Source organism: Nerophis lumbriciformis, linkage group LG28, assembly GCF_033978685.3.
Source record: "Nerophis lumbriciformis linkage group LG28, RoL_Nlum_v2.1, whole genome shotgun sequence".
NCBI classification, from domain to species: domain Eukaryota; kingdom Metazoa; phylum Chordata; class Actinopteri; order Syngnathiformes; family Syngnathidae; genus Nerophis; species Nerophis lumbriciformis.
In genome coordinates, this window is record NC_084575.2 from 2,587,806 (window position 1) to 2,656,072 (window position 68,267).

The following is a 68,267-nucleotide window of genomic DNA, read 5'->3' on the forward strand; positions in this document are numbered from 1 at the left end:
CTGAGGAGCCACGACTCGTCTCGCTCTGATCACGCAACTTATCATTTAAAGGGGTCATATAAGCTACTGTTTATTTACCAAAATAAGTTGTATGTCTTTGTTTTGAAAATGTACAAGTTTATTTTTATTTTCAGAATGTTTGAAATAGTTGTACTGGGGGTGGGGGGGAAGGAGTTGGTTACTTGTTTCTCTCGCGAGATCTGGAAAAGAGCTGGTTTGTACTTGTTTCTCTCGCGAGATCTAGAAAAGAGCAGGTTTGTACTTGTTTCTCTCGCGAGATCTGGAAAGAGCTGGTTACTTGTTTCTCTCGCGAGATCTGACAAGACTGCGCGCGAAGCAAACAGGGCGAGGATAAAGCAAGATGGCGTCTGACGGTGAAGACGTTATTGCAGTCGTCACAGTTCAGTGTTCTTAATCTGTGCGTCCATGTACACATATATGTCCTTTATTACACTCTATTAAATAGAGTCATAATAACTGTTTGTATATTAGTCTGAGCGCACTTCTCCAGCTAGCTTAGCTTGCTAGTTAGCTTAGCTTGTTAGCTGCTAACAAAGAGAGATGAAAACACATCGCTAAGCAGAGATCAAGTGTGAGTGTAAAGTGTTGTGATTGTGTGAAAATGTGCGAAAGAACCATAGCAGAGTACGAGGAGGAACTTTGTCCAACAAAAGAGGAGAAGGAGCGACAACATGAAAAACATCAAGTTGTGTTACACACAACAGGTTTGTTTACTTCTTACTCTCACATCTTTACTAACTTTATATTTATTATTAACACTTTTCTTCAATAGATTGTCTATAGGAAGATGAATTGTCATGTGAGGATGATGCACTGATTGTTTTATGTTGTTCATAAAAACGAGACAGTTTCAGACACGCAATATTTATGAGAGGTTGATGTTCCTCTCAGTTTGTAACAAAGTGTATCAACATGTTTGCACAAAACTCACACAGTCACCGGGGGAATATTGGCAGGTTTGACAAGTTAGCTGGCAGGTTTGACAAGTTATTTATGTGTGTAAAAGCTATACTGACCTGTTATTTCCTTCATATTGGTGCAGCCATTAACCTACTACAACACCTGCTACATCCACCTACTCAGTGGCCTAGTGGTTAGAGTGTCCGCCCTGAGATGGGTAGGTTGTGAGTTCAAACCCCGACTGAGTCATACCAAAGACTATAAAAATGGCACTCAGCATCAAGGGTTGGAATTGGGGGTTAAATCACCATAAAAATGATTCCCGGGCGCAGCCACCGCTGCTGCTCACTGCTCCACTCACCTTCCAGGGGGTGATCAAGGGTGATGGGTCAAATGCAGAGAACAATCTGGCCACACCTAGTGTGTGTGTGACAATCATTGGTACTTTAACTTTTTAATGTGGCAGTGATTGTGGAAAAAACAAAGCCTGATCTAAAGATGACATCTTGATCTCATACCATCTCAAACCAATTGGCCGTTCATTATTAAGTGAAATGTCTTAAAGTCTCTTAAATTTGTCTTTAACCAAGCAACACTATTTTATCCAGTTACTCGATTCATCGAAAACATTTCCAGTAGAACACTTGATTAATAACATTTTCAATAGCCACAGCCCTATATTTCATGTACGATATAATATTTAGCATCTAGGAGTTAAAATGTGTTTTGTTTGTGTCCTGTAGACATCCATCAGCTGATTGGACACCAAGAAGAATGTCTCCCTCATCTGCAGGGGGACAGTTTCACTTCAGAGGATCCACAGCCCTCACACATGAAAGAGGAAGAGGAGGGAGAGTGTGTTGTAGGGCAGGAGGAGGATGATGTCAGCAAGTTTCCACTGACTGTTGTCTCTGTGAAGACTGAAGAGCATGAAGACAAAGCACCTGAGTCCTCACAGCTTCATCACAGTCCAAGTAAGCACAACATCCACATATCATCTAATACAATGTTTGTGACACATGTTCATCAGGGGGCCACATTTATGACTAAAGATGGAGATATACTTGCTTTTTAACACCACCATTTAAAAATGAATGCTCATCAATCATCAACAGTGTAATTGCTGGGGTGTAACCATGTGACCTAGAGGCCGTCCTCCTTACCTCACGTGGTCAAATGAAGGCAAACATTCAATATGGCTACTGTTTATTTACCTTTAGCAGCACATATGTCAGCATATTTCAAAGGTTTAGTGGTGAAGATTAGGGATGTATACCAAGTACCATTTTTTTTAGTACTGGTTCCTAATTATGTCGTCCATGAGGACCGTGAAGATTCTGGACTAATGACACAACTATTTGTATTTTTAATTCCAGCTGACTGACGTAACTATGACACGTTGTATTGAGTTCAGCTGCCGCTGCTACACATTAACATCAGCTTTGAATAATGACAAATAAGGAAGCAACAACACGCAAAAGTTTGATGTGTGTGTTATTGACAAGAAGATGACATAACTGCATTTCACCTTGCACTGCACACATAGTTGACTTCTTTAAGACTTCAAATAAACAGCTGTTTTTTTCTTGTTTTTTTCTTCTTTATTTAATCAGGTAAAAATCCCATTGAGATCAAATATCTCTTTTCCAAGGGAGACCTGGCCAAGAGGGCAGCAGCAAGGTTACATTAAAAACAGTAAACAACACATAAACTATAAAATGTACAACATTAAAACTTGCTGACATAACACATGTGCATACAGACAAGGTAGACTGCAATCCTTTCACAGAAGCTTTAAACTCATTCAATGTAACAAGGGTTTGAAGTTGAATATTGGATTGTAGGTTATTCCAAGCCTTCACTGCTGAAAACCTAAATGCTTTCTTGCCCAGTTCAGTTCTTACTTTGGGGACGACAAATTGCAGAACATTCATTGAACGCAGATTGTGACTTCCTTGTTTCTTTGTTAAAAGACATGACAGATAAGATGGGGTGATACCCAGAATGGTTTTGTAGATGAACACATACCAATGATTGAGGCGTCACGCACATAAATATGTCCAGTTAACCATTGAGTATAACACACAATGGTGAGTAAGTTAACCATTGAGTATAACACACAATGGTGAGTAAGTTAACCATTGAGTATAACACACAATGGTGAGTAAGTTAACCATTGAGTATAACACACAATGGTGAGTAAGTTAACCATTGAGTCTAACACACAATGGTGAGTAAGTTAACCATTATGTATAACACACAATGGTGAGTAAGTTGGTGATGAATGTCAGTGCCCCGTGGTACACACTATCCAGCTTGTGGAGACAACCAGCAGTAGCATTCATGTACAACACATCTCCATAGTCAATAACAGGTAAAAAGGTTGTTTCCACCAATTTCTGTTTCACAATAAAAGAAAAGCAAGACTTGTTTCTATAATAAAATCCCAGTAAAAGTTTCAGGTTTTTTTTACAACACACTGAATGTGTTCCTTAAAACTCAAGTGGTCATTAATTAAAAATCCTAAATATTTAAAAGCAGATACTAACACAATTTTGTAGCCCATTTCTTGTTCAAATGTTCTCACACAGTGCTGATCTTACAGTTTTTGATGTGGTAAAGAACATACACTTTGTTTTTTCTGCATTTAAAAGCAGTTGAAGATAGCAAAGTTGTTCTTGTACTCTGTCAAATGTATGTTGTAGATATTTAAAGGCCTCAGCAGGAGTGGGTGCTGTGCAGTATATGACAGTATCATCAGCGTAGGAATGGAAAGTTGAGTTCGGAATATTCTGTCCAAGATTATTAATTATTAATTAATAATGGGCCCAACACAGAACCTTGAGGGACACCCTTTTTCACTTGCAGTACGTCCGAGAAGGAACCCTCTATCTGAACAGCCTGAGTTCTGCTTGTGAGGTCATTTGCAAACCATCCAACTGCTTGCTGAGAAAAACCAATAGCTGAAAGACGTTTGATTGAAATGACATGATCAACAGTATCAAATGCCTTTGAAAAGTCAATGAAGAGGAACAGACAGCACTGCTTCTTGTCAAGAGCTTCAGTTACATCATTTATAAACTTCATAGCAGCAGTAACAGTACTGTGATTTCTGCCAAAACCTGACTGAAATGGTAACAGAATAAAGTTGGTGTCCAAAAAGTATTTTATCTGTTCACTGATAAGGGATTCAAGCACTTTTGCCAGAACAGAGAGTTTAGAGATTGGTCTGTAATTATTTAGATTACTAGGGTCACCTCCTTTTAATTGGAGGATTACAAGGACAGATTTCCAATCCAAGGGGATTTCATTTGAAATTAGAGTAAGGTTAAAAATGTGAGTCAGTGGTCCAGCTATAATTTCAGCTGCCAACTTTAGGAAGAGCGTCTCCAACTTATCTGAGCCAGCTGGTTTTCTAGGTTTAAGTTGTTTTAGAGCACTCATACCTCTGTTGTGGTAAAAGGCGTAAAGTTAAAAACTTGGGTATTTTCAACGGTTCTTTTTGTTAGCGGAACTTCAGTAAAGTTGTCAGAATTATAGAGAAAACCAGAGGAAATAAAATGATTATTATAATGACTACCCATTTCTCTTCTGTCACTTACTCTGACACCATCAACAAGTATACTACCGTATTTTCCGCACTATAAGGCGCACCGGATTATTAGCCGCACCTTCAATGAATTGCATATTTCATAACTTTGTCCACCAATAAACCGCCCCGGATTATAAGCCGCGCCTACGCTGCGCTAAAGGGAATGTCAAAAAAACAGTCAGATAGTTCAGTCAAACTTTAATAATATATTGAAAACCAGCGTTCTAACAACTCTGTCCCAAAATGTACGCAAATGTGCAATCACAAACATAGTAAAATTCAAAATGGTGTAGAGCAATAGCAACATAATGTTGCTCGAACGTTAATGTCACAACACACAAAATAAACATAGCGCTCACTTTCTGAAGTTATTCTTCATTCGTAAATCCTTCGAATTCTTCGTCTTCGGTGTCCGAATTGAAAAGTTGCGCAAGCGTGGGATCCAAAATGGCCGGTTCCGTCTCGTCGAAGTCATCGGAGTCAGTGTCGCTGTTGTTGTCCAATAGTTCTGTGAATCCTGCCTTCCGGAAAGCTCGGACCACAGTTGTGACCGAAATATCTGCCCAGGCATTTACGATCCACTGGCAAATGTTGGCGTATGTCGTCCGGCGCTGTCTGCCTGTCTTAGTGAAGGTGTGTTCGCCTTCGGTCATCCATTGTTCCCACGCCGTTCGCAGTCGTGATTTGAATGCCCTGTTGACACCAATATCCAGCGGTTGGAGTTCTTTGGTTAATCCACCCGGAATGACGGCGAGTGTTGTATTTGTGTGCTTCACTTGTTTTTTGACACCATCTGTGATGTGGGCGCGCATAGAGTCGTATATCAACATGGACGGAGCTGTGTGAAAAAAGCCACCCGGCCTCTTCGCGTAAACTTCCCTTAACCACTCGCTCATCTTTTCTTCATCCATCCATCCCTTCGAGTTAGCTTTTATGATGACGCCGGCTGGAAAGTTCTCTTTTGGCAAGGTCTTCCTTTTGAATATCACCATGGGAGGAAGTTTCTGGCCATTAGCATGGCAAGCTAGAACCACAGTGAAGGACGACTTCTCATTCCCTGTGGTGCGAATATTCACCGTACGTGCATTTTGTAGTCTGGTCTTTACAGATGTAAACACACAAAGGAAATGAAACGAAATATCCGCGCGCTTCTTTTTCTTCCGGGGGCGGGTGGTAGCTTACAGTAGAAGAAGAAGCGCTTCCTGTTCTATGGGGGCGGGTGCTTACCTTGGCGGTTGCTTGCGTAGAAGAAGAAGCGCTTCCTGTTCTACCGGGAAAAAAGATGGCGGCTGTTTACCGAAGTTGCGAGATCGAAACTTTATGAAAATGAATCGTAATATTAATCCATATATAAAGCGCACCGGGTTATAAGGCGCACTGTCAGCTTTTGAGAAAATTTGTGGTTTTTAGGTGCGCCTTATAGTGCGGAAAATACGGTAGGTGGGAGATTCACTGAATTACAGCAGGCGGACAAAGATTTGATTATTTTCCAAAACTTATTTTGGTGTTTGAGGTTTTCAGTTGTTGTGGAGAAATAAAATTCTGATATGACTTTCCGAAGGAGAGAGGTAAATTGATTTTTTAATTGTCTAAAATTCAACCAATCTGCTTCCAACCCTGACTTGCGTGCCCTGGCCCAAGCAGCATTACGCTCATGCAATACATCTGACAGGTCCGATGTAAACCACTGATTGTCACGTCCTTTAACCCTACATTTTCTAAAAGGGGCATGTTTGTTCACTATACTCAAGAAGTTTTTGTGAAAATATTTCCAAGCCAGTTCAACATTATCAAAAAGAGCAATTCTATCCCAATTAAAAAGATGCAAGTCATGTAAAAAAGCTTGCGTCTCAAATAATTTCATATTATGTTTTTCAAGAAGACGAGGCTTGCTTTTAGGAATCCTTGTGTCTCGCACTACTGCAATCACACAATGATCACTCACATCATTAGGGAAAACACCAGATACAACACATTTAAAGGGCATATTTGTTAGAATTAAGTCAATGAGTGTAGCTTTTTGAGGGCATTTAGGATTAGGTCTTGTAGCTGAGTTAATTAATTGTGTTAAATTTAGAGATTCACACTGTGCTTTCAAAGAGTCAGACACAAATGTGAGCCAGTCCCAGTTCAAATCACTATTTCATTGTATTTCAGTTGAGACAGAAGCTTCACAAGAGTAGGTAGGGAATTACTAGGGCAGGGGTCGGCAACTTTTACCACTCAAAGAGCCATTTTGACCAGTTTCACAAATTAAAGAAGATAATGGGAGCCACAAAACTCTGTTGAAATTTAAAATGAAATAACACTACATACAACGTTTTTTTTTTTGCTTTGTGCTATGTATAAACCAGGGGTCTCAGACACGCGGCCCGCACCTTAATATGAAAATTGAATGTTACTGCGGCCCGAGAGTTTTATATGAATGGCGCTTGACAGCGTCATACTTGCCAACCCTCCCGATTTTTCCGGGAGACTACGAATAATTTCAGGGCAACTATTCTCTCGAGCGTGCCGTGATGACACGGCATTTAACGCCCTCTACAACCTGTACAAACAGAGTGCCGGCCCAGCCACAGGATGTATGAGGCTTCTGCTAACTCACACAAATGACAGCAAGGCATACTTGGTTAACAGCCACACAGGTCACACTGACGGCGGCCGTGTAAAACAACTTTAACACTCTTACTAATAATGCGCCACACTGTGAACCCACACCAAACAAGAATGACAAACACATTTCGGGAGAACATCCGCACCTTAACACAACATAAACACAACAGAACAAATACCCAGAATCCTTAGCAGCCCTAACTCTTCCGGGCTACATTATACACCCCCCCCCTACCACCAAACCCCGCCCACCTCAACCGACGCACGGAGGGGGTTGGCGGGGTGATGGTTGGGGGAGAGCAAGGTTGGGGTGGGCGGGGTTTGGTGGCAGCGGGGGTGTATAATTTAGCCCGGAAGAGTTAGGGCTGCATGGGATTCTGGGTATTTGTTCTGTTGTGTTTATGTTGTGTTAAGGTGCGGATGTTCTCCCGAAATGTGTTTGTCATTCTTGTTTGGTTTTGGTTCACAGTGTGGCGCATATTAGTAAGAGTGTTAAAGTTGTTTTATACGGCCACCGTCAGTGTAACCTGTGTGGCTGTTGACCAAGTATGACTTGCTGTCACTTATGTAAGCAAGCAGTAGTTGCATACAACATGTGGCTTGGCTGGCACACTGTAAGTACAGGTTGTAGAGGGCGTTAAATGCTGTACCATCACGGCAAGCCCTTATTATAATTGTTAGGGTGAAAATCTGAAAATATTTGTCCCGGGAGATTTCTGGGAGAGGCACTGAAATCCGGAAGTCTCCCAGGAAAATCAGGAGCTGAGCCGCATCAGAGTGATCAAAGAGCCGCATGCGGCTCCGGATCCGCGGGTTGCCGACCCCTGTACTAGGGGCAGATGGAGGCCTATAACACCCCACTACCATAATGTGGTGATTTCTAGCTAATTCAATTTCAAGTGCTAACAGTTCAAGTTCTTTACTTACTGATTCAGAGAGCACTAATTTAACATCAAACCTCTGCTTAATATATATGGCCACTCCACCACCTTTTCTTTGTCGGTCAGTACGATAGACATTATAGCCATTAATGTAAATATCTTTATTAAGCACAGATTGTTTAAGCCAAGTTTCAGATAAGACTACAATATCAGCATTTGTTGAGTTTATCCAGATCTTTATCATATCCAGCTTAGGGAGTAAACTCCGAACATTGATATGAATAATCCCAAGACTAGTTTTAAAATCTGTAGGTGGAAAACCTTGTGTAGGTGTATCAGGGCCTGGATTAGTCTCAACATTTCCCGAGAGCAATAACAATAATATAACTAAACATTTGCGCTTAAAGTTACCATCTTTTGAGTCAGTCTTTAATCTGTGAAAGTAAGTTCTCACAATAGGGGAGGATGCAGTAATGTTGACGTGATCTCTCAAAACAAGGAAACAATAAGAATGAATGGACTCTACCATAGTATGCAGCCATTTGGTAGGCAGGTCAACGGTGGAAGGCTAGCAAGCAGGTCGATGGTGGAAGGCTAGCAGGCAAGTCGATGGTGGAAAGCTAGCAGGCAGGTCGACGGTGGAAGGCTAGCAGGCAGGTCGATGGTGGAAGGCTAGCAGGCAGGTCGATGGTGGAAGGCTAGCAGGCAGGTCGATGGTGGAAGGCTAGCAGGCAGGTCGACGGTGGAAGGCTAGCAGGCAGGTCGATGGTGGAAGGCTATCAGGCTGGCCGATGGTGGAAGGCTAGCAGGCAGGCCGATGGTGGAAGGCTGGCAGGCCGTGGTAAGCGCCTTGCATGGCAGATCTCGCCATTAGTGTGTGAATGAGTGAATGAGACGGGATGAGTTTGCTAAGTACAAAAATGAGTCGAAATTTTTGAATGAAAGAAACTTCTGTTCTAAATGTGTCCTCTAGATGTCGCAATAGCAATTCTTTGTATCTTTGTATATGATGCTACATATCTAAAACACAACTAAAACACATGATGTTAGCGCACCAGTCTGGGAAAATGAGCAAACTACATCAATAACATCCTGTAATTTGATTTTGATATTATTTATTTATCTTGATGGATTGAAAATGAACACCAATGAGTTGACTGATGAACATTATCACATAATTGATTCTGAAAGTGTAAAAAAGGACAACTAAAGATAGAATACTATTGTATGTAAAAAAAAAAAAACAACATTATTTGTACATTTTCAGAATGTGTTTGTTCTATTTGTAAACAAAGAAAACAATCTGCAATTTTCTTTATTTTTACGTTATCTTGCCGTGATTTTACCAGTCCGGCCAACTTGGAGTAGATCTTTCTCCATGTGGCCCCCCATCTAAAATTAGTTTAAACACCCCTGGCCGAGATCTTCCTGCGAAAAGCAGATACGAGAAAAAAATCCAGACGTCATTCTACACCACAAATTGTGGTTAAGTTTAGAGATAAAGTTTAGGTGTCATAGACCGTATACAGAATACAATATTTACACACTTTATATCAGTGAGTGTAAAGTTAAGAATGCCTCAATCAATGCTGCCTTGTACTTATAATAAAACTTACTCCTCATCAAATTTCCAAGTCTGTTTTTGTACTCACTTTTGAATAAATTTTAGTGGCTGGGACAAAAGGAAGTATATCCCGTGTTTTTATTGGTTGTTTTGTTACACTCTTTTAACACAACACACGAAAGAACACAAATAATGTCATTGTGTTAACAGTGTCAGTCCAAAACTATTTCTATTCTCTCTTTATCTTATTGACTTATTTACCCAACAGACGTTCAACAGCCCCTTCACATTAAAGAGGAAGAGGATGATCCACAGCCCACCTACATTAAAGAGGAAGAGGAGGATCCACAGCACACCCACATGAAAGAGGAAGAGGAAGATCCACACATGAAAGAGGAAGAGGAGGGAGAGTGTGTTGTAGGGCAGGAGGAGGATGATGTCAGCAAGTTTCCACTGACTGTTGTCTCTGTGAAGACTGAAGAGCATGAAGACAAAGCACCTGAGTCCTCTCAGCTTCATCACAGTCCAAGTAAGCACATATCATTTTATTCTCAGGGCATTCAATCCATCACAACTGGACTGTTCACTTTGTCTTAGAAGACTCATCCAAGTAGGCTTCATCACTTCATGCTCATACACTTCAAGTCTTAAATCTAATCATTGGAATTTAGAGGGGAACTGCACTTTTTGGGGGAATTTTTCTATCGTTCACAATCATTATAAAAGACATGATGGTGGATCTATATATATATATAAAAAAAAATCACATTCTAATTAGGACTGGGCGATATGGCCTTTTATTAATATGTGGATATGTTTAGTCCATGTCACGATACACCATATATATGTGGATATGTCTAGGCCATGTCACAAATTTAGAGGGGAACTGCACTTTTTGGGAATTTTTCTATTGTTCACAATCTTTTTAAAAGACATGATGGTGGATATATATATATAAACAAAAATGCATTCTAAGTAGGGCTGGGAGATATGGCCTTTTATTAAAATCTCTATTTTTAGTCCATGTCACGATACACCATATATATGTGGATATGTTTAGTCCATGTCACGATACACCATATATATGTGGATATGTTTAGTCCATGTCACCATACACCATATATATGTGGATATGTTTAGGCCATGTCATGATACACCATATATATGTGGATATGTTTAGTCCATGTCACCATACACCATATATATGTGGATATGTTTAGTCCATGTCACCATACACCATATATATGTCAATATGTTTAGTCCATGTCACGATACACCATATATATGTGGATATTTTGCCTTAGCCTTGAATGAACACTTGATGCATATAATCACAGCAGTATGATGATTATATGTGTCTACATTAAAACATTCTTCTTCATACTGCATTAATATATGCTACTTTTAAACTTTCATGCAGAGAGGGAAATCACAACTAAGTCAATTTAGCAAAAGTGTATTTATTAAACAGTTATTGAGCAGTGGTACAAACATTCATGTCATTTCAAAACAGAAAGTGCAAGATTGTCAGACATTTTAAAACAAGCTATTAGTGCACTTTTGTGCATGATGTCACTAAGATGACATATCAAAACAACACTAAATTAAAGTGCACTTTCTGTACAGAACGCCACTACAATAGTTTAAAACAAATGAAGTGCACTTTTGTGCATGATGTCACACAAGATATTTCAATAAGTGTCATATAATAATGAGCTGCATAATAGGAAATCAAATAGTGTATGTCCTTCACTATGTGGTAGGTTCCTGCGGACGTTATCTCCTTCTGTTGTTGACTATTTGTTTCATACGGTGTTGATGTGGAAATGGTTGCTTGGGCATTTTGTGGGTGTGGCACTGAACGGAGATGTTGACATGCGGAGTTTCAAGCACTCCTCATTCTCCAGCGGGTGACTTTTCAAATGATGCTACATTAGCAGTGCTGCTACTTTTTGTAGCAACGCTTTTGCCGCATACTTGTTCACCATCTACCCGCTTGAAGCCAAACCACCGCCAGACGATGGACCCCCTGCTGTTTGTTTTGGGAACTATTTCTTCCTTCATTTGTTACCAGATTGGCACCTTCTTTCTCTCGTATTACCAGTAGCACCACAGCTAACGTTACCATGCCGCTACCTGTCTGCTCCGTGAGAGCGTATGACGTTGCACACGTGACAGTATGTGACGTATGTAAGAAGGTGCGCTTGTTTTATGTCTCTGTGAGAAGGAGAGACAAGAAAGAGTGAGAAGAGCCTGTAGTGTAATGCCTGCAGCTAAAAGCAACTGTGTGAGAACGTATACTCCAATATCACCATATAGTCATTTTCTATATCGCACGGAGACAAACCCACGATATATCCAGTATATTCCATACATCACCCAGCCCTAATTCTAACTCATAAATATAAATAAAAGTCCACTTGCAATGGAGCCAATGGGAGGTCCTCTATAACCATCCAAAATACACCAACAATACTCCATTTGCATTTTGTGGCTTGAATGTCCACCAAGTGTTAGTTGAGTTGAGTTTATTTGGAACATGCAAGCATACAACATGATACATCACACATGCATGAATACAACATGATACATCACACATGCATGCATACAACATGATACATCACACATGCATGCATACAACATGATACATCACACATGCATGCATACAAACATGATACATCACACATGCATGCATACAACATGATACATCACACATGCATGCATACAGCATGATACATCACACATGCATGCATACAACATGATACATCACACATGCATGCATACAAACATGATACATCACACATGCATGCATACAACATGATACATCACACATGCATGCATGCATACAATATGATACATCACACATGCATGCATACAACATGATGCATCACACATGCATGCATACAACATGATACATCACACATGCATGCATGCATACAATATGATACATCACACATTCATGCATACAACATGATACATCACACATGCATGCATACAACACGATACATTACACATGCATGCATACAACATGATACATCACACATGCATACAATATGATACATCACACATGCATGCATACAACATGATACATCACACATGCATGCTTACAACATGATACATCACACATGCATGTATACAACATGATACATCACAATTTCCAGTTTGTCTTTTCAACATTTTGGAAAAGGAGTAGGAAGACTTACTTACTTACTTACTTAGTCCTCTTGCACTTCAGGGCGCGTAGAGCCGACCATAGCAACCAGGTCTCTCCATCTGAGTCTGTTGTGGGCAAGGTGTTGAGCTTGTGCCATAGTCACATTGCAGGCCTTAAGGTCCTGGGCTAATACAGCCAGCCAGCGAGTCCTGGGGGCGCCTCTAGGGCGTCTCCAGCCAGCTCGCTGCGGGTTGAAGTCCAGGATTTTGCGCGTGGGGTGTTCCCTCGGCAGGCGGATGACATGGCCATACCAGCGCACTCGCCGCATTGCCGCGAGGCGAGAGGCTGGGAGCTGTTGGGTTAGCTCTCTTAGGGTCTTGTTGGTGACATGCTGGCTCCACGTGATGCCTTCTATCCTCCTGAGGGCTCTGGAATCAAAGCCATCTAGCCTGGCCGCCAGGATGTTATTCAGCGGCCATGTTTCCGAGCCGTACAGAAGGACAGAGATGACAGAGGAATTGTAGACCCTCAACTTGGTGTCCCGAGATATGTGCCGGTGTCGCCACAACGGTCTCCACAGGGACTGCATGACGGAGGCTGCAAGGGTGCGACGGCGGTCCACCTCTCGTTTGAGGTCGCCGGTGTTGGTGACTGTCGAGCCGAGGTATCTGAAGGTAGGGACAAAGTGGACAGGGGTATTCTCAAATAAGAAGGGTGGTGGGTCTGGTCCATCGCCGATATGCATGAGTTCGGTTTTGGACCAGCTGATTTTCAGGCCGAGCTGTTTGGTCTCCTCATCAAACACACAGAGGGCCTCCCTGAGCTGGTCAGCGGTCTCACTGAACAGGGTGGTGTCATCGGCGTATTCGAGGTCCTTTAGGGTGTAGTTTCCAAGTGACACCCCGGGGACTCGCACACAGACTCTGGACATCAGGTGGTCGATGACACAGTTAAATAGTTCTAGTGCGGCAACACAGCCTTGCCTGACCCACTCAGAGTCTTTACAGCTCACACGCACACAGCTTTCTGTACCCTGATACAACTGCTGAAAGAGTGTGGTGATTTTAGTTGGGACTCCGAGGGACTTCAGGATGTTCCAGAGGGACCCGTGGTCCACAGTGTCGAAGGCAGCCTTAAGGTCAATGAAGGCAATGTAGAGGTGCCGGTCCTTTCTGAGCTCCCGGGCCTTTTCTATTAAGAGCCGGATGGCAGAGATGTGATCCATGGTGGAACGATTGAGCATGAAGCCGGCCTGTTCTTGGCGGCGTCTGCTTCTGGTTGCAGGTAGAGCTCGGGTGAGTAATATGCGGGTAAAGAGTTTACCGGGGATGGAGAGGAGTGTGATCCCTCTATGGTTGCTGCAGGTCAGCTGGTCTCCCTTATGCTTCCAAAATGGTAGTATAATGCCCCGCCTCCAGTCATCAGGCAGCGACTCAGAGACCCACACATGGTTGATGATCTGTGTGAGCCAGAGGATGATGTTGTCTCCTCTGGCCTTCAGCATCTCTGCTGTGATGGTACATAAGCCAGGGGCTTTTCCATTCTTGAGTTTCGTTAGGGCTGCTCTGACTTCAGCTGGAGAGACAGGGGCGGTGGAGCAGTCCGGGATTGTGGTGGTGTGGGTGGTAGGGGTGGGGTCTTCCGGGGAAGGGGGATGGTTGAGGAGCTCGCTGAAATGCTCCTTCCAGCGGCTGATGCAATCCGTTTCAGTGGAGAGGATGTTGCCAGCCTGATCCTTGACTAGGAAGCAGCGCTGGCGGGGGCCCGCTTTCCCTTTGCGGAGCAGGTTGAAAAGCTGCCGCAGGTTGTTGTTTTGGGAAGCCGTCTCCATGGCTGTCGCCTGGTTGCTCCAGAAGTTCTCCCTGTCGCGTCGAATAGGCAGATTGCGTTGGCTGTTGAGGCGTCGATACAGGTCCAGGTCTCCCCGCAGACGGGCTGCTCGTCTGTTATTCACGATATCTAGTGTGTCTTGTGATATCCAGGGCTTCTTGGTGGCAGGTCTCGTCCGCCCGATTGATTCTTTGGAAGCCTCAATGACCTTGTTTTTAAAGTGAGGCCATTCTTTATCAATCCCACTGGAGAGGGCATTGAATCGGTTTGCGATGGAACACCTGTACGTCTCCATGATGGCCGGGTCTTGCAGTCGTGAGGAGTCTAGCCTGGGGGAGGCATTAGTTAATGCCCCTGCCTTGAACTTCAGCCGCATGTCGGCTATCAGCAGGCGGTGGTCGGTGTTACCAAGCTGTGCACCTCTGAAGACACGGCAGTTGGTGATGGATGTTTTCCAGCGGCGGGATATGAGGATGTGGTCGATGGCTTTCTTTGTTTTTCCATCTGGGCTGTACCAGGTCCAATGATGGATCCGCTTCCGGGGAAACCAAGTGTCGGCGATGCAGAGGTTGGTGGCTCTGCACAGATTAAGCAATCGTTGGCCGTTATCATTGGTGGTGCTGTTGATAAAGACGGGACCTGTTACTGCCGGGAGGGTGAGGTCCTGGGTGGAGATTGTAGCATTGGCATCTGTGAGGACGATGACAATGTCATGAGGGGGGGCTGCCAGGATGGCGTCATGTAGCCGGTCGTGGAAGGTGTCCTTTGCCTGGTCTGGGGTGACATCAGTTGGGCTATAGGCGACAATAACTGTCATCTTCCCATGTTGGTGTAATAGACGGACAGAGAGCAGTCTATCACTGACTGGTTTCCAGCTGATGATTGACTTCCTCCGGTATAGCGGGATGGCTAGGGCTACGCCGTAGAGGCCTCTACCATCATTTGGGCCACTCCAGAGAAAAAGGTGGTCGCCGGCGGTGGTCTCTCCAGTACCGCGCCAGCGTGACTTGCAAAGGCCAGCGAGGGTAATGTTGTAGTTGGAGAGTTCACGGGAGAGAAGTGTTGCATAGCCGGGGCGTAGGAGTGTTTGGACATTCCAGCAGGCAATGCGGGTTTTGTAACGGAGATCCAAATGTCGTAGTTCGAGGGCATGCAGGGGTCTGTTGCCAGGGTAGTCCGTCCGGTTAAATCTAGTTGCTCTGGTTGGATTCGTAACTGTTTAGTTTTCACCATGCTGGGTAGTTGGCCCTGCGATGGCTAGTCAGCTGGTGGGGCTGCCACCTTACAGCATGCTGACGGGCTGTGAACCCCTTACGTATGGCAGGGGGTTCGGCGGAAGCTGCTCATTAGTGCCATCCTGGTGCCGTGAGCCCCCCGAAGGTTACAGGTTCACCATGCACTGAGCCCAGGCAGGCACCAGGTAGGTTTAAGCTGTCGCATCTCGTCAAGGTTACACAGTTCCTTGTCCTGGTGGGGTGAGGCCCCCAGGACAGCGACAGCGGCCCCCAGGACAGCGACAGAACAAGTAGGAAGAAGCAGAGCTTATTTAATTCTACCCCTTTTCTTTTACATAACAGTTGCGAACACTTTTGTTCACTTCCTGTTCTCAATGTGTTCACAATATACTCCATAAGTAATCACAATAAAAATAAATAAATAATAATGAGTGAAGTAAGTTATATTTCATATGGTGAGATGAGTAAGATGATGTAGAAAATGAATAATGGATTAAATAAATTGAGAATGTTTATCTTCTTCTTTGTACTTTGTAAACACTTTAAGTGTGAAGAGTTTCTTGAAGTGGATCATATTAGTACATTGTTTGATTGCTTTGCTTCATCCATTCCATCATTTAATTCCACATACTGATATACTGAAGGTCTTAAGTGTTGTACGTGCATAAAAATGTTTTAAATTACATTTTTCTCTAAGATGATATTTCTCATCTTTATTTGAGAATTGTTGTACATTCTTGGCTAGCAGGTTATAGTTTGCTTTGTGTATCATTTTAGCTGTTTGCTAATTCACTATGTGGTGGAATTTCAGTATTTTTGATTCAATAAATAAAGTGTTTGTATGTTGTCTATATCCAACATGATGTATTATTATAACTGATCTTTTTTGTAACACAGTTAATGAATGAAGTGTACTTTTGTAGTTATTTCCCATATTTCTACACAATAAGTCAGATATGTAACACTAGTGAGCAGTAGAGAATATGAAGTCATTTTTGTCCCAGGACTTATTTTGCTTTATTCATTATTGCAATGTCTTTTGCCACCTTATGTGGTATATTTTTTACATGAGATTTCCAGTTCAATTTATCATCTGTTATTACACCCAAAAATCCGGTTTATTTTACCCATTCAATGTCTACTCTGTCCATTTGGACTTCTCCTGTAACCAAATAGCATTATTTTACTTTTACTGAGACTCAAAAATAGTCTGTTTTTGTCAAAGCATCTTTTTAATGTGTTCATTTCTTCTGTTATTATTTGTATTATTTTCTGTGTGTTCTCTCCTGAACAGAAAGCAGTTGTGTCGTCTGCAAATAAAACTAACTAAGTCCTTTGTAACTTTACAAATGTGGTTTGTATAAAGATGAAACAATCTTGGTCCCAGTATTGATCCCTGGGGTACACCACAAGATATATCTAGCCGTGTTGACATATTTTCACCCATCTTCACATATTGCTTCCTGTTGGTTAAATAGCTTCTTACCCAGTTCAAGACCAACCCTTTTGATGCCATATCCTTCTAGTTTTGTTATAAAAATATCATGATTAATTGTGTCAAATGCTTTAGTTTAGTCCATGAATACTGCGGCCGCACATTCTTTACCATCTATTGCATTGCTCATTTCTTTTGTTATTTGGATTAATGCTATCCATGTTGACATATTAGCTGTGAATTCTGGTGTGTACCGTATTTTCCGCACTATAAGGCGCACCTAAAAACCACAAATTTTCTCAAAAGCTGACAGTGCGCCTTATAATCCGGTGCGCCTTATATATGGGTTAATATTAATATTAATTTTCATAAAGTTTCGGTCTCGCAACTACGGTAAACAGCCGCCATCTTTTTTCCCCGTAGAAGAAGAAGAAGCGCGCGGTGCATGCTGGGATATGTGACGTTTCATTTCCATTTGTGTGTTTATGTAAAGACCCCAAAATGGCTCCTATTAAGTGTGTTGTCTGTCTAATTATAAATAATGCAGACGAGGCGTGTTAACTGAGTTCTCAACGTTTACTCACAGCGTGCTCATAACCACATTCTAACTGCCAGCATACAACAACGCTTCTCAGGGCTACCGCGCATGCTCGTCACTATCGTTGCATGCTGGGTAGTGTAGTTGTTATATTTGCTAGCTCATAACATCACATTAAGAGACACGCTTATGCACTTAATTCAATACTCGCCGTCATTCCGGGTGGATTGACAAAAGACCTCCAGCCGCTAGATATTGGTGTCAACAGGGCATTCGAAGCTAGACTGCTAACTGCGTGGGAACAGTGGATGACAGAAGGCGAACACACGTGACGTTCACCAAGACAGGGAGACAGCGCCAGACGACTTACGCCACTATCTGCCAGTGGATCGTAAATGCCTGGGCTGATTCAGTCTCATCTGTGGTCCGAGCTTTCAGGAAGGCAGGAATTGTCACTGAACTAATAAACGGCAACGACACTGACTCCATTAATGACGACTTTGACGAGACGGAGCCGGCCATGTTGGATGCCGTATTCGCTCAACTGTTTAATTCGGACACTGAAGAGGAAGAATTCGAGGGATTTGTGAATGAGCTATAACTTCATAAAGTGAGCTTTACATTTTTATTTACCGTATTTTCCGCACTATAAGGCGCACCGGATTATTAGCCGCACCTTCAATGAATTACATATTTCATAACTTTGTCCACCAATAAGCCGCCCCGGATTATAAGCCGCGCCTACGCTGCGCTAAAGGGAATGTCAAAAAAACAGTCAGATAGTTCAGTCAAACTTTAATAATATATTGAAAACCAGCGTTCTAACAACTCTGTCCCAAAATGTACGCAAATGTGCAATCACAAACATAGTAAAATTCAAAATGGTGTAGAGCAATAGCAACATAATGTTGCTCGAACGTTAATGTCACAACACACAAAATAAACATAGCGCTCACCTTCTGAAGTTATTCTTCATTCGTAAATCCTTCGAATTCTTCGTCTTCGGTGTCCGAATTGAAAAGTTGCGCAAGCGTGGGATCCAAAAATGGCCGGCTCCGTCTCGTTGAAGTCATCGGATTCAGTGTCGCTGTTGTTGTGCAGCAGTTCTGTGAATCCTGCCTTCCGGAAAGCTCGGACCACAGTTGTGACCGAAATATCTGCCCAGGCATTTACGATCCACTGGCAAATGTTGGCGTATGTCGTCCGGCGCTGTCTGCCCGTCTTAGTGAAGGTGTGTTCGCCTTCGGAGCTGTGTGAAAAAAGCCACCCGGCCTCTTCGCGTAAACTTCCCTTAACCACTCGCTCATCTTTTCTTCATCCATCCATCCCTTCGAGTTAGCTTTTATGATGACGCCGGCTGGAAAGGTCTCTTTTGGCAAGGTCTTCCTTTTGAATATCACCATGGGTGGAAGTTAGCATGGCAAGCTAGAACCACAGTGAAGGATGACTTCTCATTCCCTGTGGTGCGAATATTCACCGTACGTGCTCCCGTTCCACAGTGCGGTTCAGTTGCTGTGAAATACGGTAGTAATCCGTGTGCGGATGGAGAGATTGCGTCTTTTTATGAACCGGATCCTTTTCGCTTAGTAGGAGCCATTTTGTGGTCTTTACAGATGTAAACAGGAAATGAAACGTACGGTGATATCCGCGCGTTTTTTCTTCTTCTTCCGGGGGCGGGCGGTAGCTTACAGTAGAAGAAGAAGCGCTTCCTGTTCTATGGGGGCGGGTGCTTACCTTGGCGGTTGCTTGCGTAGAAGAAGAAGCGCTTCCTGTTCTACCGGGAAAAAAGATGGCGGCTGTTTACCGAAGTTGCGAGATCGAAACTTTATGAAAATGAATCGTAATAAAGCGCACCGGGTTATAAGGCGCACTGTTAGCTTTTGAGAAAATTTGTGGTTTTTAGGTGCGCCTTATAGTGCGGAAAATACGGTAGTGTGTTGTGTTGTGTGACATTAACGTTTGAGCAACGTTGAGTTATTGATATATTGTTATTGCTCTGCACTATTTCACGTGTTACTATATTGTGATTGCACGTTTGATTTACGTAACACGAGTAAATCAGCTGTTTATTCATTTTGGGAGTGAACGGAGTTGTCAGAACGGCATGGTGTAGTGGGTAGAGCAACCGTGCCAGAAACCTGAGGGTTGCAGGTTCGCTCCCCGCCTCTTACCATCCAAAAATCGCTGCCGTTGTGTCCTTGGGCGGGACACTTCACCCTTTGTCCCCGGTGCCACTCACACCGGTGAATTGAATGATGAATGATAGGTGGTGGTCGGAGGGGCCGTTGGCGCAAATTGCAGCCACGCTTCCGTCAGTCTACCCCAGGGCAGCTGTGGCTATGAAAGTAGCTTACCACCACCAGGTGTGAATGATTGATGGGTTCTACATGTAAAGCGACTTTGGGTACTTAGAAAAGCGCTATATAAATCCCAGATATATATCGCTGGTTTGTTATCTATTAATAAAGTTTGACTGACCTATCTGACTGTTTTGTTGACATAGGTGCGCCTTATAATCCGGTGCGCCTTATATATGAACAAAGTTTTGAAATATGCCATTCATTGAAGGTGCGCCTTATAATCCGATGAGCCTTATAGTGCGGAAAATACGGTAGTTAGTAAACTGGTGTATGTCTCCATTCTTATAAATTGATACGACTTTTGCAGTTTTCATTTTGTCAGGGAATTTGCGGGTTAGAAATGATACGTTGCTGATATATGTCAGAGGTTCTGAAATGTCTTCTATAACCTTTTTTATGGTTACCATATCTATTCCATGACAGTCGGTTGAGGTCTTGGATTTACAATGTTTTACAATTTTGATTATTTCTTCTTTTGTCACGTTCTTAAGAAACATGGAATTGGGATTTCTGTCTATGAGCTCACTCAAGTCCTCAACTGATCCATCATCGGCATTTGGAAATCTTTGTTCCACATTTTTTCCAATATTAACAAAGTAATCATTAAAACGTTGAACTATTTGGTTCATATTGTCATTTTTTGTATTTCCATGTAGAATCTTTCTTAGCAGCATTTTTAATGATGCTATTTAGGATGCCCCATGTTGCTCTCATGTTGTTTCTGTTCTTCTTTAATAATTGTCTGTAGTATTCCTTCTTACATGTTCCTAGTATACCAATTAGCTTGTTTTTATATTTATTATACTTATTTTCTGCCTCTATAGATGTCTGTGTTATTAATATTCCATATAATGTCTTTTTTTGTGACAAGCATTTTTCAGTCCTTTTGTCATCCATGGTTGGTTGTTTTTCTTTTGCTTCTTACTAACTTCTTTCCATGGACAACATAAACATTGATATTATACATGTGGGCCAATATATATATATATATATATATATATATATATATATATATATATATATATATATCTATATATATATATATATATTTGATGTGGCAAGCTACTTTTGCAGTGTATAGCTTAGCTCCATTTAATTGAGAGTAACTTGTAGCTTAGCTTACTACATTGTCCAGGTAGCTTGCCCATCACTGTCTATTTGGCCTAGCTCACATGTCAATAGTTTGAATACTGCAAACTTCAATACAGTAACACCTCATTTGTTCTGCAGACGTCCAGCGGGTGTCAGCGGGGAGTCATGAAGAGGAGTGGCACACCAGTGTGGGACAGAAGGAGCTACAGGCCCCCTCCCACATTAAAGAGGAGCAGCTTCATGATGAAGATGAAGCTCAGTCCTTACAGCTTCATCACAGTCAAAGTGAGGAGAACAGAGGGGCGGAGCTTGTAAGTCAACACATCACAGAAGCTGATGGAGAGCATTGTGAAGATGTCAAGTCAGAACCAGACAGCATCTTTGCTCCACTGTCAGACATGGACCACATGATGTCACACTCTTCTGATCACAGTGACCACATCCAAAAACCTTTGGACAGCAAAAATGACTCTAAAGGTGATACGAGACATCACACTAACAACAAACACTTTGACTGCTCTGAATGTGGGAAATCATTTAGATGGAAGAGTAATTTTACAAGACACATGAGAACACATACCGGTACTGGAGAGAAACCTTTTACTTGCTCTGTTTGTAAGAAGAGTTTCTCCAGCAAGCAAAACATGACCACACACATGAGAACACACACTGGAGAGAAACCTTTTACTTGCTCTGTTTGTAAGAAGAATTTCTCCACAAAGCATTACATGACCAGACACATGAGAACACATACTGGAGAGAAACCTTTTACTTGCTCCGTTTGTAAGAAGAGTTTCTCCAAAAAGTGTAACATGACCAGACACATGAGAACACACACTGGAGAGAAACATTTTGCTTGCTCAGCTTGTGCTAAAAGATTCAACACTAAGAAGGAAATTATATTACACATGAGAACACACACAGGTGAGAAACCCTTTACTTGCTCTGTTTGTAAGAAGAGTTTCTCCAGAAAGCAAATCATGACCACACACATGAGAACACACACTGGAGAGAAACCTTTTGCTTGCTCAGCTTGTGCTAAAAGATTCAACACTAAGAATGGCATGATATTACACATGAGAACACACACTGGAGAGAAACCTTTTGCTTGCGCTGTTTGTAAAATGAGTTTCTCCAGAAAGCGTGACATGACCACACACATGAGAACACACACACTGGAGAGATACCGTTTAGTTGCACTGTGTGTGATAAGATGTTCAGGTTTAAGTATCAGGCCAGTATACACAAATGTGTAACAGTCATGGAAGCTGCAGGGATTTAAAAACACTTAAAGGGGAACATTATCACAATTTCAGAAGGGTTAAAACCATTAAAAATCAGTTCCCAGTGGCTTATTTTATTTTTCGACGTTTTTTTCAAAATTCTACCCATCACGCAATATCCCTAACAAAGCTCCAAAGTGCCTGATTTTAACCATCGTTATATACACCCGTCCATTTTCCTGTGACGTCACACAGTGATGCCAACACAAACAAACATGGCGGATAGAACAGCAAGCTATAGCGACATTAGCTCGGATTCAGACTCGGATTTCAGCGGCTTAAGCGATTCAACAGATTACGCATGTATTGAAACGGATGGTTGTAGTGTGGAGGCAGGTAGCGAAAACCAAATTGAAGAAGAAACTGAAGCTATTGAGCCATAACGATTTGAACCGTATGCAAGCGAAACCGACGAAAACGACACGACAGCCAGCGACACGGGAGAAAGCGAGGACGAAATCGGCGATCGCCTTCTAACCAACGATTGGTATGTGTTTGTTTGGCATTAAAGGAAACTAACAACTATGAACTAGGTTTACAGCATATGAAATACATTTGGCAACAACATGCACTTTGAGAGTGCAGACAGCCCAATTTTCATCAATTAATATATTCTGTAGACATACCCTCATCTGCTCTCTTTTCCTGAAAGCTGATCTGTCCAGTTTTGGAGTTGATGTCAGCAGGCCAGGGAAGCTAGGGTCGATATTCTTCTCTTGATCATCTTCGGTGGCATAAGGGACGGTGTGAGCCAAGACATCCAGGGGGTTTAGCTCGCTCGTCTGCGGGAACAAACTGCCGCCATTGCTTGCCGTGCTAACGAGGTCCTTTGTCCCTGAATTGCTCACACACTCCGGCAGATTCAATGGGGGTCTGGCGGCAGATTTCTTTGACTTTATGGTTGGAAATGCATCTGCTTTGAGTGTCGCAGGATATCCACACATTCTTGCCATCTCTGTCGTAGCATAGCTTTCGTCGGTAAAGTGTGCGGAACAAACGTCCAATTTCTTGCCACTTTGGCATCTTTGGGCCACTGGTGCAACTTGAATCCGTCCCTGTTGGTGTTGTTACACCCTCCGACAACACACCGACGAGGCATGATGTCTCCAAGGTACGGAAAACAGTCGAAAAAACAGAAAGTAACAGAGCTGATTTGACTCGGTGTTTGAGAAAATGGCGGATTGCTTCCCTATGTGACGTCACGTTGTGACATCATCGCTCCGAGAGATAATAATAGAAAGGCGTTTGAATCCCCAAAATTCACCCATTTAGACTTCGGAAATCGGTTAAAAAAAAATATGGTCTTTTTTCTGCAACATCAAGGTATATATTGACGCTTACATAGGTCTGGTGATAATGTTCCCCTTTAAAGAAAAAAAAATCAATGGGTGGATAGAACTCAAATTTCTGTGGCTGCAACTTTGCATAATACTTGTTATAATTAATTTGAAGTAATGGAAATATTTCAAATGAGATGGAATAATGGAAAGCATTATTATGACAAAAATTGTCAATCATCCATGCCGTTGTCTCCAGCAGTTGAGAGCGTCATTGTCTTCTCACTGGGCTCTCTAAACAAGCTGTAGAGCAGCTGCAGTACATCCACAATGCTGCTGCTCCAGTCCTGACACAACCCGCAAATATGAGCATATTAGTAGTTTGCTCAGAAGAATAGAGTGTAAAACATCTCTGCTGTTGTACTAGTATATGTTCATCTTCTTCTATGACATGCTAGAGTCACATGAACCATTCCCAGCTCTGGGAACCTCAGTGAGTGTTCTCCTGCTGGTGGCCAGAGTCATGTTTCACTTTTATGCTCCTAAAATCTACAATCATATTCCTAAAGATGTGAGACAGGCATTAACATTGGCAAAGTTCAAATCCAGCCTGAAAACACTTACTAAACCAATAAGAAAACTGACAAATATCTCATCTACACACTTTGGAAGTATAAAAACACTTCAACTTAGATGATAATATAAGACAAATGATGGTTGACCCTGACTCTAGGTACCAACAGGAGACCACTCATTGAAGTTCCCAGAGCAGGAGATGCTTCATATGGCTCTCACATGTCAGAGATGTACTTTGGCACAAGACCATGAAAACACTTGCACACAAGCAGAGCTGTTTGAAGGCCTACTGAAATGAAATGTTCTTATTTCAACGGGGATAGCAGATCCATTCTATGTGTCATACTTGATCATTTCACGATATTGCCATATTTTTGCTGAAAGGATTTAGTAGAGAACATCGACGATAAAGTTTGCAACTTTTGGTCGCTGATAAAAAAAAGCCTTGCCTGTACCAGAAGTAGCGTGACGTCACAGGTTGAAAGTCTCCTCACATCTGCACATTGTTTACACCAGCAGCGAGAGCGATTGGGACCGAGAAAGCGACGATTACCCCATTCATTTGAGCCAGGATGAAAGATTTGTGGATGAGGAAAGTGAGAGTGAAGGATTAGAGGGCAGTGCAGGACGTATCTTTTTTCGCTCTGACCGTAACTTAGGTACAAGGGCTCATTGGATTCCACATTTTCTCCTTTTTCTATTGTGGATCACGGATTTGCATTTTAAACCACCTGGGATACTATATCCTCTTGAAAATGAGTCGAGAACGCGAAATGGACATTCAAAGTGACTTTTATCTCCACGACAATACATCGGCGAAGCACTTTAGCTACGGAGCTAACGTGATAGCATCGTGCTTAACTGCAGATAGAAACAGAATAAATAAGCCCCTGACTGGAAGGATAGACAGAAGATCAACAATACTACCAAACTCTGGACCTGTAACCACACGGTTAATGCTGTACCGCCTGGCGAAGCCTAGCAATGCTGTTGCTAACGACGCCATTGAAGCTAACTTAGGTACGGGACCTGACAGAGCTATGATCTAAACATTAGCTCTCCACCTACGCCGGCTCTCATCTGCTCATCAACACCCGTGCTCACCTGCGTTCCAGTGATCGACGGTGCGACGAAGGACTTCACCCGATCATCGGTGCGGTCGGCGGCCCAGAGACGGAGGAAGTCAACCCAGACAGGTGAGGACAGCGGTGCGGCGGCGGGCGTTGTAGCTTTCGACGACACCCCGGCCGCCATTAGAGTCGGCAAGAAACATATTTTTCCCCAAAGTTACGTACGTGACATGCACATAGCGGCACGCACGTACGGGCAAGCGATCAAATGTTTGGAAGCCAAAGCTGTAGTCACGGTAGCGCGTCTGCTAGCCAACTCAAAGTCCTCCTGGTTGTGTTGCTGTAGCCAGACGCTAATACACCGATCGCCTCTACAGCTTTCTTCTTTGCAGTCTCCATTGTTCATAGAACAAATTGCAAAAGATTCACCAACACAGATGTCCACAATACTGTGGAATTTTGCGATGAAAACAGAGCTGTTTGAATTGGATTCAATGGTGTCCCAATACTTCCGCTTCAACCCGTGACGTCACACGCAAACGTCATCATACCGAGACGTTTTCAACCGGAAGTTTCCTGGGAAATTTAAAATTGCACTTTATAAGTTAACCCGGCCGTATTGGCATGTGTTGCAATGTTGAGATTTCATCATTGATATATAAACTATCAGACTGGTAGTAGTGGCTTTCAGTAGGCCTTTAAGAACCTTCTTAATACCCATTTTTATTCACTGGCTTTTAACCCAGCATGAGATTTAAACTGTTTTTAACTTTTTTAACTGTTTTTAACTTTTTAACTGCTTTTTATCTAACAAATTGTTCTTAGGATAATTTGTATTTGCTTTTTCAATGTGTATTTTACTTCTGTTTTAAATGTTATTTTTTAGTCTGTGCTTTGCCTCTATTTCTTTGTGGTGTTCAGCCCTTTAATTGTTCTTCAACTGTGCTTCTTTTTAAAGGGCTTTATAAATAAAGTTGGTATGGTATGGTATATATATATCTGTATATATTATTTACTGTACACATATTATGTATATATTCGTATATATGTTAGATCTTTTATGGCTATATTAGTCTATTTATACCTGCATTGTCCTTTCCATCCTTACACTTTCCATCATTGTAACTGAGCTACTGTGTTGAACAATTTCCCTTGTGGATCATTAAAGTTAGTCGAAGTCTAAGTCTAAGTATGGTATATCATGTCATGTAATATGACTTCAACATTATTTATGTTAATATTAGACTTTGTTTGTAAACCAGTTCTACTTCTGACTATTTATTTTATTTTGTATTGAACAATTAAACATACATAAACAATGTACACACACATTAAGGTGCTTTCAATACAATATGAGTCAATGTTTTCAATATTTTACTCAGCAATATAAAACACATCACATTAAATACAATCCTCCTACAAACAAAACATGTTAAAGAAAGTCAAAGTAAATATGAGAGACCATACAAATAAGATTAAAATAAACATATATACAAATGAATAATAAACTTGTGCTTAAACGTGCTTATTTAAAACCACTTAAATAATTCCAATAAATATAATCATTTAAGGGCTTTTTCTATTTTGTACAATCTTCCAAGATTGAATTAATAAAATCTCATCATTAACACAATGTGAGAATTAGGATTTCACTTCAAGAAAGAGACTTTTGTGTATGAGAGCAAATGTTTCACACTTTTTAAAAATGATAGAAATTCACGACACGATCGATCAACGCATGCGCGAAAAGCACTTCACTTCCTGGACTTTTTTTAATGACAGATCTCCTGCGACATCACGCTCTGTGATATTTCAATGTTTTTTATAAAAATATATTACCTAAGAGTAAAAGAGAAGAACAATAAGAACACGTGGAAGGGTAAATTTAAAAGAATCAGGCAGTGCTGTCCCGACAGGAAGTGTGCAAGCGGAACTATCTTCCCCCAAGATGGCGCCAGTATGTGCTTTGGCCTGCCGTCTCTCGCTGTCAGCTCTGTTCGTTTTTGTGTTTTTTGCGTCTATTTTCGTTTCTGTCAGCTCACTGCTTGTGTATGACCGCCAAACACTGTTGGATCTTTGCCCCTCTCCCACTGATATGATCAACTTCGACGTTGGTTTTTCGACGTCCCAGTCAGCTTTTTCACCTGGCCGGATTCCTGCCTTCCTTTCCCGCCCCCTGGCTCCTCTCCCCCGGCGGAAGCGTCTCCGGCGCCGCGGTAAACGTGGCGGCCAGCTGGTGAAAGTTAGGGCACTCCTGGCCCGGCTTCCCGTGGCTCCCCGAAGGATGAATGGTGCGGTATCCGGTCTCCTCCTGCACCCACGCTCGCTCGATCCGATCGGCTCCTGGCTGGTTCCTATCGTTGGTTTGGAGGAAGAAGCTTGCCGTCGTCGCTCCTGCTGTCCCCGCCCCCGGAGGCGCGGGGTGGATCACCGCCACCTGCGGGCTGTGGGTCGGGCCCCACCCGGATTAATTGCGGCCTTGGACGTGCTGGCCCCCGCCAGGTTCGGTCTTGTGAACGCAAGATCTTTGACAAACAAAACTTTTATCCTGAAGGATTTCTTCACTTCCCGCGGACTGGACTTCCTCTGTGTGACGGAGACATGGCTGAGAGCCGGTGAGTCCGCCCCTCTTAATGAACTTCTGCCTCCGGAGTGTTCCTACTTTAATTCCCCACGGCCGTCCGGTCGAAAAGGAGGAGGATTAGCAGTCGTTTTTAAAAATGACTTTAAATGCCGTCAGATCCGCCTACAATCCTCCTTTTCAAGCTTCGAACTGTGCATGTTTGAACTGGGTCTTTCTGATGTCGTCCTGTGTGCCGTCATCTATCGACCACCCAAGTACCACAAAGACTTTATAACTGACTTTTCTGAATTTCTGGCTGAAATCCTGCCCAAATATGATCGTGTCCTTATTGTGGGTGATTTTAATATTCACACCTGCTGTCCAGACGAGCCGCTTTCCAGGAGCTTCCTGAATATAATCGACTCATTTAACTTTGTACAGTCTGTGTGTGGTTCTACACATGAACGCGGGCATACACTCGATTTAGTGCTCTCGTATGGTTTGTGTGTTTTTAATTTGGACATTTGCGACGCTGTGTTCTCTGATCACATGCCGATCCTGTTTGATATTGCCACGCAGTGTCCAGTTAAATTGTGCGCACCGCCCCAACGCTCTCGCATGTTTAATTCTTCGTCTCCTGCTCGGTTCTCCTCTATTTTTTCGACTCTTTGTGATGATAATTCTGCAGCATCTGTGTGTCTGAATACTGAAGAGTTGGTTTCTGGGTTCAACTCTATCTGTTTACAAACACTGGACACGATCGCGCCTTTCAAATGCCGCCGCGCTAAAACCACGCCTCAGCCCTGGTTGAATGACGTCACTCGGGCTGCCAGGCGCGTATGTAGAAGAGCAGAGAGAAAATGGAAAAAAGACAGGCTGCATGTGTCCTTTGCCATTTTTAAAGAAAGCCTGTTTTCCTTTCAGATGACTGTAAAAGCAGAAATGAATATATATCTATCTCAGATTATATCTTCTAACTGTAACAACCCCAGAGTTCTGTTTAAAACTATTAACACTGTCATTGATGCTCCCAAATCTGCTGGTTTTGATGCTTCTTTTGAATTCTGTGAAAATTGTCTCCATTTTTTCACTGACAAAATTGTGTCAACTAGAGCCAGTCTATCTCAGCCTTCATATGACCCTTCTGTTCCCCTGCATTTCTCTTCTGTTTTCCATCAGTTTGAGCCGGTGTCCTTTTCTTTTTTAAGTGACACAGTTAGTCATATGAAGCCCTCTGGTTCTCCTGCAGATGCCCTCCCACCTCGCCTGTTTAAGGAGGTACTTGCTACTATTGGACCAAGTGTCCTTAACATTATCAATAGTAGCCTCTCTTCTGGAATAGTTCCAGTAGAGTTTAAACATGCAGTGGTACGACCTCTACTTAAAAAACCCAGCCTCGACCCCTCTCTCCTCTCTAACTTCAGACCTATCTCTAATCTTCCATACATTTCCAAAATATTAGAGAAGGTTGTCTACAGTCAGTTGTTGCCCTTCTTAGAGGATAATGGTATCACTGAGCTGTTCCAGTCCGGTTTTAAAGCCCTCCACAGCACAGAGTCAGCGCTTCTAAAAGTTTTTAACGATGTCCTCCTGTCCACTGATTCTGGTAAATATGTTGTCCTGGTGCTTTTAGATCTGTCTGCTGCGTTCGACACCGTCGACCACGCCACCTTAATCACTCGTCTTGAGAACTGTGTGGGCATTAAGGGCGCCGCCCTCAACTGGTTCCGGTCGTACCTAACCGACAGGAGTTTTTGTGTAAAAGTAGACAGTTTTATGTCGTCCACAGCTCCTTTACCACATGGGGTCCCCCAGGGCTCAATCCTTGCCCCAATTTTATTTGCACTTTACCTTCTCCCCCTTGGTTCTATTTTTAGGAAGTACAGTATTGCATTTCATTTTTATGCCGATGATTGCCAGATTTATTTTCCCATGGCACAAAATAACACGGTTCAACGTCTTATTGACTGCCTGCACGACATCAAAGTCTGGCTTTCAGCTAACTTCCTGAGCCTAAATGAAGATAAAACAGAAGTTATGTTGTTCGGTCCAAGTCGCTCTCCCTCCCCCAACGTTGACCTCGGCACTCTGACCCCGTATCTCAGCGACTCTGTCACAAACCTGGGGGTAAAGTTTGACTCAGATTTTAAATTCGAAAAACAAATCAGCAGCGTCGTTCAAAAAAGCTTTTATCAATTACGCCAAATAGCGAAAGTGAAACCGCTTCTATCAAGACATGATCTTGAGAAATTAATCCACGCTTTTATCTCGACTCGTCTTGACTACTGCAATGCCCTGTATGTTGGCATTAGCCAGGCCTCCCTCGCCCGCCTGCAGCTCGTGCAGAACTCTGCTGCTCGTCTGCTAACACAGACCCGCAGACGTGAGCACATCACCCCTATTTTAGCGTCCCTTCACTGGCTCCCTGTGCGTTACCGAATACATTTTAAACTCCTTTTATTTGTTTTTAAATGTCTAAACAACCTCGCGCCAACCTATCTCTCCGACCTCCTTCAGCCTTACTGCCCCACCCGATCCTTAAGATCAGCCGATCAGCTGCTGTTGACGGTCCCTGACACAAGGCTGAAGCTTAGAGGTGACAGAGCTTTCGCCGTTGCTGCTCCCAAGCTCTGGAACGACCTACCCCTGAGTGTTAGACAAGCCTCCTCTCTTCCTGTTTTTAAATCTCTCTTAAAAACATACTTTTATTCCATGGCTTTTAACACTGAGTGATATCCATCCTGCAATGGCGCCCCATAATACACCTGCTGTGATCCTGTTTTTATGTTTTTATGTTTTTATTAATTCTATTTTAATTATTTATTTTTTATCGTGTTCTGTTTGTATTGTGTTGTGTTTGCTCGGTACTCGTTTTATCTTTTAACCTGTTCATTGTACAGCACTTTGGCTACCCCTGTGGTAAATTTTAAATGTGCTCTATAAATAAAGTTGATTTGATTTGATTTGATAATATCGCTACAATTTCTACCACTTTCACTCTTGTCGTTGCAATGAATGTCGCACGGGGGCGCCACTGAACACCATCATTAAAGGTTTGTTATTTACTTTCCATTTATTTTTTAAACATTTTATATCACATAGTTATTGAAATAAATATTATAGCAAAGAAAAGCATGATAACAGTGACAGCAGGCAATATCTTATATAGAGATGCCGCATCCACCTCTTCATCAGTGACGTCATTCCCAGCTTCCGGTGTAAACGGAAGACGGCAGAACAGAGCAGTCCTGCCTTGTAACGTCAAGTGTGCTAACTGTCGTGAAAGCACATCGACGGAGAAAGACGCTAATAAGTCAGTCTTATTATTTCTTATCCAGTTTGAAATATTTACGTCCTATAAAATTTATTTTTGATTCTTTATTTAAGGATAAAATGGTCTGCATGCGCTAGAAGCACTTTGCCGCTTCTCCTGCTATCTTTGCTTGATAGTTAGCTTAGCTCGCTAGTTAGCTTAGCTTGTTAGCTGCTAACAGAAGTTATCAACACATCGCTAAGTAGAGATCAAGTGTGAGAGTAAAGTGTTGTGATTGTGTGAAAATGTCTACATTACACATGTTGAGAGCGTTGGTGGATCAGCGACTAACTGCTGCCGTCGAAGAAATATTTGTAGTGTTAGAAAGAACGATAGCAGAATACGAGGCGGAACTTTCTAGAACAAAGGAGGAGAACAATCAACTACTGGACGCTGTTTTCAAGAAACATCAAGTTGTGTTACACAGAACAGGTTTGTTGACTTCTTACTCTCACATCTTTACTAACTTTATATTTGACTAATAACAAGAAAATGACATTTGTAATATATCATATAATTACAATGACCAGTGGTGGAACAAGTCAGAGCTGGGCCGGGGGCAGGTCCCATGACGGGGCCCCCTAAACCCAAATATCAAAGCTAATTCTAACATCATTTGACAACAAACACATGCCTCTCTGGGTTTACTACCAACAATCTTTAACCAGGTTTTAAAACGTTTGCCAGCCATTTTTGATGAAATTTGCATTTTCCTGACATGTATTTATTTTCTCACTTTCACCACAGCATCACCCGTTCACAGGATGTAGAAAAATTATCAAAGGGGATCAGATTTTTTTATTTTGCCTATCATTCACAATCCTTATGTAAGACAATAACATGTTTTTATTTGTTATGCATTCTAAGTCGTAAACAAACGTTAGCAGAATCTTAACTATCCTAATTCTAACAATGGAGTCAATGGGAGCGCCTCTATTCCGCTCACTAAGCCCACTAAATAAGAATTAGTTGATCAATATAATATACCCAGAATGCTATCTCTTTAAATCATGCTGTAAAAATGCATATTCTCTTGAAATATGCCTTATAATAGCCACAAACTGGAGGATACATTTTTAATTAGGATAACATTTGAAAAATAGTTTAAAGTTTTTAAATTTTCCAGGGTGTACCTCACCTTCCGCCCCCCTGTGGCCCCAAAAGGGACAAGAGGTAGAAAATGGATGGCTGGATGGAAAAAGACACATCATAGAATGATATTTAGATCCTTTAGATGCATTAAATATAAAGTTGAGTTAATGAAACATGTAGAATAGATTGTGTTCTACACCCTCTGTTGTTTAAAAAGGGTACAGTTAGGGTTGGACCATTATGGCAAAAATAATAATCACCATTATTTTGATTGATATTGTAATCACCATTAATTACAAGATTATTTTCGTATGAAAACACCAGTATTTATTTTACTACCAAAACTCAACTTTAAATATATCTTTAGAAAAATGTCTAAATATGTGTATACATTTTAAAATACTTGTAATGATATAAGCATGCATTTTATTATTATTATTAGCTTTCATGGCTGAAAAGACACACGTGATAACAGACAAGCTCCTACTGGATATTAGTTAGTAACAAATAAAATAATAGTAAAAATAAATGTAAATAACAATGGCAATATAAAAAAACTATAATTAAGTTTTGTGTTTTAATTGTTTTAAGTTCCATTTTTTACCTTACACACATATTTTACTACCATTTAAGTGTGTGCTTTTTTGTCAATTAAAAATGTATAAAATGTTTAGTTAAATGCAGAATCTCTCACATTTATTGGTGCAATATATATTTGGACAATTTTTAACCAGAACTTTGGGTCAAAGCATAATATTTGTGTAAATGCATCAATAAGTTCATTATGTTTGTGTGAGGTGCTTTTTTGAAACCTTTATTTTGTCAGCACAGTCAGGCCTATTATTGTGAAGGGGGAAGGAAGTGTGTTGCTGTTCTCAGCTTGATGTGTGGAGGCGACTTGAGGGTGTTTAAAAAAAGGAGAGAGAGAGAGAGAGAGAGAGAGAGAGAGATTCTGAAGTTGCGACTGCTGTCCTGTTTGTACATTAATCCTACATGGATGATGTCGTTCACAACAACACAATCAGATGAGATGTGTTGTGGGTGTATGGATTTTCCTTGCCAACTTTAGCTTCGTAGTTTAGTCGCTATTTCCAATGACCGCCTCAAGGACGGGACGGTTGTGTGTTTCATAGTAACGTTACTAGTCGTTGTGACATATAGAGGACTAGGAGGTTTATTACCATTGTGGGGGAGTTTTCTGTGTCTACGTACCTTCGACACATCCGTACACCCACCGGAGTGACGCCACGCTTTCTCCACCGTGTGTTTGAGGAGCCTGCAAAAGACCTGCACATACATGTAACAATCATGTTACATCAACAACACAGTTTGCTGTAAACATAAAAAAAACAATACAACCATGAAGGATAAAGGTTGGCGTTTTAGCTTAATGCTAACATACAATGGACGACCACATTGACAAAAATTAGCACTGCAATCCTTTTAAACTTCTGCAAAGGTTTAACAAATAGGAGTTTAGTTGAACAAAACTGACATAAAACAACAGATGCATTTTTACTTACATACATATATTCACTAAACTGTGGAGAAACTAAACTTTGTACCACTCGGCCATCATGTTCATCAAACCTTAAAGGAGAACATTATCAGCAGACCTATGTAAGCGTCAATATATACCTTGATGTTGCAGAAAAAAGACCATATATTTTTTTAACCAATTTCCGAACACTCAATGGGTGAATTTTGGCGAATTAAACGCCTTTCTATTATTCGCTCTCGGAGCGATGACGTCACAACGTGACGTCACATCGGGAAGCAATCCGCCATTTTCTCAAACACCGAGTCAAATCAGCTCTGTTATTTTCTGTTTTTTCGACTGTTTTCCGTACCTTGGAGACATCATGCCTCGTCGGTGTGTTGTCGGAGGGTGTAACAACACGAACAGGGATGGATTCAAGTTGCACCAGTGGCCCAAAGATGCCAAAGTGGCAAGAAATTGGACGTTTGTTCCGCACACTTTACCGACGAAAGCTATGCTACGACAGAGATGGCAAGAATGTGTGGATATCCTGCGACACTCAAAGCAGATGCATTTCCAACCATAAAGTCAAAGAAATCTGCCGCCAGACCCCCATTGAATCTGCCGGAGTGTGTGAGCAATTCAGGGACAAAGGACCTCGGTAGCACGGCAAGCAATGGCGGCAGTTTGTTCCCGCAGACGAGCGAGCTAAACCCCCTGGATGTCTTGGCTCACACCGTCCCTTATGCCACCGAAGATGATCAAGAGAAGAATATCGACCCTAGCTTCCCTGGCCTGCTGACATCAACTCCAAAACTGGACAGATCAGCTTTCAGGAAAAGAGAGCGGATGAGGGTATGTCTACAGAATATATTAATTGTATTAAAAGTGCATGTTGTTGCCAAATGTATTTCATATGCTGTAAACCTAGTTCATAGTTGTTAGTTTCCTTTAATGCCAAACAAACACATACCAATCGTTGGTTAGAAGGCGATCGCCGAATTTGTCCTCGCTTTCTCCCGTGTCGCTGGCTGTCGTGTCGTTTTCGTCGGTTTCGCTTGCATACGGTGTCAAGACTTGATCTTGGGTGTTTGCTTTTCCAGGATGCAACGGAAAGTTGGCACGGGCGAGACGGGAATTAAGGTACATGACGGGTTTTAATACATCAATTTAATATATTAAAAAAAAGGGATAAATGAAAGCGCGCACAGTGGCGGATAATAAACTATGAAACCAAAAGACTATAGCAAAAAGTACAAATGAAAAGCACGCACAGTGGCGGAGAATAAACTATGAAAAAACAAAAAGATTATAAACATGGAACAAAAACTTACTTGGCTTGGACAAAAAAGGAGCAGCGTGAACATGGACATGAAACAATGGACAGAGCATAAATGTGGTGTGAGGTCGTCAGAAAGACAAACTGAAAAACACTGAACTTAAATACTATGGACATGATTAGTGAAAGCAGGTGCGTGACTCAAAACGTGAAACAGGTGCGTGACGTGACAGGCGAAAACCAATGGTTGCTATGGTGACCAGACAAGGGAGTGAAAAAGACAGAAACTAAACAAAACATGACTTAAAACAAAACATGATAATACAGACATGACATACGGTTCAAACCGATATGGCTCAATAGCTTCAGTTTCTTCTTCAATTTGGTTTTCGCTACCTGCCTCCACACTACAACCATCCGTTTCAATACATGCGTAATCTGTTGAATCGCTTAAGCCGCTGAAATCCGAGTCTGAATCCGAGCTAATGTCGCTTTAGCTTGCTGTTCTATCCGCCATGTTTGTTTGTGTTGGCATCACTATGTGACGTCACAGGAAAATGGACGGGTGTATATAACGATGGTTAAAATCAGGCACTTTGAAGCTTTTTGTAGGGATATTGCGTGATGGGTAAAATTTTGAAAAAAACTTCGAAAAATCAAATAAGCCACTGGGAACTGATTTTTAATGGTTTTAACCCTTCTGAAATTGTGATAATGATCCCCTTTAAAACTCTGATTTAGTATGGGACATTATTGCCAGGTTTTCCTGTATCGCAAAATTGTAAAATTAAATTGTTTTCACTCACAAAGACCCCAAACGTCCAGATTTTTAACTGCTATTTTTTATTTTTGATGTTCAGTTGGCCGACCAGAGGACTTAGTTGTCACTACAGCTAACTGTATCTTCTTACATCACACCTTCAACCATCCTCCATTGCAGCAAAGAAGAAAGATGGCGGCCAGGAGCTCCTACAGCCGGCATAGTTTTTACACACTGTTGATACTGCTCTGTGTTTTCTGGTATATTGTTGGAACTGTGGCGATACAATACAGTCACGAGGATCTGGTGCAATTCAATACGGGACATTTTCACAAACTGTCAGCTGAGTTTATTTTCCCGGCTGAGATCATCAGACCACCTCCGGGCCCCCCACAGCAGACGGCCGAAGAAGGAGGCGTTGCCAGCAAAAGCGCGAAAGAGGCAAGCGGACGGGTGTTTGGGCTAGGCTAAAGGCTAGCCCGTTCAAACCGCCACTTGCTACCATCTTCTTGTCGAATGCCCGGTCGATCCGCTATAAACTGGATGAAATCAGCCTTCAGATGGCGACGAGAAGGAATATACGTGACTCCTGCTGCCTGATCTTTACAGAAACTTGGCTGGACAGAACCATCCCAGATGCGGCTACTGAACTAGCCGGCTCTACCGCTCATCGAGCCAACAGAACCGCAAACTTCGGTAAGATTGGCGTAGGATTGTGTGTCTATATAAACATCAACTGGTGCACACAGACTGTGAGGATGAACGAACTGTGCAACACAGATGTAGAGTTTATGTTGCTAAAATGCAGACCATTCTATCACCCTAGGGAGTTTGCCGCTGTTTACATCTGTGCGGTGTATATTCCCCCAGATGCTAATGCGAAGCTTGCGCTAGCACACATACATGACAGTATTAACAATTGCCTTGTCATACACCCGACAGCGCTCTCATTGCAGCGGGAGATTTCAACCATGCAGACTTAAAAAGTGTCTTTCATAAATACCATGGGAATGTTATCTGTGCAACCAGGGGAGAGAAAACGCTGGATCAGGTGTATACAAACATCGCAAATGCATACAGAGCCTAGGGATGTCCCGATCCAGGTTTTTCCACTTCCGATCCGATACCGATATTGTTTTTGCACTTCCGATCCGATACCGATACTGACCGATACCGATACTGACCGATACTGGCCTATCCGAGCATGTATTAAAGTTTAAAGTTATTTAGCCTACTTAGTTGTCAGAATCATGTTGAAAAGGGCTTTAGTACTCTTGATAACAACTAGCCAGCTGAATTAGGGGAGTTTGAATAATACACAATGGTTGGTAACAAGAAACTGACCTGTTTATTCAAGGATAAACACAAAATAGACAAAATTATACATGACAAACAGAAATGGCATCATTGAACTAGGGCTGGGCGATATGGCCTTTTTTTAATATTGCGATATTTTAAGGCCATATTGCGATACACGACATATATCTCGATATTTTGCCTTAGCCTTGAATGAACACTTGATGCATATAATCATAGCAGTATGATGATTCTATGTGTCTACATTCAAACATTCTTCTTCATACTGCATTAATATATGCTACTTTTAAACTTTCATGCAGAGAAGGAAATCACAACTAAAAAAATCACTAATTTTTTCATACGGTGTTGATGTGGAAATGTTTGCCTCGGCATTTTGATGGTGTGGACGTGTGGCACCGAATGTAGATAAGCGTCTTGTTAGACGTTACAATATTTGAACAATGATGACGAAAACTGTTTTCTCTGTCGTGTCCGTGTGTCGAAAATTGTTATGCGCTTTTTTTTTTTTGATTTTGTGCGTGGCATAGATTTGCCGTGCGCAGAGGACGCTTGAGCAGGCGCGCACCTCAGCGACTGCGCTAGCATCACAGCTAACGTTAGCCATGCCGCTACCTCGCTCTCTGCTGGGAGAGGGCGTATACGTATGTGACGTATGACGTGACAGCATGTGACGTATGACGTGACAGTATGTGACGTATGACGTGACAGTATGTGACGTATGACGTGACAGTATGTGACGTGTGTAAGAAGGTGCGCTCGCTGTCTGTAAGAGGGAGACACAGGAAAGAGTGAGAAGAGCCTGTCGTGTAATGCCAGCAGCTAAAAGCAACTGCGTGAGAACCCCCAGACCTGTGGATGTGTTGAAGATGTGCTGGAAAATGCGGAACGGAAATTAGGGAGCAGCAGAAAAGTGGAATGTAATATTTAAATCGGTGCGTTGGAAAACACGGACCAGAGTTTTTTTTAAACTGGATCTGGATCGGCATTTTCCCATGCCTTGCCGATACGCATTTTTTTGCAAATATCGGCGGCCGATCCGATCCAAATATCGGATCGGGACATCCCTAACAGAGCCCATGCATATCCTCATCTAGACATGTCAGACCACCTTTGTCTTCTGTTGCACCCACGTTACACACCCAAAATCAGAACTGCTGGAATTACCAACAAAACTATAAGAACAGGACTTCACGGTGGCAGAGGGGTTAGTGCATCTGCCTCACAACACGAAGGTCCTGAGTAGTCTTGGGTTCAATCCCGGGCTCGGGATCTTTCTGTGTGGAGTTTGCATGTCCTCCCCGTGACTGCGTGGGTTCCCTCCGGGTACTCCAGCTTCCTCCCACTTCCAAAGACATGCACCTGGGGATAGGTTGATTGGCAACACTAAATTGGCCCTAGTGTGTGGATGTGAGTGTGAATGTTGTCTGTCTATCTGTGTTGGCCCTGCGATGAGGTGGCGACTTGTCCAGGGTGTACCCCGCCTTCCGCCCGATTGTAGCTGAGATAAGCTCCAGCGCCCCCCGCGACCCCAAAGGGAATAAGCGGTAGAAAATGGATGGATGGATGGACTATAAGAACATGGCCAGAAGATGCTATCCATCAGCTCCAAGATTGTTTTCATCACACTCTCTGGGACATATTTAGAGACCAGCGTGCGATTTCGCGTGAGTCTCTGGTTGAATACACCTCAACTGTGCTGAACTATATTACCTTCTGCGTAGATTGTGTTACATCATTTAAAACAATCAGTGTGTTACCAAATAAACCCTGGATGACACACAAAGTGACACAGTTACTCAAAGAGAGGGACATGGCATTTAGATCAGGCGATCCAAATGCCTTCCGTTCAGCCAGGACTGCTTTAAAGAAGGGGATCAATGCTGCCAAATCGGACCATTATAATAAACTCCAGGATTGCTTGAATAACTCAGACCCTAGGCAGGTGTGGGAAGGTGTCAAAGCAATTACAAACTTTAAAAAAAACAACTTCTTCCTCAGTGAAAGGCAGCGCCATCTTAGCTGAGGAATTGAATAATTTTTATGTCCGCTTTGACAAGGAAAACAGACTCAGCACTGCCCCCCCTCTCCTCCGACGACACGGCCACAGTCCTCAGCCCGCATGATGTAAGACTCACGTTGCGTAACATCAACACAAGGAAAGCAGCTGGACTTGATGGCGTTCTGGGCCGTGTGCTTAAGCACTGCACGGACAAACTGGCGGATGTATTTGTTTCCATTTCTAATCTGTCACTGTCTACATCCTGGGTCCCTGCCTGTTTTAAAACCACTACAATAATTCCTATCCCCAAACAGGCCATCATCTCATGCCTAAATGACTACAGACCTGTAGCACTCACCTCCATACCTGCCAAATGCATGGAGAGACTGATATTGAAACGGATTAAAAAGGCAATACCACCATCCCTTGACCCATATCAGTTTGCGTACCGGGAGAACCGATCAACCAAAGACACCATTGCTATTATACTCCATAGACTCTTGGAACATCTTGAGCTTAGGAACACTTACGCAAGACTGCTCTTTGTCCATTTCAGCTCAGCATTTAACACAATAAGGCCAAACAGACTCAGAGCTAAGCTTCACAACTTTGGTCTGAACACCTTCCTCTGCAACTGGATTTTGGACTTTTTAACGAATCGCACACACAGTATGTGAAAATAGGCGAGCACATTTCTGCCACGCTCACCATCAACACCGGTGCCCCACAGGGTTGTGTGCTAAGCCCTGTGCTCTTCACCCTCTTCACACATGACTGCATAGCCTCTTCAACATCCAATCTCACAAATGCAGAGGACACATTTCACCACACCTAGTGTGTGTGTGACAATCATTGGTACTTTAACTTTACTTTAACTTAACAATGATGAGACAGCATACAGTGCAGAGGTCCAACAGCTGGCTTCATGGTGTGCTAACAACAACTTGGTTCTTAACACTAACAAAACCAAAGAACTAATTGTAGACTTCCACAGGAAAGGGCAGAATAAACACCCTCCACTTTTAATTAATAACAATCTCGTAGAAAGGATCAAGCATTTCAAATTCTTAGGGGTGAACATAACAGAAGATCTATGCTGGAACATTAACACTGCTTCTACAGTCGGAAAGGCCCAACAACGTCTCTTTTTTTGAGGAAACTAAAATGTGCAAACATTCCGCAGAAATCAATGGTATACTTTTACAACTGTGCCATCAGCAGTGTCCTCACTTACGGCTTTTTAGTGTGGTTTGCTAGCTGCACTAAAGCCAACCAACAGGCCCTCCAGTGAGTGGTTAAAGCGGCAGGGAAAATTACAAAGACGATACTCCCAGAGATGAGTGCCATGTACACAACTCGCTGCCTAAAGCGAGTACATAACATCCTGAAGGACAGATACCACCCAGCACATGGCCTCTTCAACCTGCTACTCTCTGGAAGGAAGTATAGATCGATTTTCGCCAGGACCACCAGAAAGTCTCACAGTCTGTATCCCCAGGCTGTGAGACTGCTAAATGAACAGCCTCCCCCTTTGCTGCCCCGGACCATCTTATTACCTCACTCTTCACCACCTCAATAATTGTGCTCTGGACATTGCATTGCTGCAACATCAACGTAACACCCATCAGACATCTGACTGTTCCCACCCCCACGCTCCTCTATTCGCCATCTTCCTGACAATTCTAAACTGTAAACTATGGTCAACCTGCACTTCAATGCAGTTTCTATTGGACAAAGCTCAAACAAAATCTCGTTGACATGTATGACTTAAGTGCTATTATGACAATGACAATAAAGGAATTGATTGATTGATTGATACATTACATTTCTTACAAGTATTATTATCACTGAAGGACAGTAGAACAATGCTAAACATGTTACACACAAAGGACGGGCAAGCTAAGAGCTAAGAAAGCCGCTAAATTAGCTTGAAACAAGAATAAATAAGTGCTTAGTAATTTTTCCCATTCAAAATGAATTGGCCGTTTTTCAAATTTCTATCATTTCCACTTTTTTCAACCGATTCTAATCATTCCACCTTCAACATATTCCGCTAATCCTGAACCTTCAAACTATAATTTTTCCAAGTTCCAAAAACTTTGAAGAATACCCAGAATTCCCGTTATTTTCAAACCCTTTTTTCACCCTTTTTCTGTCGACCACATTTTTCAACCCACTTCAACTTTTCCACCGGCAAATCACTCCTCTTAAAAAACGAAGTTTTTTTTCTCTGGAAAAATTCCAGCTTTTCCCAAAATTCCAGGAATTCCATAACACTGTTTCTCAATTGAAAAATGTTTACTACTTCAACATTTCTCGACCGATTTGAAAAATTCCAACACCAACCATCCACTCATTCAGAACATTCAAATGTTTTAGCATTTTCGAAAAAATTCCCTTTTCCCAAAATTTACATGAAATTCTCATTGAAAATAATGGGACATTTTTCAAAGTTCAACAACTCCAACATTTTTCATCTGATTCATACCGTTCCAACTTCAAACTGTTCAGCCTATTCGGTAATCACAGGCTTTCCCTTGACAAACTCCAAAAATTCCCAGAATTCCACGTTTTCCGGGACATTTTTCACCATTCAAAATGAATGAACCATTTTTCAAAATTCCACCATTTCCACATTTTTCAACCGATTCAAACCATTCCACTTTCAACATATTCCACTATTTCTGGAAATTGAAATTACAACATTTTTTAACCCACTTCAACCGTTCCACCGTCAAATCATTCCTCTTAATCAGGACAGAAAACAAAGTTATTTTTTGAACTGGAAAAATTCCCGGTTTTCCCAAAATTCAAGGAATTCCATAATACCATTTCTCAATTAAAAATGTTACGACTTCAACTTTTCTCAACCAATTTAAAAAAATCCCAACACCAACCATTTCAACTCATTCAGAACATTCAAATATTTTAGCATTTTCAAAAAAAATCCCGCTTTCCCCGAAATTCTCAAAAATGTCCATGAAATTCCCACTGAAAGAAATAAAATGAAAGTTCCACAACTCGCACATTTTTCATCCGATTCAAACCGTTCCAACTTCAAAATATTCAGTGTGTTCAGGAATTGTGTGATCCCTTTCAACACTTAATACATGAAATTCTCTGATTTTCTAGAATTTCCAATCTTTTGGGACATTTTCCCCATTCAAAATTAATTATCCATTTTTCAAACTTCCACAATTCCCACATTTTTCAAACCATTCCACCTTCAACACATTCCATTCATGCTGGAAATTCAAACAACCATTTTTCCACATTCAACAAATTTCCAGGAATTCCGTTTTTTCTAACCTTATTTCCAACCTTCTTTAGTGCAATGACTCCTTTCACATTGTTCAACTCATTTCAACCATTCCACTGTCAAAACATTCCTCTGAGTCAGGACAAAAAAACAAGTTGGTTTAAGAACTTAAAAAATTCCCGGTTTTCCCGAAATTCAAACTCTTCAACATTCAAACCATTCCAACATTCAAACTATTCTTACATTCATACTACATTCTGCCAGCATTTCAGTTCAACTTCAGCATTGGAGCATTCACACACAATTTTTTTCAGGAATTGCTTCATCTAGTTATTATTATTATTATAATTAAATGTAGCTTACCACATGAATGAAGCCTGTTCAGTTATCACTCTAACACAATTTGAGTGTCTAGAAACGCACTAAATTAATCTAATCCATTATTACTATTATTAATAAGGTAAACAAGTTATATTTTGAATGAGTAGTCAGTAATCTGATTACTGCTTCCCAGTTTAACTATGGCAACACTATCTAAATGAAAGCAAAACAGATGTCATCTTTTTTGGCTAACATGTTAAGTGTGCTCATGCTTTTTTAAGAGCAGACATGTCTCTAAAGATGAATGTGAAAATGACTGTAATTATTGTCCACCAGCAGGGGGAGCTCATCACTAGTACTACTGCGTGGAGGCTGGCATGTGGTACATTATTTTCTGTGTGTGTATGACTTATTCAGAGGGAGAACAGCACACTTTCACGTATGGCGTCTACCATTAAGGATTGCAGGAATGACTTTTAGGATGTTTTAATATGAATAAGGTGGATTGGACGTTGGCCTGGGAAGGCATTCCTCTGAAGGTCTTCTTCGTGTGTCAGCTGGAAGTACCCTGACTGCTGTGAGGGGAAACTGATGAGATTGTGAGATCATATGTTGGTGCAGAACAATGTCTCATGTGACTGAGCAAAACTGGACTTTTCAAAAGAATGTTGGTTTTCTCCTGTCCCGCAGATGTCGTAGAAGAACATCTTCCTCGTGAGCAGGAAGAAGAGCCACAGCCCCACCACATTAAAGAGGAAGAAGATATACCACATTCCCATCACATTAAAGAGGGAGGGGAGGAGCCACAGACCCATAGTGTTAAACTGTCCCTTCACATTAAAGGTCAAGCGGCGGACCCACTGGTCTTACACAGCAAAAATGAAGAGGAGGACCCACTGACCCCTCACTTTAAGGAGCAAGAGAACCCGCTGACCCCTCACATTAAAGAGGAAAAGGAGGACCCACTGAACCCCTACTTTAAAGAGGAAGAGGAGGACCAAGAGCCGCTGCACATTAAAGAGGAAGAGGAGGAACACAGCATCAGTCAGCCTAAATGGTTGGAGGAGTTCCCAGTGACTGGTGTCCCTGTGAAGAGTGAAGATGATGAGGTCAAAGGTGAAAGTGAGGAGAAGAGAGAGGCGGAGCCTCCAAGCAGCAGCTCAACACAACACATGACAACAGAAGCTGATGGAGACCACTGTGGAGGATCACAAGCAGACAAGATCTTAGCTCCACTATCAGATAGTGAGGACACAACGTCACACTCTCCTGACACTGATGATGAACACTCTGAAGATGATGCAACATGTCACACTGACAACACTCACTTCACATGTTCCCACTGTGACAAAACCTTTAAATACCATTGTCGTCTGAAAACACACATGAGAACACACACTGGAGAAAAACCTTTTATCTGTTCACTCTGTTGTAAAGGTTTTGTAGAAAGTCGCTATTTGAAAGTACACATGAGAAGACACACTGGTGAAAAACCTTTTATCTGTTCGCTCTGTGGTAAAGGTTTTGTACAAAGTCACAATTTGAAACTACACATGAGAACACACACTGCTGAAAAACCTTTTATCTGTTCACTCTGTGGTAAAGGTTTTGTACAAAGTCACAATTTGAAAGTACACATGAGAACACACACTGCTGAGAAACCTTTTATCTGTTCACTCTGTGGTAAAGGTTTTGTACAAAGTCAGAATTTGAAAGTACACATGAGAACACACACTGGTGAAAAACCTTTTATCTGTTCACTCTGTGGTAAAGGTTTTGTACAAAGTCAGAATTTGAAAGTACACATGAGAAGACACACTGCTGAGTAGTGATGGGTTGATGAGGCGTCATGAAGCGTTTCGACACATCGCAAAACGGTATTGATACTGTGTCGATACTGTGTCACTAAATACTGACATCTGCTGGACATTAAAAATCCCTACAGGCAACCTATGGACCGACTCAACTGACACTGATTGTATGACCTAGTATATACAATAATATAAACCAAGTCATTGTATTTCATTTAGGATTATTTCATATCTTCATTTAAATAAAAATATATTTTTATCTTTTTAAATACAGTCAATAAATAATGTGAACATGTATCATAACATGGAAATCTAAGAGAACGTGTTGTGAATGCGGATGCTTGTGGACTGGGAATTTTTATTTTTTTATTTTATTTTTTTACACATTTTTATTTAAAAAAAACAGTTTTTCCAACGTATTAAATTTTAGACGATTTCTCTTAGTTATTATTTCTCCGGCTGTAGAAAAGAGCCGCTCACAGGGCACAGAGGAGGCGGGAGTGCGACACAGTTGGCGTATCGGTCACGTGACCAAAACAGCTCATGATCGGTCACGTGACTTTCTAAAAGCGGTACGCGCACCGACACAGGGTTTGCTCTATGAGCTCGACGCATGCGCCGATGCATCGGTGTTGCCGAACCCATCACTACTGGTGAGAAACCTTTCACATGTTCAATCTGCAACAGAAGCTTTTGTGACCAATCAAATCTTGTAGCACACATGAGAAGACACCCAGGAGAGAAAGTGTGTAGTTGCAGTGTGTGTGGTGAAAGATTGTCTTCTAAGTACCAGTGTAAGAAACACAAGTGTGCTGGTGAGAACAGCAGCAGCAAATGAAACTGCAGGATTTGAAATAAACTGACAAGACTTTAATGTTGACTTTCTAACAACATCAGCACATATAACATGTGTGACATTGTTGTTGTTTGTGTAACAATCTCTTTAATATACTTCTACATTTATAGATTAGATATTGTATATTAGTGCTTTTTTCAGTCAAGTACATGCATTAATATGCAATCAAAGTTTGGAGTGTCAGGCAAAAGCCAATATTGTACATCATCCCACAGAGATTCACTTTGCATACATTCATAAAATAAACTGTTTATTTTGTTTCCCTATCACAGAACGAACAAGTGTTGTCTTCAATTACAAAACAAAATCCTAAAAAATATTTTAAGTGGTCAATTCTGTCTTTTTTGGAAGAATGGAAACTTTCAAGATGTATTTTTTTGTTCCAGAGAAAATACAGTAAAGAATAAACAGTAAATAATGAAAAAGATGATATACTGTAATTAGAATATTTTGAACAAAAGCCTTTATAATTTTTTTTTCCCAGCTCGTACTTAATAATGAAATCTTCAAATAATAAAATACTTTTATCACTCAATAAGTGCATCAGTTTCTCATTTTAATATAACAACAATTCCACAGTGGAGTATTGTGTGTGATGAAGTTTTGTTTGTAAATTAGTTTCCAGTACAACACTTGATGGTAGGGATGGGTGGCGGCCTCCTGGCCGTAGTTCCTGGTTGTCGGCCACATGGACTGGGGGGAATGTCCGGGCCCTCTACTCCTCCTACTTATAGCACACATAGTCACACATATATAAGACTTTGGGGATTGTCCTGCGGGGAGGCATGGCGGGGGGATGAGGATGCCTCCTATGGGGCTCCAGTCCTCCTGTCTTGTCCCCTGCTCATCCATCCCTCAATCTTAGCTGCATATTAGACACTTAGGATTTGGGGGGCTTGGCTTGGTTGGGACCCACCATGACCTCGATGTCCCCCAATTTTAATCGCATTATTAGTTCCCACAAGCATACATATCTCACTCACGCTACACACATCAATAGGGACTGGAGGTCGGCTGTCACGGCTGACCTCCTAATTTTAACTACACAGTAGACACTCTGGGGGCCTTGTACACATGCATGGGGGGGTTGGGGTTCGGCGCACCCCTCATTGCCTCATTGGCCGGCGGGGACTGCGGTCTGGTGGCCTGCCAGGCTTTTATTCATTTATTATTATTGTTATTTTTAATGTATTTATTATTTTTTTTATTTTTTTTATTTACTTATTTTATTTTATTTTATTTTTTAAATTATTTTTAAAATCATATTATTTATTTGTGTTTGGCGTCGCGCAGGTCTCACTTCCTGTTGGGTGGGGTCTGTGCCCGTGTGGCCCGACCTTGCGCTGTGGGGTCTCTGTTGGTGACTTGATGTGGTGGCGGCGCGGCCCCCATGTCTGGTCTGGATGCTGTGTCTCGGTTGTTTGGGCGGTGGTGTGTTTGTGCGGGTTTGGGTTGCGGTGGTGGGGTCTTTTGGTGTGTGGGGGGGGGGTGTTGGTGTCTTTTGTTTGCGTGTTGGCGTTTGGGCTGACTGGCGGGCTGGCGCTGGCTGGTCTCCGTGGTCCTGTTGGCGTGTGGTTGCCGGTCGCAGTTTTTTTGATCGCTTTGATTTGATTGGGTGGTGCTGGCTGTCTGGGGGTATTGCGGCTGCTGTTTCTGATGCCGTTTGTTTGTGGTGTGGGCGCCCGTGGCTGCTGGGTCTGGTGCAGGGGGGTGGCTGATGTTGTGATTGGTGGCAGCGCGCGCGTGTGGTGGTTGTCGGGGCTGACGAACTGTGTATATGTATGTACAGTATATGTGTGTGTATGTGTATGTATGTATGTGTACATACTGTATGTGTATGTATACTGTATGTACATATGTGCATGTGTGTGTATGTGTACATGTATATGTGTATGTATATGTATGTATGTATGTATGTATATTTCTGGGGGTACGCTCTAAGCCTGCCTGTCAGGCGGGGGTCGACGCCTCAGGCTACTGCATCCAGACTGCGTGTCTGGAGCTCCTGGGTCCCGCCGTCCAACCCTTCCGGGTGCCCGTCTTGGTTGGGGCCTGCTGGGTCTAGTTCCTGCGTCTATTGTGGTAGCTTGGTGCTGCAAGGTATTACTAGGTGCTGCGAGTCGGCCAGTTGTTGGAGTAGTGACCTTGTGTGTCAGCATGTCTGTGATCTTCTTTTAATTATTTTTTATTTTTTTATTTTTTTATTTTTTAATATATTTTATTAGTATTCCCCCCCCCCCCCCCCTCCCTCAGGGAGGGACTCGGCGGGGCGGTTGCTGGTTGTTCCATCTCCATCGTTGGGGTCCCTGCGGGTGGGGTGGGTGGTTCCCGTGGCCCCGTGCCCGGTGGTCCTGCGGCGGCCGATTTGGGTGGGGTGGCCGGGGGATGGCCTCACCGCGCTCTCCGGGGTTGGGGGGTGGGCTCGTGGGGGCCCTGTTGCCGGTGGGGCAAGGGCGGTCTTCCCATCCGGTTGCGGGGAGTCTCTGGGCCCCCCGGGCGGGGAATCCCGCCTTTCTGCCTGTGTGGGGTGTGGTCTCTCGCTGGCTTGGGGTCTGGCTGTCCCCTGCTTTTCTCGTGCCTTGTCCTCTGCCGGGTGCGTCTGTCTGCGGCCTGCTGCTGGCCCTTGTGGGCGGCGCGGTGGGCCGGGCTCTGGGGTTCCTGTCGCTGGCCGGCTTGGCTGCGTGGGGGCGGTGGTCCCTGGTTCACTGGGCACCACACCTACTGTTTGTGGGTTGGGCTCTCGGGGGGGGCTGAGGCCGTGCTCTGGCTCCCACGCACACTGGGAGTCGAATATATTGTTCATACAAATTCACATATACTCACATACATACATACATACATACATACATACATATGTACCTACGCTCCCACATACATACACAAATACAGTACATATTTACATACTTAAAGTTCGTACATCCACACGCACATTCAATATACAAACATACACATACACATACTGTACATATACATTCACTGTACAAACACATATACACATTCTGTACATATACATTCATTGTACAAACACATATACACATTATGTACATATACAAGTACATATGCATACGTACACTCATGCACATAATCAGGTTTCATCAAACATATATTAACGTTGTTGCCCTAGGGTAAACTGGGTATAACACATGGCACACTGACAAAGCTTAACTTATTGTGACTATAACAATCTACAAGGTTAATGTAGGTTGCTTCTCTTTCTTCCCCTCCATTTTTCTGCATTCTTTCGTATCTCAAGTTATCATTACGTATATGTATTGTTGCATTTAAACAACTGTATTGTTGATAATAAAGGTAAATTATTGGTATTGTTCATTATCAATAGCGCTATTTCTATTGGTATTTGTATTGCTCCATTTATAGTGTAATAATGCTCATTGTCATTTCTGTATTATTTTTTATTTCGCTAACTGCTTCTTTGCTATCACTTTTACCATCATATTTGTACATGTCTTATTTGCTGATGTTGCTCTATTGTTGTTATTGTTGTGTTTGCTGTTGTTGTTTTTGTCTCTCTGTCTAATCCCCCTCTTGTCCCCACAATTTCCCCCTCTGTCTTCCTTTTTTTTCTCTTTCTATCCCCTCCTGCTCCGGCACCAAATGATAATATAAATACATTTAATAAAGTCAAATACAAATAAGGCAACAAGAGAAGTATCCGACACTTCTCCTTTGTAAAGTAAATGTGAACAGCCGATATGATCATCTACATCTACTATATGATCATCTACATCTACTATATGATCATCTACATCTACTATATGATCATCTACATCTACTATATGATCATCTACATCTACTATAGGATCATCTACATCTACTATATGATCATCTACATCTACTATATGATCATCTACATCAACTATATGATCATCTACATCTACTATATGATCATCTACATCTACTATAGGATCATCTACATCTACTATATGATCATCTACATCTACTATATGATCATCTACATCAACTATATGATCATCTACATCTACTATATGATCATCTACATCTACTATATGATCATCTACATCTACTATATGATCATCTACATCTACTATATGATCATCTACATCAACTATATGATCATCTACATCTACTATATGATCATCTACATCTACTATATGATCATCTACATCTACTATATGATCATCTACATCTACTATATGATCATCTACATCAACTATATGATCATCTACATCTACTATATGATCATCTACATCTACTATATGATCATCTACATCTACTATATGATCATCTACATCTACTATATGATCATCTACATCTACTATATGATCATCTACATCTACTATATGATCATCTACATCTACTATATGATCATCTACATCTACTATATGATCATCTACATCTACTATATGATCATCTACATCTACTATATGATCATCTACATCAACTATATGATTTACTTGAGAAGCTGGACAGGACAAAAAAAAAGAAAAAATATTTTTAAAGTAATTTTCCATTTCTTTCAACAATGTGGTGTGTGTATCCAATACCTTTCCGTTTGTTTTAATAAGCTTGGAAATGTTCTTTTTAGAACGATTTTTTGTTTGGATATTTAAAAATAATTTTTGAACATTTCTCACCTTTTTTCATCCAGATTGCTCTGTTGCAGTCATAACTTTTCAATAATTGTTTTTCACCTAAATCTGCTAACTCCTCTTGTTTGGCTGTAAAGGAATTCAGTTGCTCACTAGTTAGATTATCATTACTGTCAATGTTTTTTTGTAAATCCTCAATTTCTTTCTTTAATTCCTCTTCTGCCATTTTAAGTTGTTGTTTTTTTCCATGAAGAGTATGCAATGGCATATCCCCTAAAACAACATTTGAAGGCTTCCCAGACTATTTGGGGATTTGATGATCCTACATTATTTTAAAAAAGTCAGTAATAAATTGCTTTGTTTTTTCAATAAATGTGTCTTCCTGTAGAAGCATTTGATTAAACTTCCAATATCCGAGCCCACGTGTATTATCTTCAATTGCAATATTTAATCCCATACAATTATGATCAGAATGCAATTTATCATGGATTGATATTGCAGTCACTTTGTTTAGCAATGAAAATGATATAAAAAAATAGTCAATACGACTTGCCTGGTTTTGTCTTCTCCATGTATACCGTACTAATTTAGGATTTTTTAATCTCCAGATATCAATTAAATCAAATGCATCCATAACATTTTGAATCTTTTGTAAAGATTGAGGATGATAATTCATTGAAAAATTCCCTTTTTGGTCCAGAACTTTATCCAAAGCAACATTAAAGTCCCCCACAGCAATCATTTCCACTGGTTGTTCTTGCAACATGTCACTTATTTCTTCAAAAAAGGAAGGTTCATCAACGCAGCAGTTCTTTAGGTTGGCCCCTAGTGTACATTTCCAGATAGTACAAACAGTCTCCTTTGTTGCTTGTGTTTTTTTCAATGCATTGCACAAATGCTCTGACAAAGGTTCTGTACAGTAATGGATCACCATCAAAATAGGGAATCTCCCTTGGTGGGAGTAGATGAGAAGTTTACAACGACATTTGCAATGTTGCAATCTCATTTTGCCTGTGCAATAAATCACGTACAGTAGGGGTGCCATTGGTTGGAGGGGAAATGTTGTATGTGGGTTGTAGGGCTATGGTACTGCACTGTATTCCAAGAGACCTGCTGCTGTTTTGGTACAGAAGGTGGTGGTTGCAGTTGTACCTGAATGGGTTTAGGATGTGAAAGCATTGACTTTTGCTCTTGCCAAAATGTGGGTGGTTGAATGGGAGGTGGTGTCCTATATTGTAGTTGCCATGCTGTTATTTGTTGTTGCTCAGATGGATGGTGTATAGACTGTGGTGGAGGTGGTGGTGAAGCTTGGCTTGACTGCTGCTGTGTGGGGGGTTGATAGTCTTTAGCCTGGGGGTTGAGAGTGACTGGTGCTTTAGCCTGGGGGTTGAGAGTGACTGGTGGTTCCTTGGTTCTCTTTAAGTAGGAGTTCATGCCGTCAGATGCTGTATGTGAGGAAGCATGAAGGCTGGGAGCTTTTAAAACTGCTAATTTCACATCAGCAGCTGCCAATTAAGCATCCAGGTCCATCATTTCCTTTTTCTTTCTGATTAATTCCCTCTCTTCTTCCAATTTATTTTTGATCTGTAACAACTCCTCTTCCAATTTCCTTTTTATCTTTTCCTCCTCCTCTTCCAATGCATGTTTTTCTTTTAGAGCTGCAGAGCGGACAGCGAGGGCAGCCCTTTCGGCCTCTGCCTGTCTGCAAGCTGAGGAGGTGCTTGATCTACTAGAACCAGAGTGTGTGTGACTCCCATGTGATTTGTGACTTATAACATTAGAAATGCTGTCATTTGGATTGATTTCGTTTTCCAGATCCTCAATATTTTCCAGGGTTGGCGCTTTTATCCAGGTGTTACCATGCTCAATGAATTTGTGTACATTAAGGCGGTGCTCGAGGTGCCGTCTGCGGGGGAAGCCCCCTCTCAGCAGCGCCGGTACCCTGAAAAGAAGGAGCAAAGGGAATATTACAACCCCTAAACCCCCCCCGCCCCCTTGATACTGCTGTTGGCTGGTGGAATGGGTGTGGTGTGGTGCGGGGTGGCCATGTCCGGGCCGGGAATCTGCTCGTGGGTCCAGGTCACCCCCTCCGGTTGCGCTAGTCGTCTTCGCGGGGCTGGGATGGGCCTTTCGGCCGCTCTCGGTGCTGGGGTGGGCCTTTCGGTCGCTCTCGGTGCCGGGGTGGGCCTTTCGGCCGGTCTTGGAGTCGCCTCCCGGTGGACCGCCAGATGGTCTTAATTCGGCCAGGGTCACTGTGACCATCAGGTCCCGCGGACGGTGGTAACACACCCATGCGGCGGTTCTGGCTGGGATCGAGTCCACAAATTGTTCGAGCAGAATTTGCTTAAACATTTTTTTAATGTTCGGGTGGCATCCTGACCAGATGCCCGAACCACCTCATCTGTTGCTATCCAGGACACGTTGGGAAGACTATGTCTCCTGGCTGGCCTGGGAACGCCTCGGGGTCCCACAGGAAGAGCTGGACGAAGTGGCTGGGGAGAGGGAAGTCTGGGCTTCCCTGCTTAGGCTGCTGCCCCCGCGACCCGACCTCGGATAAGCGGAAGAAGATGGATGGATGGATGGATGGATTTTTTTAATGTCCGCCTCCTCTGGCTGGAGCCACCGGGCTGCCATGTCCCGCAGTTGCTGCGCTAGCGCAAACGGCCGGTCATCGGGTCCCAGCCGCATTGCGCGGAATCTGCGTCGGTGATCCTCCGGGTGGCTGCCGACCCGATCCAGTACTGCGCGGCGGAGGCTGGGGAAGTGCACCCGGGCGGACGCCGGGAGACTGAGCGCCGCCCGCTGCGCCTCCCCTGCCGGGAGCGGCAGCAGCTTCACGCCCCACTCTTCTCCGGCCAGCCACACGCTGCTGCCGTGGCCTCGAATACATTTACAAACGCTTGGGGGTCTTCAGCCTCCGCCATGCGCTGCATGGAGGTGGGCGTCCCCGCTCCTGAAGCCCCTCCCACTCTGCTCACCAGTGTCTGTAGAATTTGGGTCTGCTGGCGGCCCGTCTCCATCTGCTGCTGCGATGCTGCTGACACCTCCGCCAGGACTCTTCCCAGCGCCTCCAAGGGGGTCGGGGCCAACATTTTCTTCCCGGTCCTGCTGTCTTGGGCGCCAAAATGTGACAATTCTGTGTCGCAGGGTTCTTGTCAGGACCGACAGACTGTGGCCAGGCTTGTTGCCAAGGTTACAATGTTTTATTTTTCAATGTTACAAAGTCTTTTTCCTTCTTCGATTCTCCAAAAGTCTTTCCTCTTTCCTCCTCTGGCTTTTCAGCTCCCTCCCTGCGGTCACCAGCGCTGCTAATAAAGAGACAGGTGATTAGATAACTCGTTCCAGCTGAGATATCCACTCACCTGCCATCTGCTTCACAGCTGGCTCCTGCACATGCCCTGCCTGCAGGTGATGCGTGGACCATGCCCCACAACATCATACGCTATTTTTATTTTTTTTAACTTTAAACCTATAAACTTTGATATCAACTTCAGATCTATCCGTCAATTATACGTTAATATTATTTATATTTTATGCTATTTTTGTCAAAGAAAATGTTGCCCTCTATATGGCAAACACACAAAATATGTAATATTTCCCCCAACAAATATTTCAAAGTGGAATTGTTAATGTGCAGTAATTGGAGCCTTCAATAGGTCAATAATTCATTACAACATTATTTTGATTCATTATTATTTTTTGAGCAATGACAGCTTTAAAGGAAAAAAAACACCTTGTGTTATAAGAGTCAACATTGCAACTTTTTCTTGTTACTTTCACCTGTTTGCTCTTTTTTTGTTGTTTTTATGTATGAGTATTTTAAGTCAGGAGTATTTTTCAGGTCCCAGTGCTGACAAACTGTTTCAGGCCAACAGTCCACCTCGAGTCTGACATGATTTGAAGACGTTGTGTCTGCCTTTATTCATCCAAGTCCTTCAAGAGAAATGCAAACTAATACTTTTTAAATACATGGGCTCTTGTATGCCTTTTAATTTTGGGTCTAAACTTTTATAAATAAAATAAAGTAATTGACGAGTAAATCATTGTCATATATTTCCTATTGTTAATCAACACAATACATTAGCAAAATCTGGCACATTTGGTCTTGTACTCGGTTTAATGTTGTGTTCAATTAATTATAAATGAAATAAAACAACAACACTTTCATATTACTAAATTAACACAACACATCAGTTTAAGTAATCCCTGCATATTTACTGTCATTATTTTGCTCGTGTTGTGTTCTAATTAAATTAAGTAATTAATTAATTCATTTATACAGCAAACATTCTCATATTGTGTATTAATTATGATACATTGTTATATTGTTATATTGCTAGAACGTCTGTAGGGCCAAACTGTTACTGCATTCACTTCTTGTAGTTGTGTATCTTCACCTTACTAAACGTGAACAGGTGAATAATACTCTCCCCTCTTCTTATCAGCTGCAGAAAATTAAATATTGTTTGTACGTTCAAGTGTTAAAAAAGTATAAAATGTTGTTTTGAAAAGAAGTTCCTTTCTTGGGAGGTAGCGGAATGTCATCATCATCCGTGATTGGTTAAATGTTGAAATATGCTAATGAGGCCGGAAGTAAAGCAGCCGTTCTGTCATTGGCCAAATATTAAATGTGTTGAAGAAAGTTGGACAGAGGCGGATCTGATTGGCTTAGAAAGTGTGAGATGTTGGAATAAGGCACGCTGATTGGTTCATATCACCCCGGTGTTGAACATATTGACGGACTATCAGCGCTCAAAAGTCCGTGACTGGTCAATTTATAATATGACATGTGTTTTTGTAGCCGGGTAAGATGGCAAAAACAGCCCAAAGATGGATAAATATTAGACATGTTAGGGTAAATTGAACTGAAAGTGAAATAAAAAAACATTTCTTTTTTGCAAGACGTGAGAAACAGCGCCGTCTGGCGTGAGTGTAAAAGCTTACAGCACCTGGTATTCCCAGGCGGTCTCCCATCCAAGTACTAACCAGGCCCGATCCTGCTTAGCTTCCGAGATCGGACGAGATCGGGCGTGTTCAGGGTAGTATGGCCGTTAGCCGAAAGACGAGGTATAACCAACTTTTTTAAATGGAACTCTTACAGACGGGATGGTAGACAATTGTTATTTATCTAAGAGCCTAGTGCGCATGCGTACACTAATGTGCTTTTTCTGTCTGTGTGATTGTCTTCCTTTGCTACGGCGGTCAAGTTGCTTTCACGGTGGATATTTGCCTCCGGAGCTCCAGCGGAAGCTCCCCCTCACTGTGCCCACACTGCTCTCTCATGCTGCGGGGAGATTGCAGGAGAGGTGCCGCTCTCAACACTACTTTATGCTTAGGGACCGTCAATAAATTACTATTGTCTTCGAAGATGTATATCTGCTACATCAAAACACTGATTCATCTAAAAGGAGGTCAAATAAATAGTCCTACAGTTTTAATATCGTTCCTGATTTTATAATTTAAATATTTTTTTAATGTAAACAATATTCATTTGTTTTAAAAGTCTCCATGTCATCATGCAACTTAGTAACCCAATTCCACTTTATATTAGTCCTTTTATTTTAAAATAGGATCAAAAATATTTTGATATTAAAAACAAATGTTTATTTTCAATAGATTCCTGGTCATATGACCTAAAATCCCAAATTCATTTTAAATATTAGAAGTGATTTTTCTAATGTGTTTCACACCTTTTTGTTTTAAATTGTAAGTTTAATATGATTTTATATAAATTAGTAATATTGAAAACCATGGTTTCATTTTTAGCTCCCGCAACAACTACGACTATCCAACATAAAACCAACTTGACTCTCATTTGGAGCTAATACAAATGTTGATAATTATCTGTATAAGATATATCATGCACATGATTTTTACTAAAAAACGTATTATTTTTTGTTTTTAAATAAAACCCTATTTTAAAATAAAAGGGTGTGCGTTACACTAAAAGGTTAGCATGACTAATAGGTGGAATTAGGTTACCAAGTTGTATGACATTGAGACTATTGGGAAAATATCCTTATTTTTTTATATTAAACATGGATATAATTTTAGAATTATGAAATAATGGGCATGCACAATAAGGAGGTATGACTAATTATTTACCTTCTTTTAGATGAGTCAGTGTTTTGATGTAGCAGATATACAATTTTCAAGGCAATGTTGATTTATTGACGGTCCCTACGCATAAAGCAGTGTTGAGAGCTGTGATGAGGTGGCATCTGAATGCAGCTGGGATAGGCTCCAGCACCCCCTGCCACCCCAAAAGAGACAAGCGGTAGACAATGGATGGAGAGCTGCACCTCACACAGCCACAAAAAGCACATTAGTGTATGCATGCGCGACAGGCTCTAAGATAAATAATAATTGTCTTTCACCCCCTGTGATGAGGTGGCGACTTGTCCAGGGTGTACTCCGCCTTCTGCCCGAATGCAGCTGAGATAGGCTCCAGCACCCCCCGCGACCCCAAAAAGGACAAGCGGTAGAAAATGGATGGATGGATGTCTCCCATCCCGTCTGTAAGAGTTCCATTTAAAAAGATTGGTTTTACCTCGTCTTTCGGCTTACGGCCATACTACCCTGAACACGCCCGATCTCGGAAGCTAAGCAGGGTCGGGCCTGGTTAGTACTTGGATGGGAGACCGCCTGGGAATACCAGGTGCTGTAAGCTTTTACACTCACGCCAGAGGGCGCTACAAAGTGCTGAGACTACAGCTGTTGTGATTCATGTATTGCTTTAATTGCAACTATTCCAAAATAAGGGAATATATTCGGTTATTATAATACAATTCCACTTAATATTTACAACTACAGTTGAAAGTACAAACCTTTACAACAGGATTTAAAACACAAATACCAACTAGAGCAATATTTAGATTGATTTAAAAATAATGGTGTGGTCTTTTGCAGTCAGTCAACCTCGCCCACGCCTCCTACCACTCCGTCCTGCATGAAGCTGAGGAGCCACGACTCGTCTCGCTCTGATCAGCCAACTTATCATTTAAAGGGGTCATATAAGCTACTGTTTATTTACCAAAATAAGTTGTATGTCTTTGTTTTGAAAATGCAAAAGTTTATTTTTATTTTCACCGGAGGTGGGGGGGAAGAGCTGGTTAATTTTTTCTCTCGCGAGATCTGACAAGACTGCGCGCGAACCAAACAAGGCGAGGATAAAGCAAGATGGCGTCTGACGGTGAAGACGTTATTGCAGTCGTCACAGTTCAGTGTTCTTAATCTGTGCGTCCATGTACACATATATGTCCTTTATTACACTCTATTAAATAGAGTCATAATAACTGTTTGTATATTAGTCTGAGCGCACTTTGATGCTTCTCCAGCTAGCTTAGCTTGCTAGTTAGCTTAGCTTGTTAGCTGCTAACAAAGAGAGATGAAAACACATCGCTAAGCAGAGATCAAGTGTGAGTGTAAAGTGTTGTGATTGTGTGAAAATGTGCGAAAGAACCATAGCAGAGTACGAGGAGGAACTTTGTCCAACAAAAGAGGAGAAGGAGCGACAACATGAAAAACATCAAGTTGTGTTACACACAACAGGTTTGTTTACTTCTTACTCTCATATCTTTACTAACTTTATATTTATTATGAACACTTTTCTTCAATAGATTGTCTATAGGAAGATGAATTGTCATGTGAGGATGTTCAGACACACAATATTTATGAGAGGTTGATGTTCCTCTCAGTTTGTAACAAAGTGTATCAACATGTTTACACAAAACTCACACAGTCACCGGGGGAATATTCCAGAGAGCAGGTTAAGTGCAAACTCCTGAGTATGTAAAGCTCCAGAGTTTGACCTCCAAAAATAAGAGAGGTAAGACAAAGTCAGAGTCAGTTACCATGGTAACTGACGCTGTAAACCTAGCCTGCTAGCTGGCAGGTTTGACAAGTTATTTATGTGTGTAAAAGCTATACTGACCTGTTATTTCCTTCATATTGGTGCAGCCATTAACCTACTACAACACCTGCTACATCCACCTACTCAGTGGCCTAGTGGTTAGAGTGTCCGTCCTGAGATGGGTAGGTTGTGAGTTCAAACCCCGACTGAGTCATACCAAAGACTATAAAAATGGCACTCAGCATCAAGGGTTGGAATTGGGGGTTAAATCACCATAAAAATGATTCCCGGGCGCTGCCACCGCTGCTGCTCACTGCTCCACTCACCTTCCAGGGGGTGATCAAGGGTGATGGGTCAAATGCAGAGAACAATCTGGCCACACCTAGTGTGTGTGTGACAATCATTGGTACTTTAACTTTTTAATGTGGCAGTGATTGTGGAAAAAACAAAGCCTGATCTAAAGATGACATCTTGATCTCATACCATCTCAAACCAATTGGCCGTTCATTATTAAGTGAAATGTCTTAAAGTCGCTTAAATTTGTCTTTAACCAAGCAACACTATTTTATCCAGTTACTCGATTAATCGAAAACATTTCCAGTAGAACACTTGATTAATAACATTTTCAATAGCCACAGCCCTATATTTCATGTACAATTTAATATTTAGCATGTAGGAGTTAAAATGTGTTTTGTTTGTGTCCTGTAGACATCCATCAGCTGATTGGACACCAAGAAGAATGTCTCCCTCATCTGCAGGGGGACAGTTTCACTTCAGAGGATCCACAGCCCTCACACATGAAAGAGGAAGAGGAGGGAGAGTGTCCTGTAGGGCAGGAGGAGGATGATGTCAGCAAGTTTCCACTGACTGTTGTCTCTGTGAAGACTGAAGAGCATGAAGACAAAGCACCTGAGTCCTCACAGCTTCATCACAGTCCAAGTAAGCACAACATCCACATATCATCTAATACAATGTTTGTGACACATGTTCATCCGGGGGCCACATTTAAAGTTAAAGTTAAAAGTTAAAGTACCAATGATTGTCACACACGCACACACTAGGTGTGGCGAAATTATTCTCTGCATTTGACCCATCACCCTTGATCACCCCCTGGGAGCAGTGGGCAGCAGCGGTGGCTGCGCCCGGGAATCATTTTGGTGATTTAACCCCCAATTCCAACCCTTGATGCTGAGTGCCAAGCAGGGAGGTAATGGGTCCCATTTTTATAGTCTTTGGTATGACTCAGCCGGGATTTGAACTCCCAACCTACCGATCTCAGGACGGACACTCTAACCACTAGGCCACTGAGTAGGTAGTATTTATGACTAAAGATGGAGATATACTTGCTTTTTAACACCACCATTTAATAATGAATGCTCATCAATCATCAACAGTGTAATTGCTGGGGTGTAACCATGTGACCTAGAGGCCGTCCTCCTTACCTCACGTGGTCAAATGAAGGCAAACATTCAATATGGCTACTGTTTATTTACCTTTAGCAGCACATATGTCAGCATATTTCAAAGGTTTAGTGGTGAAGATTAGGGATGTATACCAAGTACCATTTTTTTTAGTACTGGTTCCTAATTATGTCGTCCATGAGGACCGTGAAGATTCTGGACTAATGACACAACTATTTGTATTTTTAATTCCAGCTGACTGACGTAACTATGACACGTTGTCACATTGAGTTCAGCTGCCGCTGCTACACATTAACATCAGCTTTGAATAATGACAAATAAGGAAGCAACAACACGCAAAAGTTTGATGTGTGTGTGTTATTGACAAGAAGATGACATAACTGCATTTCACCTTGCACTGCACACATAGTTGACTTCTTTAACACTTCAAATAAACAGCTGTTTTTTTCTTCTTTTTTCTTTCTTTATTTAATCAGGTAAAAATCCCATTGAGATCAAAGATCTCTTTTCCAAGGGAAACCTGGCCAAGAGGGCAGCAGCAAGGTTACATTAGAAACAGTAAACAACACATAAAACATAAAATGTACAACATTAAAACTTGCTGACATAACACATGTGCATACAGACAAGGTAGACTGCAATCCTTTCACAGAAGCTTTAAACTCATTCAATGTAACAAGGGTTTGAAGTTGAATATTGGATTGTAGGTTATTCCAAGCCTTCGCTGCTGAAAACCTAAATGCTTTCTTGCCCAGTTCAGTTCTTACTCTGGGGACGACAAATTGCAGAACATTCATTGAACGCAGATTGTGACTTCCTTGTTTCTTTGTTAAAAGACATGCCAGATAAGATGGGGTGATACCCAGAATGGTTTTGTAGATGAACACATACCAATGATTGAGGCGTCACGCACATAAAGATGTCCAGTTAACCATTGAGTATAACACACAATGGTGAGTAAGTTAACCATTGAGTATAACACACAATGGTGAGTAAGTTAACCATTGAGTATAACACACAATGGTGAGTAAGTTGGTGATGAATCTCAGTGCCCCGTGGTACACACTATCCAGCTTGTGGAGACAACCAGCAGTAGCATTCATGTACAACACATCTCCATAGTCAATAACAGGTAAAAAGGTTGTTTCCACCAATTTCTGTTTCACAATAAAAGAAAAGCAAGACTTGTTTCTATAATAAAATCCCAGTAAAAGTTTCAGTTTTTTTTACAACACACTGAATGTGTTCCTTAAAACTCAAGTGGTCATTAATTAAAAATCCTAAATATTTAAAATCAGATACTAACACAATTTTGTAGCCCATTTCTTGTTCAAATGTTCTCACACAGTGCTGAACTTACAGTTTTTGATGTGGTAAAGAACATACACTTTGTTTTCTCTGCATTTAAAAGCAGTTGAAGATAGCAAAGTTGTTCTTGTACTCTGTCAAATGCATGTTGTAGATATTTAAAGGCCTCAGCAGGAGTGGGTGCTGTGCAGTATATGACAGTATCATCAGCGTAGGAATGGAAAGTTGAGTTCGGAATATTCCGTCCAAGATTATTAATTATTAATTAATAATGGGCCCAACACAGAACCTTGAGGGACACCCTTTTTCACTTGCAGTACGTCCGAGAAGGAACCCTCTATCTGAACAGCCTGAGTTCTGCTTGTGAGGTCATTTGCAAACCATCCAACTGCTTGCTGGGAAAAACCAATAGCTGAAAGACGTTTGATTAAAATGACATGATCAACAGTATCAAATGCCTTTGAAAAGTCAATGAAGAGGGACTGACAGCACTGCTTCTTGTCAAGAGCTTCAGTTACATCATTTATAAACTTCATAGCAGCAGTAACAGTACTGTGATTTCTGCCAAAACCTGACTGAAATGGTGACAGAATAAAGTTGGTGTCCAAAAAGTATTTTATCTGTTCACTGATAAGGGATTCAAGCACTTTTGCCAGAACAGAGAGTTTAGAGATCGGTCTGTAATTATTTAGATTACTAGGGTCACCTCCTTTTAATTGGAGGATTACAAGGACAGATTTCCAATCCAAGGGGATTTCATTTGAAATTAGAGTAAGGTTAAAAATGTGAGTCAGTGGTCCAGCTATAATTTCAGCTGCCAACTTTAGGAAGAGCGGCTCCAACTTATCTGAGCCAGCTGGTTTTCTAGGTTTAAGTTGTTTTAGAGCACTCATTACCTCTGTTGTGGTAAAAGGCGTAAAGTTAAAAACCTGGGTATTTTCAACGGTTCTTTTTGTTAGCGGAACTTCAGTAAAGTTGTCAGAATTATAGAGAAAACCAGAGGAAATAAAATGATTATTATAATGACTACCCATTTCTCTTCTGTCACTTACTCTGACACCATCAACAAGTATACTAGGTGGGAGATTGACTGAATTACAGCAGGCGGACAAAGATTTGATGATTTTCCAAAACTTCTTTTGGTGTTTGAGGTTTTCAGTTGTTGTGGAGAAATAAAATTCTGATTTGACTTTCCGAAGGAGAGAGGTAAATTGATTTTTTAATTGTCTAAAATTCAACCAATCTGCTTCCAACCCTGACTTGCGTACCCTGGCCCAAGCAGCATTACGCTCATGCAATACATCTGACAGGTCCGATGTAAACCACTGATTGTCACGTCCTTTAACCCTACATTTTAAAAGGGGCATGTTTGTTCACTATACTCAAACAGTTTTTGTGAAAATATTTCCAAGCCAGTTCAACATTATCAAAAAGAGCAATTCTATCCCAATTAAAAAGATGCAAGTCATGTAAAAAAGCTTGCGTCTCAAATAATTTCATATTATGTTTTTCAAGAAGACGAGGCTTGCTTTTAGGAATCCTTGTGTCTCGCACTACTGCAATCACACAATGATCACTCACATCATTAGGGAAAACACCAGATACAACACATTTAAAGGGCATATTTGTTAGAATTAAGTCAATGAGTGTAGCTTTTTGAGGGCATTTAGGATTAGGTCTTGTAGCTGAGTTAATTAATTGTGTTAAATTTAGAGATTCACACTGTGCTTTCAAAGAGTCAGACACAAATGTGAGCCAGTCCCAGTTCAAATCACTATTTAATTGTATTTCAGTTGAGACAGAAGCTTCACAAGAGTAGATAGGGAATTACTAGGGCAGGGGTCGGCAACTTTTACCACTCAAAGAGCCATTTTGACCAGTTTCACAAATTAAAGAAGATAATGGGAGCCACAAAACTCTGTTGAAATTTAAAATGAAATAACACTACATACAACGTTTTTTTTTTTGCTTTGTGCTATGTATAAACCAGGGGTCTCAGACACGCGGCCCGCACCTTAATATGAAAATTGAATGTTACTGCGGCCCGAGAGTTTTATATGAATGGCGCTTGACAGCGTCATACTTGCCAACCCTCCCGATTTTTCCGGGAGACTACGAATAATTTCAGGGCAACTATTCTCTCGAGCGTGCCGTGATGACACGGCATTTAACGCCCTCTACAACCTGTACAAACAGAGTGCCGGCCCAGCCACAGGATGTATGAGGCTTCTGCTAACTCACACAAATGACAGCAATGCATACTTGGTTAACAGCCACACAGGTCACACTGACGGCGGCCGTGTAAAACAACTTTAACACTCTTACTAATAATGCGCCACACTGTGAACCCACACCAAACAAGAATGACAAACACATTTCGGGAGAACATCCGCACCTTAACACAACATAAACACAACAGAACAAATACCCAGAATCCTTTGCAGCCCTAACTCTTCCGGGCTACATTATACACCCCCCCCCCCCACCACCAAACCCCGCCCACCTCAACCGACGCACGGAGGGGTTTGGGGGGTGATGGTTGGGGGAGAGCAAGGTTGGGGTGGGCGGGGTTTGGTGGTAGCGGGGGTGTATAATGTAGCCCGGAAGAGTTAGGGCTGCATGGGATTCTGGGTATTTGTTCTGTTGTGTTTATGTTGTGTTAAGGTGCGGATGTTCTCCCGAAATGTGTTTGTCATTCTTGTTTGGTTTTGGTTCACAGTGTGGCGCATATTAGTAAGAGTGTTAAAGTTGTTTTATACGGCCACCGTCAGTGTAACCTGTGTGGCTGTTGACCAAGTATGACTTGCTGTCACTTATGTAAGCAAGCAGTAGTTGAATACAACATGTGGCTTGGCTGGCACACTGTAAGTACAGGTTGTAGAGGGCGTTAAATGCTGTACCATCACGGCAAGCCCTTATTATAATTGTTAGGGTGAAAATCTGAAAATATTTGTCCCGGGAGATTTCTGGGAGAGGCACTGAAATCCGGAAGTCTCCCAGGAAAATCAGGAGCTGAGCCGCATCAGAGTGATCAAAGAGCCGCATGCGGCTCCGGATCCGCGGGTTGCCGACCCCTGTACTAGGGGCAGATGGAGGCCTATAACACCCCACTACCATAATGTGGTGATTTCTAGCTACCGTATTTTCCGCACTATAAGGCGCACCTAAAAACCACAATTTTTCTCAAAAGCTGACAGTGCGCCTAATAACCCGGTGCGCTTTATTACGATTCATTTTCATAAAGTTTCGGTCTCGCAACTTCGGTAAACAGCCGCCATCTTTTTTCCCGGTAGAACAGGAAGCGCTTCTTCTTCTACGCAAGCAACCGCCAAGGAAAGCACCCGCCCCCATAGAACAGGAAGCGCTTCACCCGCCCCCATAGAACAGGAAGCGCTTCACCCGCCCCCGGAAGAAGAAGAAAAAACGCGCGGATATCACCGTACGTTTCATTTCCTGTTTACATCTGTAAAGACCACAAAATGGCTCCTACTAAACGATCCGGGTCATAAAAAGACGCAATCTCTCCATCCGCACACGGATTACTACCGTATTTCACAGCAACTGAACCGCACTGTGGAACGGGAGCACGTACGGTGAATTTTCGCTCCACAGGGAATGAGAAGTCATCCTTCACTGTGGTTCTAGCTTGCCATGCTAACTTCCACTCATGGTGATATTCAAAAGGAAGACCTTGCCAAAAGAGACCTTTCCAGCCGGCGTCATCATAAAAGCTAACTCGAAGGGATGGATGGATGAAGAAAAGATGAGCGAGTGGTTAAGGGAAGTTTACGCGAAGCGGCCGGGTGGCTTTTTTCACGCTGCTCCGTCCATGTTGATATATGACTCTATGCGCGCCCACATCACAGATGGTGTCAAAAAACAAGTGAAGCACACAAATACAACACTCGCCGTCATTCCGGGTGGATTAACCAAAGAACTCCAACCGCTGGATATTGGTGTCAACAGGGCATTCAAATCACGACTGCGAACTGCGTGGGAAAAATGGATGACCGAAGGCGAACACACCTTCACTAAGACGGGCAGACAACGCCGGACAAGATACGCCAACATCTGCCAGTGGATTGTAAATGCCTGGGCAGATATTTCTGTCACAACTGTGGTCCGAGCTTTCCGGAAGGCAGGATTCACAGAACTGCTGCACAACAACAGCGACACTGAATCCGATGATTTCGAAGAGACGGAGCCCGCCATTTTGGAAGCCACGCTAGCGCAACTTTTCAATTCGGACACCGAAGACGAAGAATTCGAAGGATTTACCGGTACGAATGAAGAATAACTTCAGAAAGTGAGCGCTATGTTTATTTTGTGTGTTGTGTGTTGTGACATTAACGTTCGAGCAACATTACCGGTATGTTGCTATTGCTCTACACCATTTTGAATTTTACTATGTTTGTGATTGCACATTTGTACATTTTGGGACAGAGTTGTTAGAACGCTGGTTTTCAATATATTATTAAAGTTTGACTGAACTATCTGACTGTTTTTTTGACATTCACTTTAGCGCAGCGTTTTTTTGACATTCACTTTAGCGCAGCGTAGGCGCGGCTTTTAGTCCGGGGCGGCTTATTGGTGGACAAAATTATGAAATATGTAATTCATAGAAGGTGCGGCTAATAATCCGGTGCGCCTTATAGTGCGGAAAATACGGAATTCAATTTCAAGTGCTAACAGTTCAAGTTCTTTACTTACTGATTCAGAGAGCACTAATTTAACATCAAACCTCTGCTTAATATATATGGCCACTCCACCACCTTTTCTTTGTCGGTCAGTACGATAGACATTATAGCCATGAATGTAAATATCTTTATTAAGCACAGATTGTTTAAGCCAAGTTTCAGATAAGACTACAATATCAGCATTTGTTGAGTTTATCCAGATCTTTATCATATCCAGTTTAGGGAGTAAACTCCGAACATTGATATGAATAATCCCAAGACTAGTTTTAAAATCTGTAGGTGGAAAACCTTGTGTAGGTGTATCAGAGCCTGGATTAGTCTCAACATTTCCCGAGAGCAATAACAATAATATAACTAAACATTTGCGCTTAAAGTTACCATCTTTTGAGTCAGTCTTTAATCTGTGAAAGTAAGTTCTCACAATAGGGGAGGATGCAGTAATGTTGACGTGATCTCTCAAAACAAGGAAACAATAAGAATGAATGGACTCTACCATAGTATGCAGCCATTTGGTTTTGTCCAAAGTCACAGAAATCTTCAACTGAGATAAGGCCGAGGTTATTTTGTAGCTGCCACGATGATGAAATGTCAAATTATCAAATATGTCAAACTGTGCATCTTGAAGTAGCATAGCTCGTGGGTGGGGGTGACCAGACCCATTTGGGACACCAGTAAAACCACACGAAAGTATAAAACACAATATAATAATTTGTGACATAGTGAGAGGAGAAGTTCCACTTGTTTTACCACTTTTGAAGATGTTAGCAGACAGGGCTAAAGACTAGCAACCAAGGCCGACGGGTGGAAGCCCGTAGACAAAGCCAATGGCTGGAGGCAAACAGCAGGTCGATGGAAGGCTAGTAGGCAGGTCGATGGTGGAAGGCTAGCAGGCAGGTCGATGGTGAAAGGCTGGTAGGCAGGTCGACGGTGGAAGGCTAGCAGGCAGGTCGATGGTGGAAGGCTAGAAGGCAGGTCGATGGTGGAAGGCTGGTAGGCAGGTCAACGGTGGAAGGCTAGCAGGTAGGTCGATGGTGGAAGGCTAGCAGGCAGGTTGATGGTGGAAAGCTAGCAGGCAGGTCGACGGTGGAAGGCTAGCAGGCAGGTCGATGGTGGAAGGCTAGCAGGCAGGTCGATGGTGGAAGGCTAGCAGGCAGGTCGATGGTGGAAGGCTAGCAGGCAGGTCGACGGTGGAAGGCTAGCAGGCAGGTCGATGGTGGAAGGCTATCAGGCTGGCCGATGGTGGAAGGCTAGCAGGCAGGCCGATGGTGGAAGGCTGGCAGGCAGGTCGATGGTGGAAGGCTAGCAGGCAGGTCGATGGTGGAAGGCTAGAAGGCAGGTCGATGGTGGAAGGCTGGTAGGCAGGTCAACGGTGGAAGGCTAGCAGGCAGGTCGATGGTGGAAGGCTAGCAGGCAGGTTGATGGTGGAAAGCTAGCAGGCAGGTCGACGGTGGAAGGCTAGCAGGCAGGTCGATGGTGGAAGGCTAGCAGGCAGGTCGATGGTGGAAGGCTAGCAGGCAGGTCGATGGTGGAAGGCTAGCAGGCAGGTCGACGGTGGAAGGCTAGCAGGCAGGTCGATGGTGGAAGGCTATCAGGCTGGCCGATGGTGGAAGGCTAGCAGGCAGGCCGATGGTGGAAGGCTGGCAGGCAGGCCGATGGTGGAAGGCTGGCAGGCAGGTCGATGGTGGAAGGCTAGCAGGCAGGTCGATGGTGGAAGGCTAGGAGGCAGGTCGATAGTGGAAGGCTGGTAGGCAGGTTGATGGTGGAAGGCTAGCAGGCAGGTCGATGGTGGAAGGCTAGGAGGCAGGTCGATGGTGGAAGGCTAGTGGCGCGGTTGGTAGAGTGGCCGTGCCTGAGGGTTCCTGGTTCAATCCCCACCTTCTACCAACCTAGTCACGTCTGTTGTGTCCTTGAGCAGGACACTTCACCCTTGCTCCTGATGGGTCGTGGTAAGCGCCTTGCATGGCAGATCTCGCCATTAGTGTGTGAATGAGTGAATGAGACGGGATGAGTTTGCTAAGTACAAAAATGAGTCGAAATTTTTGAATGAAAGAAACTTCTGTTCTAAATGTGTCCTCTAGATGTCGCAATAGCAATTCTTTGTATCTTTGTATATGATGCTACATATCTAAAACACAACTAAAACACATGATGTTAGCGCACCAGTCGGGGAAAATGAGCAAACTACATCAATAACATCCTGTAATTTGATTTTGATATTATTTATTTATCTTGATGGATTGAAAATGAACACCAATGAGTTGACTGATGAACATTATCACATAATTGATTCTGAAAGTGTAAAAAAGGACAACTAAAGATAGAATACTATTGTATGTAAAAAAAAAACAAAACATGATTTGTACATTTTCAGAATGTGTTTGTTCTATTTGTAAACAAAGAAAACAATCTGCAATTTTCTTTATTTTTACGTTATCTTGCCGTGATTTTAACAGTCCGGCCAACTTGGAGTAGATCTTTCTCCATGTGACCCCCCATCTAAAATTAGTTTAAACACCCCTGGCCGAGATCTTCCTACGAAAAGCAGATACGAGAAAAAAATCTAATTATGAAACGGAATAGATCCCTAAAGATTTGTTGAGTAATATCAAGGATTATCCGTCGGTGGCGTTCCCAGACATGTGGAACTATCTTGAGTTCCAGACGTCATTCTACACCACAAATTGTGGTTAAGTTTAGAGATAAAGTTTAGGTGTCATAGACCGTATGCAGAATACAATATTTACACACTTTATATCAGTGAGTGTAAAGTTAAGAATGCCTCAATCAATGCTGCCTTGTACTTATAATAAAACTTGCTCCTCATCAAATTTCCAAGTCTGTTTTTGTACTCACTTTTGAATAAATTTTAGTGGCTGGGACAAAAAGAAGTATATCCCGTGTTTTTATTGGTTGTTTTGTTACACTCTTTTAACACAACACATGA

The 68,267-nt window shown here is 42.2% G+C and overlaps 2 protein-coding genes, 1 non-coding gene and 1 pseudogene across 3 annotated transcripts in view; 3 read left to right on the top strand and 1 right to left on the bottom strand.

Annotated features, from left to right (window-relative positions):
* Positions 1 to 31,481: 31,481 nt before the first annotated feature.
* Positions 31,482 to 45,379, top strand: LOC133570815 (uncharacterized). The gene is made up of 2 exons (XM_061923533.2): positions 31,482 to 31,729; positions 43,498 to 45,379. Exons 1-2 carry the CDS (start codon positions 31,543 to 31,545, stop codon positions 44,634 to 44,636), a joined length of 1,326 nt encoding a protein of 441 aa, XP_061779517.1. The 5' UTR covers positions 31,482 to 31,542; the 3' UTR covers positions 44,637 to 45,379.
* A 9,603-nt stretch (positions 45,380 to 54,982) lies between these two features.
* On the bottom strand, positions 54,983 to 55,101 carry LOC133571192 (5S ribosomal RNA). The gene has a single exon (XR_009810348.1). It is a non-coding gene; the product is annotated as a 5S ribosomal RNA (ribosomal RNA).
* A 1,505-nt stretch (positions 55,102 to 56,606) lies between these two features.
* On the top strand, positions 56,607 to 56,715 carry LOC133571208 (5S ribosomal RNA; annotated as a pseudogene).
* Positions 56,716 to 63,161: 6,446 nt separating this feature from the next.
* The window catches only part of LOC140680177 (uncharacterized), an 11,740-nt gene continuing 6,634 nt past the window's right edge, over positions 63,162 to 68,267 (top strand). The window contains exon 1 of the mRNA XM_072916557.1: positions 63,162 to 63,180. Within this exon, the coding sequence (XP_072772658.1) occupies positions 63,162 to 63,180 (19 nt within the window). The remainder of the gene's footprint in view (positions 63,181 to 68,267) is intronic.

Coding starts and splice junctions, on each gene's coding strand:
- LOC133570815 (XM_061923533.2), top strand. CDS start 31,543: ATGTCTACATTACACATGTTGAGAGCGTTGGTGGATCAGCGACTAACT. Junction 31,730..43,497: donor AGTTGTGTTACACAGAACAG/GTTTGTTGACTT, acceptor CCTGTCCCGCAG/ATGTCGTAGAAGAACATCTT.